At 39.7% G+C, this 72,089-nt stretch overlaps 2 long non-coding RNA genes across 3 annotated transcripts in view; both read right to left on the bottom strand.

Annotated features, from left to right (window-relative positions):
* Nucleotides 1-37,416: 37,416 nt before the first annotated feature.
* On the bottom strand, nt 37,417-63,780 carry LOC131403104 (uncharacterized). 2 transcript variants are annotated; one of them, XR_009219225.1, is made up of 3 exons: nt 61,378-61,504; nt 49,490-49,584; nt 37,417-37,843 (listed from the first exon to the last, which is right to left on the bottom strand). It is a non-coding gene; the product is annotated as an uncharacterized LOC131403104 (long non-coding RNA). The 2 variants fall into 2 exon arrangements; XR_009219224.1 differs by lacking the exon at nt 37,417-37,843 and adding an exon at nt 63,766-63,780 and having other exon boundaries at nt 49,262-49,584; nt 61,378-61,535.
* A 4,126-nt stretch (nt 63,781-67,906) lies between these two features.
* Nucleotides 67,907-72,089, bottom strand: part of LOC131403102 (uncharacterized) — a 19,860-nt gene continuing 15,677 nt past the window's right edge. Inside the window, exons 3-4 of the long non-coding RNA XR_009219223.1 lie at nt 69,307-69,402; nt 67,907-68,069 (exon numbers count right to left, since the gene is read on the bottom strand). This is a non-coding gene — a long non-coding RNA (uncharacterized LOC131403102). The remainder of the gene's footprint in view (nt 68,070-69,306; nt 69,403-72,089) is intronic.

Raw genomic sequence — 72,089 nt, 5'->3', positions numbered from 1 at the left:
GCTTCATGCCCATGGGCAGCACTCCTTGGCAAAGGTCAGCTAGTCCTTTGGACCCTAGAGGGCAGAAGGCACCTAAGGCTCCCAGTGGTCCACGGGAGGCCAGGACAGCCTGCTGACTGGCAGGCATCAGGCCTGCAGCACGAGAGGTTCAGGGTGAAACTGCTCCTGGGTAGCCTGGGCCAGCTGGTTGGACAGAAAAGATGGCCACCTGGTTTTTGTCACTCTAGTCTGTACGTGCTCATCTCCCCAGCTAGCCAGACCCTGGGGAGGGTGGCCCTGTGGCTAAACAGCACTAGGGACTGAGGAGAAGGTGCCCTTGGCAATATCGAGTCCCTCTTCTTCATGTGAAGCAGGGTTGAGCTGGCTCCATGCCTGACCTCACCCCCTTGGTGACGGCGGGCTTCCTCAGGTCAAAGTCATACTAGGCATCGGGTTCATGGCACTGAACACATTGGCATCCTCAGGGGTCTTCAGCATGGGGGGGAGGGGCCAAAGGAGGGTTGGCTGTGCTCAGCCCAGCCACACCAGGGCCAGGGAAATGCACAGAGACAGGAAGCAGATCAGTGCTTGTCAGGGGGTGGGGGAGTGGATATGGGGGCATGGCTGCTTCATGGGTACAGGGGTTCTGGTGGGGTGAAGCAATGATCTGGAACTAGATAACGGTGACGGTACACAGCATAGAGGATGTAGTTAATGGCCGGCCCTGAATTGTACAACTTTAAGTGATGAAAACATTAAACTTTATTGAATCTAAATTGGAACACATAAAACATAAGAAATCATAAAACATAGAAAAGGGAAAGACATCTCTGGGTGGGGGCTGGAGCCGGCCGGGCCTTAGTTGCTGGCGATGTGGGTGGTGCTGCAGCTGCCCTAGTGCCGGAGCCACTGCTGTGGCTGATGCTGGAGATCCCACCAGCTCTGGCTGTGCCACTGGCTCAGGAGCTGGACCTGAGCTGGGGCTAGAGCTGGGTCTGTCTCAGGCGGTGGTGCCTGACCTGCTTCTAGAATTGGCTCCGGTCCTGAGACTGACTCTAGCTCTGCCTTATTGACAGATGTGGTGCGGGAGCTAGTGATGGGAATGGCTGCGGCTCTGGAGCTGGTCGAGTGTGGGAGCTGGAGGAGCTCTAGTTCTGGAGCTGGCTGCAACTGAGCTCTGGAGCTGCTGCCAGAGCTCTCACTAGTCCACAGCTGGAGCAGGATCTGCTTCTATGTGGCTCTAACTTTGTAGGTTGAGGTAACTCTGGCTCTGCTGCTGGTGACCGAGCCTTCTCTAGCTCCACAGCTGGTAAACAACGTGTCCTGACCTTTAGATGGTGTCAGCAACATCACCAACCCATCACGAGCTGTCCATCAGATGGTGGGAGCACTCCAGCAAATAGCATCTATTACATTAGTGTTATTTCATCTCAGTTCCAGTTACATATTTATTTATTTATTTATTTTATTTATTTTTTTTTTTGTGAGGAGATCAGCCCTGTGCTAACATCTGCCAATCCTCCTCTTTTTTTTGCCGAGGAAGACGGCCCTGGGCTAACATCTGTGCCCATCCTCCTCCACTTTATATGGGACGCCGCCACAGCATGGCTTGCCAAAGCAGTGCGTCGGTGCACGCCCGGGATCCAAACCAGCGAACCCCGGACCGCCGCAGCGGAGCGCGCGCACCCAACCACTTGCGCCACCGGGCAGGCCCCCAGTTACATATTTATTTTAAATATACTTAGAAGGAGAATAGGATAACAGAAACCATTTACTCTTTGCTGAGATTTAACAGAGCACACCTTATTGATGTCGTTTTTTAAGAACTATTACACAGTGGAAGACACCATTCTCCTTCCTCTCTCTTTCCTCCCCAAAGGTAACTACTGTCTTGAAGTTAATATATGTATTCTATACACATTTTCTCTTGCAGAAAACAGTTGTCCCCAATTTGCTGAGATTTTTTTATGGGTCTATCAAAGATATGCTTCTGAGCAGATGCTGTTAAAAACTCTGTCCTTTCAAAGTAAAGATGACAAGTCAACCATTAGTTGAGAAACTACCTGCTTTTTAGACATCATTTTTAAAAGAGAGGTTTGAAAATATCTCCATCATGTTACCATTGATCCTCCCTATTTGGAAGAGTTACATTCTATTAATTTTTAGCAAACACTGCATGAGCCAGACTGAACCAGGGCTCCTAGGGGAAGGACAAGGTTAGGTTTCTGCAGTCTTTGGTCGTGACATGTTTGGGAACCTGTCAACGCATAGCCTTGTTTTATGTTTGTCTCTTTTGAAAAGACCTTATTTACTATAGACTGTAGACACACTATTTGAACTCCCAGCCAATATCACTATCCATAACCCATGCCTGGAGGAAGCTCATCTAACACAAGTGTTTGCTACATATGGCCCATCACAGGCTTCCTGTGCTTAGGAACACTACACAGCACTTCAGCTCTATGTTTGCGGATCATTACAAAGAGGAAAAACAGCAGCAAGAAGCAAAAAAGGTGAAAAACGTACCATTTAATAGACCAGGAAAAGGACACTTGTTGACCTGAGAGCTGAAACAAGAGTGTCACCTTGTTCTACCTCAGCTGGGAACGTGCGCCTCAGGCAACTCCCACTTTCTGCCACTCTGCACCTGTCCAGGAATTCCCAGGGAAAACACAGTGTGTGTTGGGTTTGGATTCACCTGTAAATGTTAGTGACTAGGTGAATTCACGAATATCAAATTACTGAATAAGGAGGATTGACTCTGTTCTGTTGCCAAAAACAATGAGTGTGTGAAACTCATACTTCAGAACTTCAACATGGAAGGCTTTCTCATCTGCTTTAAAATCTACATGAAGAGTGTCATGGTTTTGAGCCATTTGTTAAAAATGTCAAAAACATCTTCTGATTGGTTTAAAAGAACAACTGATTGACCTCAGGAATGGCTGTGTGTACTCACCATCTCTGATTTCTCTCATTCTCTCTTGAACCCATTCCAATGAACCCCCACCACCCCACTACAACTCTTTTTTCCACGGTCACAAGTGACCACCACATTGCTAAGTCCTACAGTCATTTGTCAGTCTGTGATTTACTTGATCTACCAGCACTTGTCATAACTATTCACTATGTATGTTCATAAAGTCTGGTAATAGCCAATACATTATTTTGGGACAATCAGATATTCATTTGACAAAATATTAATAAATATTCTATTTGGTCTCACACCACTCCTTAAAAATCAACTCCAAATCTGAATATAATAAACAATAAAAGTTGAATGAATATTAAAAGTATTAGATTGTTTTAAAAAGATTATAGAACATCTTTATAACTTGGATAATAGACAGTCTTACTAAACGAGACTCAGAAAGCAGAACTCTAGTCGACAAGATTCATAAAACTAACTACAGCAAAATACAACTTTGTAAGACCAAAGGCACCGTAAATTAAGTGAAAAAACAGAAGAAAACACTCCAACATGTTATCAAGGGTTTCTCTGCAGACTGTATGAAGAACTCCTGTAAACTAATGAGAGACAAACCATCCAGTGGAAGTGTGGCAAAGGACACGAACAGCCAAACAATTCTCAGTGGAGGAAATATGAAATGCCAGTAACCAAGAAGTGTTCAACCTTCCCAGAGATGACAGAAATACAAAATAAATCAACAAAGAGACATGCCTTAGATATCAGATTGACAAACATTTACAAAGTTTGTTTCAGGTGTTGGTTACATGGAAAAATGAATCCACTCATACAGTACTGAAGCACAACTTTTGGAGAACAAACTGAAAATACCTGTTGAATTTCTCAAATGAGCATTTTCTATGACTCAGCAGTTCTGTTTATTAGTATCTGCCCAGGAGAGACCTTCACACAGATGCAAAAAGAAACATGTATAAGAATATTCTTCATAATATTGTAATAGCAAAACATGGGGACAACCCAAACGTGCACCAAAAGAAGAATGGTTCAACAAGACGTAGTTTATTCATAGTAACATGTCAGAGTGACAAAGAATGGAGTAGATCCAAGCAAATTGTTACAGAAGTATCTCCCATACAGTTTTGGGTGAAAAGAGGAGGCTGCAGAATAAGGTGCATATTATACCATTTTCTTTAAACACACAAAACAAAAAGAAAAGAATATTTTTTCTACAGTGACAGATATATGTGGGGCTGTGGTTAAAGGAGCCTTTAGCTTGATCCATATATAACTTTTAATTAATTAATGTTTTACAAAGGTACTGCTTCATATATTATTTGTATAATGAAAAATTAAAATACATAAGACTAATTAAGTTCATTCTTTCCTACTAGAGAATTTCAGCTACCCCAAAGTAACTAAGAAATCAGAACGTCCACAGGAAAATGTCAGCATAGGTGGGGGACAATTGAGCTTGGCTAACATGAGCAGACATTTTTCATACATTAGGGGAGCTGATATTTTGCTGTAGGACCATCTTTGCCATGCAAACCTTGGGACAAAAGTGCAAGTATTTGCCAGGATACAGCCAAGATATAAAACCAACCAGGTCTTGAAAATAAAACGGAAAAGCCCAGTTGTCACTCTAAATCTACCTCTTCATTGGCCAAAACCAGCTTTGAAGCTGTTTTAGCCTGTTTCTCCACGAACAAGAGCCACAAAATTGACGGGCCAGCATCACCACCTCATGGCTCTGCTTCTCATTGCAGGGTCCATCACCATACCCTTTGGCCCCCAAATCTCAAACCAAGAGTTCTGTCTTTTGGATATCCCTTCAAAGTTAAATGTTTTAGAAATACAAGAGACCCAAGTAGGGTTATGGATTTTTTAATTTTGACAAGTCAAGATTTTTTAAGAGACTACTATCTATCATCATTGCCAGTTTGTAAAAGAACAGCTATTTAAAACCAAGAAATCAGAAAGGCCATAAACTCATATCAGAAGACAGTCCTGCTTATCAAAGAACAGTTGAAAGTGGTATACACATTTCATAAATATGTAAATATCCCATAACTATATTAATAATTGTGATCATTAGTTAGACTGTTAAATAGGTCAACTTGACCAGGTCATGAGGTGCCCAGATCGCTGGCTAAACGTTATTTCTGAGGGTGTCTGTAAAAGTGTTTCTGGAAGAGATTAGCAGTTGAACTAGTGGGCTGAGTAAAGCAGATTGCCCTCCCTGTTGTGTGTGGGCCTCATCCAACCCACTGAGGGCCTGAATAGAACAAAAATGCCGAGGAAAGTTGAATTCTCTGTCTCTCTCTCTCTCTCTCTCTGCCTGAAGGTTTGAGCTGGGACATCAGTCTTCTCCCGCCCTTGAACTGGAACTTATACCATTGTTGTTCCTGATTCTCAGGCCTGTGGACTCAGACTGGAACTACACCGCCAGCCTTCCTGAGTCTCCAGCTTGCAGACGGAAGATCATGGCACTCCTATGTCTCCTAGTGGTTCTATTTCTCTGGAGAACGCTGATTAACACAATCATATTTACATACTTCTCCTTTATCAATCTGTGTCTCAGCTTTATCAGTAAAGGCAGAGCTGGAGACAAGGTCTTGTACATAGATACTTAATTTGGGAGGTACCAGGAGTGAGAGAGCAGGGAGAGGTCATGAGTAATACTGTCCTTCTCATGGAGAGGCAGCCTTCCTTTGATCCTCGTTGATCAGACTGGCCAGATGGCTCTGTCAGGTTCCAGGCACCCCCAGGAAACCACTGCTTGTCTGTCCTCACTCCTCCTTGTGCATGGCCTGAAAATTGGCTCAGAGAACTTATGCAATTCACCAGAGATATACTCAAGTTGGCCTGGCAGAAGAGGCATTGAAAAACAGGCTGACACATGTTCTGGTTCCTTTCATATCAGATTTTATTCTTCCCTTTACTCACTTATTCTTTCAATAAAAAATGTATCAATATTTACCATGTCTTAAAAATGATAGCAACATTTACTGAGCGCTTACTATATGCCTGGTACTGTTACTGCTTTATAGGTATTATTTCATTTAATCCTCACAACAGTGTTATGAGGTAAGTGCTTTTAGTATCCCCCATTTTACAGATGAAGAACAAAACACAGAGAAGTTAAATAATGTGCTTGAGGCCACACAGTCAAGAAATGGTGGCGCTCAAATATGACTCGGGAGTTTGGGCTCCTTCCTAACTGCCAGATGTCAACTGTGTTTCAGCTGCTCTGCTTCCAGGTTTCAGGCTCGTGATGGGGCATAGAGAGAAAGAGAATGCACACCGGGAGACAGGTGGGTGCCATCCCAACCCAACACAGTAAGTCGGATGGAAGTGGGCACCCAGGTGCCATCGGAGCATGGAGGGGTACTCTCACCCCAGAAGTTGGGGCCACTGAGCTGACTCTTGAATGACAGAAAGTGGAGATGGGGCGATGTAAGTTGGGGAGGAGTCCAGGCAGCAGAAATAACAGAAGAATACCACTGGGAACACCACAGAAGTGTAATGGTTTCAAATTTCAGTGCACACGCTCAGGTGGCGAACCATGCCATTGCCTTTTTTCTTTGGGACCTTAAAGTCTATTAGGATCCCCCATTCTCTAGGTGTCAGAAATAATCTCCTTCAATGCAGAGGCTGAGTCCACCCTGGCCCTGGCACCGTGTCCTCAACTGGGGGCTTCTGTGGGGCCATGCATAGGGCTATACACGTGTTCAGGAGACACCTGGGACTTGAGGAAAGTCCCAAGTCCTCACCCCTGATTGGCTTCGAGGCTCTGTGCAAGCAGCAAGTGCAGACAGAGGCAGAGTTGTAAATCACCTGGCTGAGTGTCAAGGACACGCCCCAACATGCACACAGAGCTGCTGGGCAAATACCCATAGACTTAAGGGTTCTAGACATTTAAGCCAATTTCTGTCTAATCATTAGCTGATCGCTAAGCTAAATAAGTAGTGACTTCAGTGTCCACAAATGACAAAGATACAGACTTAAAGAATTATTTCAGAAAAGTCACTAAACAGACAATAAAAACTATAACAAGCAGCAAGAGCAAACCCTGGGTAGTGGAGACAATCTGATTTTCAGAGTTGTCAGACATATTATTTGAAATGTCTAGTTTTCAAGAAAAAAATATTATGAGACAATACAAAAGAAGACATGGTCCATACACAGGAATCCAATGGAAATTGTTCCTCAGGAAGCCTAGACATTGGACTTACTAGACTAAGACTTTAAGTCAGTTATTTTAAATAGCTTCAGCGGCCCGGGCTACGCAGGTTCGGATCCTGGGCGCACACTGATGCACCACTTGTCAAGCCATGCTGTGGCGGCATCCCATATAAAGTAGAGGAAGATGGGCACAGATGTTAGCCCAGGGCCAATCTTCCTCAGCAAAAAAGAGGAGGATTGGCAAAGCATGTTAGCTCAGGCTAATCTTCCTCACAAAAAAAAAAAAAAAGAACGATCTCAAATCAACAACCTAAATTTCCACCGTAAGAAACTAGAAGAAGGGGCCAGCCCCATGGCTTAGCAGTTAAGTGCGTGCACTGTGCTACCGGAGGCCGGGGTTTGGATCCCGGGCACACACCGATGCACCGCTTGTCCGGCCATGCTGAGGCAGCGTCCCAGCAACTAGAAGGATGTGCAACTATGACATACAACTATCTACTGGGGCTTTGGGGAGAAAAAGGGGGAGGAATAGGAGGAGGATTGGCAATAGATGTTAGGTCAGGGCCGGTCTTCCTCAGCAAAAAGAGGAGGATTAGCATGGATGTTAGCTCAGGGCTGATCTTCTTCACACAAAAATAAATAAATAAATAAGTAAAATAAGAAACTAGAAAAAAAAAGACCAAACTAAACCCAAAGCAAGCAGAAAGAAGGAAATAATAAAGTTTAGAGGGAAAATAAATGAAAGAATAGAAAAATAGAGAAAATCAATGAACTTCAAAAAACATCAACAAAATTGAAAACTTTTAGCTAGATTGACCAAGAAAAAGAGAAGACTCAAATTACTAAAATCAGGAATGAAAGAAAGGACATTACTACTGCCCATACAGAAACAAAAAAAATGACAAGGGAATACTATGAACAACTGTAAACCAACAAATTATATAATTTAGGTGAAGCAGACACATCTAGAAAGAGACAAACTACCAAAACTGACTCAAGATGAAATATAAAATCTGAATAGATGTACAATAAGTAAAGTGTTTGAGTTAGTAATCAAAACACTTCCCACAAAGAAAAGCCCAGAACCAGATGACTTCACTGGTGAATTCTACTAAACATTTAAAGGAGATTTAACACCAATCCTCCACAGTCTCTTTCAAAAAATAGAACAGAAAAAGAAGATTCATTAGTTTGATACCAATGCCAGACAAAGACACCACACACACACAAAAAAACTACATGAAAATCCTCAAACATTTGCAAAAATCCTCAACAAAGTACTAGCAAACAGAATCCAGCAGCATATAAAAAGGATTATACATCACATCCAAGATAACTTCATAACCAAGTAGAATTTATCCCAGGAATCCAAGGTGTCTCAACATCTGAAAATTAATCAATACAATACACCATATCAATAGAATAATTTTTTAAAAAATGATCATCTCACTAGATGCAGACAAACATTTGACAAAATTCAACACTTTTTCTTGATAAATTAGGAATAGAAAGGACCTCCCTCAACCTTAAGGGACATAAGGGACAAATGTCCCAACCCATAAGGGACATTTATGAAAAACACACAGCTAACATAATGTTCAATGGCGAAAGACTGAATGTTTTCCCAAAGATCAGGAACAAGACATGGATACCTGCTCTACCACTTATATTCAACATTGTGCCGGAGGTTCCAGCTACGGCAACTGGTCCAAAAAATAAAATAAAAGGCATCCAGATAGGAAAGGAAGAAGTAAAACTATTTCTATACACAGATGACATGACCTTATAGAAAATTCTAAACAATCCATGCACACTAAAAACTAGTAGGGCTAACAAATGAGTTTATTATGGTTGCAGAATATAAGATTAATGTGCAAAAACAGTGGTATTTCTATATACTTTCAATGAACAATTTGCAAATGAAATTAAGAAAACAATTATATTTACAATAACATAAAAGAGAATAAAATGCTTAGGAATAAATTAAATAAATGCAAGACTTGTACACAGAAAATTGTAAAATGTTGTTGAAAGAAATTAGCAGTAGTATTTATAATAGTCAAAAAAATAGAAACCACCCAAATGTTCATCAACTGATGAATGGATGAAGAAAATGTGAGATATCCATACAACGGAATGTTATTCAGGCATAACAATGAATGAAGTACTGACACATGCTACAACATGAGTGAATCTTGAAAATAATATGCTAAGTGAGAAAAGCCAGTCACAAAAAGCCACATATTATATGATTCCATCCGTATGAAATGTCCGGATTAGACAAATCTATAGAGACAGGAAGTAGACTAGCGGTTGCCTAGGGCTGAGGAGATGAGGACTCTGTGGGGTGATAAATAAAAGGAACTGGGTTTATTTTAAGGGTGATTTAAATGCTTTAAAATTCATTGTGGTGATGGTTTCACAACTCTGAGGATACACTAAAAAATATTGAATTGTACACTCCAAATGGGTGAATTGTGTGGGATGTGAATTATATCTCAGTAAAGCTTCTACCTCCCAAAATATAAACAACTGTCCAAGTCATCCAAAACAAGAAAAGTCTGAGAAACTGTCACATTTAAGAGGAGCCCGAGGACACAGTTGAATAAATATAATGTGGTATCCTAGATGGGATTCTGGAACAGAAAAAGGACATTAGGTTAAAAACTAAGAAAATATGAATAAATTATGTACAGTAGTCCCCCCTTATCCACAGGGGATACGTGCCTGAAACCACGGATAGTACCGAACCCTATATATACCATGTATTTTTTCTATACATAGGTAGCCACGATAAAGTTTAATTTATAAAGAGACTAACAACAATATTATTAACATTATAAACTACATTCTATTATAAATTATTATTATATTATATTGTAAATTAACAAAAACAGTGACATTAACAATAATTAATAATAAAATAGAACAATTATAACAATAAATTGTAATAAAAATTACTGTAGATCTCAGCAACCTCAGCATACAATTTTTTTTCTTTATTAAAAGTTGAGCACTTTCACATTTTCACTTAAAGGAAGCACTTGACAGCTTCTCTTTGGCACACCCGAATCGCCAGTGTCACTACCCTTGTGCTCTGGGGCCGTTTCTGAGTAAAATAAGAGTTAGTGGAAATACAAGCACTGCAGATACGACGACAGTTCCTCTGATAACCCAGACTACCGACTAACGGGTGGGTAGCGTTTACGGTGTGGATACTCTGGACAAAGGGAAGATTCACATCCCCAGCGAGATGCAGCGGGATGGCATGAGATTTCATCACACTACTCAGAACGGTGCGCATTTTAAAATTTATAAATTGTTTGTTTCTGGAATTTTTCATTTAATATTTTCAGACCACTGTTGACTGCAAGTAACTGAAACCCTGGAAAGCAAAACTGTGGATAAAGGGGAACTATTGTATTTGATTAATAATAATACGTCAATATTGGCGAATTAATTGTGACAAATGTACCATACTACTGTATGTTAATAATAGGAGAAACTGCATATGGGGTATATATAAACTCTCTGTACTGTCTTCACAATTTTTCTTTTATCTAAAACTATCCTAAAATTATAGCATATTTTAAAAACCATCTTCACAATTCTGAGAGAGTTGATTAAGGCGCCCACTTTAATAAAATTTTTATCAATTCTCCCTTACTTTATGTATTTAATCACTATTGCTTTTGGTGCACGCATATTTGATTTGTCATCACACAATTCCTTTTTATCTTGGTAGGCGCTTTTGCCCTTGAATCCCACTGTAATTTTAACAGGGCTATGTTCGCGGGCCCGTGGTGCACATGGTTTCCACATGACCAGGTCCGGTGGGGTCTGTGACAGACCTTCACTCACCACCTTCACTCCCTGTGCACAGTCTATTCCATGGTCAACACCACTCTGTGGCTTCCAGAACTAGTTTCACCTGCGTCTCGCCTCCCAGCTCGTAAATTTGCTGAGTATTTACTAGAATCCCCCTACCATACCCTCTCTGTTTGAAGAATTTTTGCCTTCGTTGTCTCATTTCACAATGTCAATCTATCCATTTCCATTTATAGATATTCTGTTGTTCACCTCGTTTTCCTGGTTTTCCCCAACTTCAGTTCTCTACTCTTTTTTTGTGGTCCGTTATTTCCTTAGTTTTTTCTTGAAATAAAGCATGTGAGTGATATACTCCAACTTGAATAAAAAGAAATATTTTTAGATCCATTTTTAAGGCGTTCACAACTTCAGAAGTCACAGGGATTCTGAGGTTCATCAACAATATAAGAATCATCAAGGAAGTGAGAATGATTCAAACTGTCTCTCTATCCTTGATTTCTTCAGAAGGATAGGAAGACCTATTTCCCGTCTGGGAGAGGTAGAGGTTTTCTCTTCCGTGAAAGACTCTTAGAAATCATCAGGGGTGAAGGCAGAAATAGGAGGTTGCTGGAATTTACCTGCCAAGCAGCTAGAAAGTGTTTGGTGCAAATGTGAGTGCAGTCAGCATGACTGAAAGGGCAGCCTGGCCTGTTGGAAAGGGAGTACTTAAGACAAGTCAAGCCGAGTCCCACACACTGGCTGAGGGAAGGAGCCAGCCGGCTGGCCCAGGTGCTCTCATTTCAGAGACCTCGCCAAGCAAGATTTGGTTTTTCAAATAGCCTCCCTCGTAGAAAGAAGTTATGCCTCAATAAAAATGAATTCTTCTTCCACTCGCACTCAGATTTATTTTAATGCGTTGTTCCAAGGGTCTGATTCCACAATAAAGGAAGGGGAAAGGAGAGGAGCGAAGAAAAGGAGCCAGGGAGAAGTTTCCGTGTCTGTCTCCGTGTGAATTCACTAGGCCTTGTAGGAACCACCTGACCTGAGGTTACGTGGGAGAATGCACCACTTGCAGTTTTCCAGAAAGAATGTCCAGAACCTACAGATTTAATAGAGCCAGAGAAAGACACACAGATAAACTTTAGGACCCCTGACAAGCTTAACTGAAGATTTTACCCCCGGACAAGGGGGTGAGTTACTTCAATATTTCCTTCCTACATACTGATGTGCATTGTCCCAGCCCTTTAATGCAACATTCGGGGACCACTGGACTGGGCCCCAAGGACTCACTGTAATTATTAGTACAATCACATTTTTTCCGATTTCAAGGAAGAGCCTAGGGTATATTTTTGATTATAAGGTAGACTCAGCATTTGGCCCTATGTATTATGAAACATCTCGGCCAAAGTCAAACAGGTGAGTCCCAGGACCAGGGGGCAGTATTCATATGTTCTTATAGTAAGCACTTCAGCTCCTCTTATCCTCAAATCTGCCCTCACTGCGTCCATTGAACGCACATCTGCGCCATTGTTCTCACTTGCACGCTCTGACGGGAAGCCGTGTGACTTGATCTCTCACACATTATAGGTGTCTCATTAGGATTATCATTTAAAATGTGGGGAAAAAGGCACACTCCAGGGTGCCACATATTAACATTTTATCTTTTCTCTTTAAAACAATCAGAGCTAAATGTTTTTACAGATAATCCCAGATCTCATTACAGAGGAGTAAATGCATACTCTAATGAACCACTTTCCAGATTCCTCAATAACCTGGCTTATTAACATTTTCCTCTTCTCTTTTCCCATTTTCACATTTCACCTAGCTACCTCACCTTTTGAAATGCAGCTGGAGCATCTCTGTCTTGTGTACCCTTGGCTGTGTTCCCCTGACTTTGCTTCCAGAGATGATTTCTCTGCTATTTACTTAATGCCACCCACACAGTCACACTCATAACACAGAGTTTGCCTGGGGTGGGCTGTCAGCAGTTAAGGTCTTTATAATTTTCATGCTTTGCACTGTGTTTTGGAGAGGGAAGAAATCAATGAAGCTAGTCACTGCTGCCCTTGCCTCTCCTTCAGGTATTATTATTATTATTATTGAGAAAGATTTGAGTCTGCAGTTGGACAGACTCTCCTGCTTTGGAGGGCAAAGATGCCGCATGAGTGAAGGAGTCCATAGATTTTCTTGTCCATCCCCCTGCCTCTGGGAGAGATGGGATTGGTTCTAGAGTTCCAGAGTGTTAGTTTTCCCTCCCTGCATGAGAGAGTTCAACTTTATGCTCAGCCTCATGCTTCAAGAGAAAGTTTTCTTAGTGTAGCAGAAACTCTTGGGTCCTCCGCCAGCTCCCAGGCTGAGCCAATCATCATCCTTCCTCAGGAATATGGATTGGGACTGCATAGCAAGATCCCCAGCATGTAAACCCAGTTATTGCTGGTGGCCGTGCCTTCTACCAGGTGAACTGGAGAACAGAGGAAGCAAGGACATGGAGTGAGGAAGACGTGCAGAGAGGAGTTGAAATGAAGGCAAAGAGGGGATACTCTTTGGTGACATCCACGTCTTTGGTTCCATTCTTTTCTGAAACCCAGCTGCATGACAAATCCATGAGCTACTCTTATCCTTATAATGAACCCTCCTCACTTATTTTTCCCTTAAACAGCTCTAGTAGGCTTCTGATGCAAACAATAGGGTCTTTATTAATAAACATATCTAAGTTTTAAAGGATTATTATTATTCTCCTCTCCTTTCGCCTTTTCCCACTTAATTGCTTGGCTTTTGCCTTCATGGTTTTTGCTGAGCATGCTCACGTGCACTTGTGTGCTGTATGTAGACAGGTTAGTCCATATGGGAAAAAGATCCATTTATCCTCTTCATAGACTAGTGCGGGGAATAGCACTTCAGAACCTCCCTTGGTGAGTCACCTGCACCCCCTTCTCAGGGCAGTCGCTCTTCAGCACTGGTCTATGTGGAAATGCAAGGCTGGTGTCGCAGGATGTTTCATTTTTTTCCAAAAGAAATCAGAAATCTGAATTTTTATGAGAAATCTCTTGATTTTGAAATATTGACTCAATTTGCATTTAAAAATGTAATAGACCAACCAAAAAAAAAGAAAAAAAAACCCACAAAACAGTCTGTGGGCTGCTGGAGATCTCTATGGTAGATCCTTGCTATTCATAGTATGGTCTGAAAACCAGAAGCGTTGGCATCACTCAGGAACTTACTAAAAGTGCCGAATCTCAGGCCCACCCCAGACCTGGTGTATCAGAATCTGCCTGTTAACAAGGTCTCCAGGCCGTTTGTCTGTACGTTAAAGACTGAGAAGTCCTGGCTTCATTCACTTATTCACAAACTGGGCAGCACAGTGAAATTACCTGAGCAGCTTAAAAAAGTACCGATGTCTGGGTCCCACTCCCAGAGATTCTGTGTTAATTAGTGAATGCAGCCTAAAGATCCGTAAGTGATTTTAACGTGCAGCAAATGTCAATATCCACCTTGGCCTGTGAGCTGGTGACCCCCCATCTGGAGTCTCAAGACCCTCACAGAAGTTGTAAATCAAAGGTCCACAGATATTTTCAGAAGATTTATTATTTTGGCGCAGAACAGTGTTTCAAAAAAATTTTTAATTTTATTGTCCTAAATTAGAAGATAGGACTTTCTTAAATGCTGCAAAGAAACATTAAGTATGAACATCTTAGAAAAATAAACTATTAGAGTCCCAAATACTCAATTACACAGTACAAAGACCCCAAACACACAGCACTAGCCAAAGCCTGCATCCTAAATGATCTCAGACATCTGAAAATTCCTGTCCTTTGAAAATGTAGCCAAAGGAGGAGAGAGGGCGACAATAGCAAAACCACCACAGTTGAACCCTGAGACAATGGACCCCCAAAGTCAGAGTACAGGAAACCATCTTCTTTTAAATGTCAACATCTAATCTTGCACTCTGATCATTATTCCTATATTCCAGCAGCTAAAACAATCTTTTCTGTTTGTGTCTGTGTGTATGTATAAAATTCTTCCAGTGTGACAAACTGCAAACAAAAAACAAACCCACAATTCTTTACCCTCCCCTTATCTGTGCTCTTTGCAATGTGACTTTGTGGCTCCTCCCCTCAAGAGGTAGAGTCTATTACCTTTGAATCTGGTCCAGCTGAGTGAGGTCCAGGGCAGTTCTAGAATGGGCAGAAGTGATGTGCCAGTTCTGAGCCTAAGCGTCAAGACACCTTGCTCACTGCTTCTCTCTCTTTGGGACCCCTGCTACTGCAATGTGAGCAAGCTGGATTAGCTGAACTTAGAGAAGACCCAAGGCCTTGCTAGACCAGCTGCCAGCCAGCTGACTCCCAACATTTGAGAAAACCCAGCCGGCATCAGTAGAGTCACCTACCTGGCCCACAGCTGACCAAAGATGCATGAGCAAGCCCAGTCAAGACCAAGGAATCACCCAACCAGCCCACAGAATCATGAGATACATAAACGCTTGATTTGTTTTGGAGTGATTTGTTACACAGCAATAACTAACTGACATACCCAGCCTAGAGAATTTCACCTTAGACATTGAAGTTCTAAAGAAATAGAGTCTAAAAAAAAATAACTAGAAAACAGTTAAGCTGAACTAGAAAAGACTAAGGAAAGAATGACAAGGCCCTCTTCTCCACTTTGCTCCTGCCATCGGGCCGTCTTGGGAATGCTGTGTTACTTTGCTAGGCCAAGGAACTGAGCAGAAATGAAGCCAGCGGGCTGGAGGTGGTGCATATTCAGAGGATGTCCCTAATGACCAGCATCTGACAGTGATTTCCCATCTACTTCCTAATTCTGCCACCACTATTGCTCCTTTTATATTTCCCTCTCAATATTATTGAGCATCCTAATCTGAAGACCAAATTTAAATGTGAACAATGGATCATGTTCTGAATAACACCAAGTATATGGATACAGACTTAGATAATTCTTATGACTTAGTAAGAATTACCATCTGAACCACACCTGCTGGTGGTATTGATCTACACACCATTGTTCTCAGGTATGTCCATCTTGTAAAGTTAGTATGATTTCCAAAAGATAGTAGCATTACATGTCCTAAAGTTTTCTGCAACCTTGCTAAGAAAACTGAACTGTTTCAGAAAAACTGCTTTCAATATTCTTGCTAGTTCTGAAAATCAGTTTAAAATTTAGCTCAAATGGCAAAAGAAAATAGAAAAAGAAAGTCAGCATTTAAAAATACCACATGTACCGCAAACTCGGTCCTCTCCCTCCTCTAACAAATCAGGAGTGGTGTTCAGTCACTTTAAAGTAGGTAGCTTTGTGAAAAAGAAAATTATTTGCGTAGCTCCCTGTCACAGAGATTTCGGCAAATTCCTCCCAGCCTTCGTAGCTGACTTGAGTTTGCCAAGAAGGGAACAATAGGCTATCCATGGCTTTTGAGGAAGGTTAGTGGCTGCATATGGTAAGCAGCGGCCCAAAGATTAACAAGATCCACGTTGAGAAGCCGGATCTATAGCAGTCTCACCTCCAGGTAAATAGAAGACTAAGGAAATTGCTTTTTACTCCTAATAGTGAGGCCAGCAAACTAAGTATGTGACATACATATGGATCTTTGTCGTAGACATTATGAAGGATAGAGAAACCATTTCCGACGTAGTCCTGCTGTCAAGGAGCTACCAGTCTGACTACGGAGACAAGATGGACATACCTGAGAACAATGGTGCGCCAATCGACGCTGCCAGGAGGTGTGGTTCAGATAGAGAATGGTGCCAGAGTCACCAGATTAGAAGCAAAAGGGTCACCATGAGCTGGCCAGTAGGGGAAGGCTGTGGGAGAAATCCAGCAGCCCTCTGGAGAGATCAAGGACTGTTTGTTTATTTTTGACAGCATTATTGAGACATAATCGACAAATAAAAATTGTATATATTTAAGATGTACAATTTGATGTTTTGATATACTGTGAACATTGTGAAATGATTGTCACACTCAATCTAACATATCCATCACCCTGCATAGTTACCATTTTTTTCCCTTTTTTTGTGCTGAGAACTCTTAAGATCTATCCTCTTAGCAACTTTAAAGTGTACAATACAGTATTGTTAACTATAGTCACCATGCTGTACATCAGATCCCCAGAAGTTATTCACCTTGCATAACTGAAACTCTGTACCCCTTGAACAATAGCTCCACCGTTTCCTCCTCCCCCAACCACCATTCTACTCTCAGTTTCTATGAGTTTGACTATTTTAGATTCCACATATAGGTGGAATCATGCAGATTGTGTCTTTTTGTGTCTGGTTTATTTCACTTAGCATAATGTCCTCCAGGTTCATCCATGTTGTCGAAGATGGCAGGATTTCCTTCTTTTTTAAAGCTGAATAATATTGCTGTGTGTGTGTAGGGGGGGTGTATACATATATATATCACATTTTCTTTATCCATTTATCTATTGACAGACATTTAGGTTGTTTCCATATCTTGGCTATTGTGAAGAATGCTGCAATGAACATGGGAGGGCAGATATCTCTTTGAGATACTGATTTCATTTCCTTTGCATATATACCCAGAAGTGAGATTGCTGGATCACATGTTTTAAGTCATTTGCAGAACCTCATACTGTTTTCCGTGATGGCTGTACCAATTTACATTCCCACCAATAATGTACAAGAGTTCCCTTTTCTCCACATCCTCACCAACACTTGTTATCTCTTGCCTTTTGGATAATAGGCTTCTTAACAGGTGTGAGGTGATAGCTCATTGTGGTTTTGATTTGCATTTCCCTGATGATTAGTAATGTTGAGCATCTTTTCATGTATCTGTTGGCCATTTGTGTGGAAGATCCTGTTTATTAAATACTCCTTTAGAAGTATGTCCTGGATATCTGTCTCTCTCTCTCTCTCTCTCTCTCTCTCTCTCTCACACACACACACACACACACACACACACACACGCTGTATTTGTCTCATCAAATTATCCCTGTCTCCTGAGAGTCTCAGGAGAGATAGGTGTGTAGTAGGTCACTGTTGTCGTATCTTCACATTATCTTGAGCTAGACACCACCCAGGACAGGTGAGCTCCCAAAGAAATGGTTGCCAGTGTTATCAATGAGACAAGAGCAGCCCAGACACATGAACCAGGAACACACACAAAAGCACCTTTTGATAAGTTCCTGTGAATAGCAATTCTTAGAAAGCTTCTATGGGATGCCATCTGGATGCCCAACTATCACCATGATAAAATCGCACTTGCTTCCACCCTAGCCATGCACATATCTTATAATTATCTATACTCCCAAGTTTTCTGAGCCTTTATTTTTAAAAATTAAGGGAAACTTCATCTTTGCACATTTGGTTTTCAATACAGTTGTAGCGCATTTTCCAAAATGCCAAGTAATCTAAAAGTAATTTACATCTGAGCTAGGAATACATTGGTTTTTTAGGATATTTTCCTTCTTACTTCCCAAATTGTGCTCTGACTAATCTAGCAGTAAAATTAGTTAAATATTCAACTAGGCACAAACTGCATGATTAGAGAGGATAGCTGTGAAGTCTGGAAGGAAACCAGACTGATTTAAAATTTATCAAGAGATCATTTAATTCCATGCAATGAGCATTTCCTGCACTACCAGGGAACCGATCATCATTCAGACACAACCCACGTGGAGCTAGATTAAGGGGTGATCATTCAGAGGCCTCACTAGTTTTTACATCCAAATCCAACCCCATAGTCGTAACAGCACAGACCAGCCTGCAGACAGCGATTTTACCTCTCAGGTTATTAACATGAGCCTCTCCTTCGAGCTTCATCCAGCAGACAACTGCCTAGCCTTATTACAATCAACCTGAAACGTGCTGCATGCTGCATCTCGCGGCCTTAATTAAAGTACACCCATCATCCAATTACACCGCATGATTTCTCAAACCTCTCTTGAAGCAAGCCCCTAGAAAACCAGGAGGAAAAATCAAATTGAAGGAAGCCCCAGGATCTCAACAGGATCTAACCACAAGGGCTTCAATTTGCTCCTGGGTGTATAAGGGGTAGAAAGGAAACAAGATTCTTTACCTCCTGCGTGGTCTTCATCAGGCAGGGGACTCGGCTCAGCCAAAGAAGGTTAGTGTGAAGCTGCTCACCCACGTCTCATTGTGCGGTCACACCTGGCCTCTCATTGTCTCTCTCCCTCTGGGCTGACCAAGCTGGGTGCCCTCACCCCGGCTACTGAAACACAAATCTTTGAGAGGAAACAGCTCACTTCGCTGACTACGTCATTCACTAGCTAGACCATCCTTTACATTTGATAAAGGGACCTGCAAAAGAGATCTTCTGCAGAAGATGTACGTCCAAATGTCTCTTTACCAATGAGAACCAGGTGTCCATGGCGAGACTCCTGGAGAAACGTAACTAGGGCTTTCTGAATCCCTGCGCCGTGGCTGACACAACACAAAGCACTCAGTGCACGTGACCACATCTCATCTTAACCGCTCTACGTGGGGACCTGGAAGTTCAGATTGGGTCAGTAATTTGCTTACAGACAGGCAGGAGGTAAGGTACAGAATCAGAAAATGCTGTTGGACAATTTGAGAAAACAGGTTCAGGTTCCAGTTCTTCCCAGAGGCCGATGAGACACGGTTGGGAGTAGCGCCTCGGAAGCAGACCAACGTGGGTTTGAATTCTGATTTTACCACTTTATAGCTCTATGACCTTGACAAAGCTATTGACCCCCCGAGCCTTGGTTTCTTCATCACTAAAATGGAGATACTCCCCTCTGCCTTATAAAGTTGCAATGAGGATTAGATGAAGTAATAATTCATGCAAAGTACTTAGCACATTATCTGGCACTCAAAGTATTCAGTCGGCGCTGGCTATTATTATTTATTACACTATTTTTCTTGGTTTAACCTTCTTTCAATCCTTACTGGGGTAGCTTGAGAGCTTTAGCTAAAGCAACTTCCAACAGATGGATGTAAGAAGCAACCGGAGATCATTTGCGACGATGGCGATACAGCAGTAGTTAAATCAGAATTACCACCCAAACTCAACCAGGCAGGAGGGATCGGGTAGGAAATCTGGTCTATTGTTTTCTCCTTATCAGAGGAAGAGCTGTGCTCCTGGTGATGCTGGAGCAGGAGGCAGAGGAATGTAGAGCTGAGAGGAAGGGGGGCCCTCCTCACCGTGGCTTTCACTTTGCTTAAGACTCGGTTCTTTGCACTGCACCCTCGAACAAGACGAACCTTGCACACAAGTGCATGCGGCAAGAGACCCCACTTTCATCGGCTGGCTCCCTGGGCCAGCCGTCTGCCACATCTGATTGGGGAGCAGAGTTGAAATTAAATAGCTGTGGCATCACTTCCCCACTGCCCAAGAAACCCAGTGAAGGGTGAGGCTGCTGGCTGTGGCCGTTTCCGGGCAGACCATTCTGCGCTAACGCAGCAGAAACAAGCGGGACGGCGAAACTGGGAGACGCATTTTCTGTTTCTTCGTGGAGGGACCTCAAGGAAAGACAACATCCCATAACAAAGGGAGTAAAAGAAATCAGAATCATGTTCATTTGATGACGTCTCTGTCAGCTCAAAGTTTCCCAGAGAGAGGAGCATGGAAAACTCTGAAAAGAGTTAGGAGAAGAGCAGCTGGAAATAAGGAAAAGGGCTTATGCGTGAGACCAACACCAAAATGCAACAGCAGCAGAATTCACCCACAGCGTCGAGATGCAATGGTCAGCTGGACCCAACAGCCTGCCTGGGACAGAAGGCATAGCTGGACCAGGAGCAAAGGAATCTTAGTTCTAGTCCTGCCCAGAACCAGAAGGGGGCAGGGGTAGAGATAGAGCATGCTCTACAAAGGTGGGGATTTTCAGCAGTTTCTTCCATATTCTGTGTTGATGTAGATGAAGAGACATGAGAGGGCGTCAGTGTGAAGGCAAGACCACAGGAGGCACAGAGAAAGCAGTCCAAAGGCGGCAAGGGCCCCCTCAGCTCTCCCCCACAGTGGGGCCTGTAAGGTAGCTGGGCAAGGTCTCAGAGAACACGAGCTGGGGTTCAAATTTCACCACCATTTGACCTCAAGCATAGAAATAAGAGTTTCCAATATGCAAGGTGCCCCTCTAGGTACTGCTAAGATGTCAGAAGGGGCAAGGAGGGGAATAATGCTGCTGTGTTGGGACCAGATCTGACAGAGTGTCACTTTCGTGTACATTACCTCACAGCAAGCCACTGAGCTCAGTACGGCTTTCCTTGTCTTACAGAGGAGCCTCAAACAGTGGCGGAGAAGGAGTTGGTGTAATGTGTTCCTCATTCTCTTCCTACACCTCTCCTGAATTTAGCTGGAAATGGGTCAATACGCAGAGAAACTCAGGCGTTTCTTGAAGCTGACGTTTCAACAAATCTAAAGACTGTAACATGGAAAAAGGAAATAAACATACTCTGGTGTCTGCACACATCGCCATAGCCCAGCGGTGGACGTTGTCTTGACAGCTCCTTTGCTCTGCTTCTGGACCAAAGGGGCTGCATGACTCTCCCACTAGCAGAGAGCTGGTCAGTTGCAGAGTACAGATTTGGGACTTTTCCCGAAACACAGTTTAAGAAGTCTGGACTCTATTCTGTAAGCAGTGGGGAGTCAAAAAAAAACCTTCTGAGCAGAAGAGGAACTGGATTGGATTCCCTGCGTGTAGGGGAGCTGGGCAGGAAGGACAAAACTCAGGTTTGAAAAGCTGGTGGGAAGAGGTACCTGGAGCAGTCAAGGCGAGAGGTGATGAACAGGTGATGAAAGCGGAAAGGGACAATGGATAGAAATTTCCTTACAGCCCAGCCTTCAGACAGCCCACGTGATTAACCCGTGTAGATGTGCTTGCATGATATGGTCCCGTTAGTCGGAGCATGCATTTAGCAGGATTCTCCTAGAGATAATGGCTTCCAGCCAAAGGGCTACTCGAGGTGGACTATGTCCCCCAGGGGCAGCTGGGTGAGGAAATCTCTCTGGGAAGGGAGGCGCTGGAGGCTCCCCAGCCCTGGTAAAGTGTCTCTGGCTTTCCTTAGCTGGGTGAGGCCCATCACCAGAGAGCACCTTTTCCACCCACGTCAACCAAAGTCTCCTGGGAAATGGAGAGAGGGACGTTCCTGCTGTTCCAGCGTCTGAGTCCTAGTCTTTCCCCTGGTGCCTGCCTTCCGATCCAGCGGCAGTGTTTAGCCAGCAAAGCCTTCCTTGCTGGGTCTCTGAAAAACAGGCAGAATCATGTCCTGCTTCTGAGGGACTATTATAAAAGCACTTTGATGATTAAGTTTTTTAATGTGCAGAATAGATTTTAAAATTGTCAGTCCTATCACCCAGCCCCATCCCTGGGCTTCACTCAGAGCTAACCCTGTGCCCTCCTTTCTCCATCTATCACAGACATAAAAGCTGGTCAAAGATCCACTCGCTCCTCCCGCCCCCATAATTATCGCCATAGTTCTAGCTGTCAAGAGATCTTGCTACAGAAAAAAAGGCTATAATTCAGTATTAGCTTACTGGAAAACACTAGTGGGAGTTGAAATCACAAGTAGGCAGAGAATAAAGTAGAACCAAAATTCATCATGAAGTCATTTTCGCCTCCCACATTCCACTATGATCCAGACAATAACCTCTATTTGTGAAGAACATAAAGATTTGCTCCTGCACATCATAGGAAAAACATTGTGATGGTTGGTTGCTGCTATTTTTTGTGTATGTGTGTGAGGAGGACTAGCCCTGAGCTAATATCCAATGCCAATCCTCCTCTTTTTGCTGAGGAAGACTGGCCCTGGGCTAACATCCATGCCCGTCTTCCTCCACTTTATATGGGACGCCGCCACAGTGTGGCTTAACAAGCGGTGCATCGGTGTGTGCCCGGGATCCGAACCGGCGAACCCCGGGCCACGGCAGCGGAGCGCGCACACTTAACCACTTGCGCCACCAGGCTGGCCCGCTGCTACTTTTTTGAGTGTCAAGATTGTCATTCCTCCCCTGAAAAAGAGCAGTATATTTTCGAAACGCTCTGATCTCTTATCAGAAATGCTCTGATCTCTTATAGCTCACTTTGAAGAAATGATGTTTGGACTGGATTCCAAAAGCAGGCGACATGGATAAGTGGCAATTCTCTGCCTCTAAGAACCGTGGCAAATGCTGCAGAAGAGCTTTGGCCGGGACTTCAACAAGAGGTTCCCCGGAAGCTGGTAGGTGCCTACCCGTCCCCTGACAGGGAGGCGTGGAGGGAAGCAGCTCCTGGAGGTGGCTGGCTGGCTTCGGGCACACAGAAATTCGGAGACAGCAGTTTTAAAAGTAGAAAGCTAAGTCTGCAAATGTGGCCAAGTCATCTTAATTAAGGCCTGAGCCTCTTCATTGAAAAGAAACAGCACCGGAGTTTGGAAATCCAATAGAAGTTGCCACAACAAGCTGGAAAGAACGGAGGGCACTGGCTGGATATGCCGCTAAAGGCACATGTGATTTTTGGTTGCCTTTTCCTAAAGGTAGTCTCAGACTCAGGCCAAGTGGCTGATGCCAAGGGAGGCAGTTTAGTGAGAGCCAGTGACTGGTGCACAAACCCCATTGGCCTTAGCCTTACCAGGGGCTGTCCCTCTTTGTTACCAACCCCGCAATGAGTCCCCCAAATTCTTCTTCCTCACTCCAAGCTTTCATATCACCCCTTGCTCAAAACCCTCCAATGGCTTCCTGCTGCACTTAGACCAGCAGCCAACCCACCCCCCTTGCCAAGGCCTGCAGAGTCCCCACCCTCCAAACTCGCACCTACCCATTCCCCTGTGTTCCTTCCATTCCAGCAACTCTGGACTTTCTGTTCTATGAACACAGCAAACTTGCTCCTGCCTCAGGGCCTTTGCACTTGCAGTTTCCTCCTCCTGGATTGCTCTTCTCTCAAATCTTCATATTGCTGGTTCCTTCCCACCATTCAGTTCAAACATTAGCTGCTCGTGGAAGCCTTTCTGACGTTCACTATATAAAATATCCCTTCCTCCCTCCATAACTCTCTAATCACTATCTTGTTTTTGTTTCTTTTTCTCATCAATATCTGACATTGCTATATTTCTTTACTTGTTTATTTTTCTGTCTCTCCACAGTAGAATATCAGCTCCTTGAGAACAGAGACCTCACCTCTCTGGTTTACCACTCAATCCCTATCCCCTACAACAGTGCTTAATCAATACTTTTGAATGAATGAATGAATTTGTTAGGAGACTCACAATTATTAAAAATCTAAAAATAAATCTTTAAAAACCTCAGCAGTCAGGCGAGTACATGTGTACATACGCCAACCTGGCAATGCTCTACAGAGAATTCTGCACACATCTCCATCAGAGCCGTCACTGCACCTCTAGCCCCGCTGTGCTCCCGGCTGGCACCGGACAGAAGACAGAGATAACTTGTAGGATGTTGCTTTACAGCAAAACCAGAGGTTCTAGTTTCCACTCCCCAGAGCCCCTGACATTCATTCACGGGCATTTTTACCCAGAGATGCATCCTGCAGTCAGCCCCATTAATATCCTACATAAACAAGCCACAAGGGGCATCCCTTGGAGAGTCTTTAAAAAAACATCTCAAGTAGTCTGTGCACAGCAGTAATCTCAAAGTCAGAGTGAGGCCACTGCTGGGGAGAGAGGAGTCCATGAGAAAAAGGAGAGGTTGGAACTGGGCTCTCATTCGGAAGTCCCCTTACCTCACTATCATTCTTACACATCCAATTAGACGTTGTCCTAGGCTGCCACACACCCCAGCAAACACAAATGAGGTGGGTTTTCTAGTTATGACGCAGATTGTGAGCACGCTCCCTGGAGCGTATGCTGCTCCATCCTGTGTCAGTGATCCAGAAAGAAAAGTGGGAAGAGATGGAACCAAATGGGGCCAAACTCATGGATTGGGTGTGGCTCCCTTTAGAGTAATTCTAAAACAAATAAAAGTGGATGCTTTGTAGAAAGAAGGGCATGTGGTCTGTCTGTTCCTGTGGCTCCCTCCAAGACTAACTGATTTCTGTTGGTGACAGAATTTCCTCAGTGGTGATACAGATGTATGTGGTACCTCTGTGGAGCCGTACCAAACAACAAAGAAACTATTCAGGAGATGTAAAATGATAATGATAATGACAGTAATAATAACTCAGCTGTTTTCCCTAGGAACTGTTGGTAAGAACTCCAGGAGACAGCTGTGCACAGACCTCACCATGAGCACCGAGACCCTTGACATCATTCGGCTATCTCTGTAGGCACAGAGCAGCCTGGTGCTGCAAGAGGCAGGCTTTCAGAGGGGAAACTAGAAAACTCCAGGGTCTGATGGTCGTGGAACCTCTAAATTCAGAGTCACTGCTTCCCCTCGCAGTGTGACAGAGGTCAAGGGGCATTTATATAGAAAGCATTAAAATTATCGGGGTGGAATGGATCCAAGTCAACATTTCTTCCCCAAATCTAAGAAAAAACAAAACATTTAGAAGGCCAGACCCACTCAGAAGGGCAGCCCTGCCCTTTACTTGCCCTCTTCACCACCAGTCAACCAGCGCTTAAGCACACGTCATGTGCAAGGCACCCTGTTGTGTGCTAGGTGCTCAATGATAGACACGACTGACAAGTTTCTGCCTCATCTACAGCTCTCATTCCAGTGTAAGCCTGTCGTTTTTTAAAGACAACTTTATTGAGATGTAATCCACATACCATACAATTCACCCATTTCGGGTGTACAATTCAATGGCTTTTCATATATTCATGGAATTGTTCAACCATCACCACAATCGATTTTAGAACATTTTCATTACCCTAACAAGTAGTGTAAAGCCTTAAGGAGCAAATCACTCAGTCGATTATTGAGTTACAATCGTGAGCATTGCTTCTACCTCTCTGAAAGAATGAAGCACATAACAAGAGGACCTCTCTGGTCTTGCGGCTCCAAGAAGGCTCCGTGCAAAGTGACATTTGAATTGTGAGCTGATGGATGAGGAGGAGAGAGTCAGGCAGAAGGAGTGGAGCGAGGAGGAGGCAGGCAAAGCGAGAGCAAAGGCTCTGTGGTGAATCTGAGGAACTGAAGGAAGAATTTTGAATTTTGTCTTAGAACAATTGGTTTTCTATTTTTCAAGACATTTAAGTCTCCCTGCTCTCTCTTCATCCACTCCTCACACTCACGCTCAGATTTTCATTTTGAAAGTGTATCTCCTGCTGATGGCTGGAGAATGGCTCGGAGGGAGGCAGGAGTGAAAGCAGGAAGACAGGAGCCCATCACAGGAGTCCAGCTAAGAGGTGACGGTGGCCTAAGTCGGGGAGTTGGCAGTAGAAGCGAGAGCAGAGAGTTGATTCCAGATTTGTTAGGACCTGAACTGAAAGACCTTCGTGATTGATTGACCGTGGGAGGGATAAATCCCAAATAGGATGCCTCTGCAGCTGGGTGTACGGGCTATGGAAGGAAAACTGGAAGAAAATTAGAGTGTTAGGAGTTGAGAGATCATTACAGATTCAACACTGGATAACGACAGTGAAGCGTCTACAGACTGGGCTGTAGGTGTGAGTAGGTGTGAGTCTGGCGTCAGAGGTGAGATCTGGGGTGGAGACACAAATGCTGGGGTCATTGTTGCACAGCAGGCTGTTGACCACTGGTGTCCCGCAAGCAGGTGACACCCAGGGAGAGACAACGAAGTACAGAGGGGGCCTCAGGCGAAGCCAAGGGGAGGTCCAACATTGTAACAGTGAGTAGAAGAGGAGGAGCTGGTGAAAGAGGCTGAGAAGAGCTGCCAGCGAGGAGGTAAACCAGCAGTGTGGTGACCTGGAAACCAAGGCAAGATGGCGCTTTAAGGTGGGAGAGGCTATTTGTTTAAACACTGCTGAGACACGAGGCCTAAAATAATGTCCTTTGGACTTGGTGACTTGAAAATTATTGGTGACCTTAGCAAGAGTCCTTTCAGTGACAGACAGGGAGGTCAAAAAATTGAACGTGTGTGAATCGTTTTGAGAAATTTGGCTGGGAATGGGAGGAGAAAGACAGTGTGATGAAGGGCCAGGGGGGTGAGGGAGGAAAGTCTGTTTTAACATGGGGGAGATGTAAGCAAATGTTAATGCTAACAGGAAGGGTTCAGTGAGGAGTAGAAAAGAGAGGAATGACTGATGGGTAAGGCACCTGAGAAGACGGGAGGGGGTGGGATCCCAGCCTAGCTGCAGAGTGGGCCTCAGCAGGAAGGGAAACCTGCTTCTGCCCTGAGGAGCCTGAAGCAAACCCTGGTCTCAGTTATAGCCAGGAATGAACCCGAGCCACACTGGGAGCCGGGGCGTGTTCTCCAAAAGCCTCACTGGGCGTCGTGTGCTCTTCACTGTGCACTGGGTGTGGGATGAGCGTTCTTGTTCTGGCCTGCTGCCCCCGCCAAACACAAACACATGCACACACACACATGCACACGCACTCATTAAACATGTTCTGGAAACAGGAGCCTCATAGAAGGAACCCTACCTCTCCTTCCTCTCTGAAGCCCTTCTCCTTGCACAGCTGAGACCTCTGTTTATACTTCACACATCAGAACACCCTTTCTCCATCCCTCCTGCTCTCAGCGTTCATCCTTCACCTCCTCAGGACGATAATAAATGGCCAAGTTAATTGAGACATAATTAACAGCAAAAGGGAGGTCAGAAGTAAAACATCACTCCAGGGATGGAGTCACCACGAGACATTCTTTTCCCAGAGGCAACAAGACAGGCACGAAGAGGAACAGTGGCGACAGAGCAGAGCAGCAGCTGCCTGACGCTCTGCCCCTTCTGACCTAGAGAATTCATGGAGCCTCAGGCCTGACCTGTGAGGGAGGTGGCTGTCCCCATCTCTCGTCACAGAGTTCAGATGGAGGGGCCTTGGACACAGCTCCAGAGTGGTCAGCAGGGGTAAGGACTGGGCCAGCATTGGGCCACCGCTCTAGGAGGAGGGGACTGCCCCAGAGCAGGGCCTCAAAGGTGGTCAGGATAAAACGGGATGATGCTGGGAAAGGTGCTTGAACAGGTGACTAATATCCTCATGAGTCACTAATGTTGGAGGATCTGGTAAAGATTCACGTAGACCTCTGGCCTGTAAGGGAGCTTTGGACCAAAGGCCCATGCAGTCACTGTTGTCACACCAGCATGGACATATTAAAGTCAGGCTCCCATATGTACAACGATACAAGGCCTGTATATAGTTAAAACTTCATTTTTATACATCACGTGATGGAATAACTACCACGCAGGCCTGTCATTTTACACCAGGCCACCCTCAATAATGATATACTATATAGTGAACTGTTACACTTTTCAGTGACCTTTCTCACTTATTGCCCCAGTTTTTCTCCACAATGACCCTCTGAGATGTGGTGGGTAACTATGGGTTCCCCTCATGCATCTGATGAGGAGAGGGGAGCCGGGAGACCTCTGGATGAGCACGTGTTTCCTCCAGTTACTAGTAACGCAGGGTGACTAAAGGCAACTGTTCGCTCCAGCCAACACTGCACACTGCTGCCTTGGGCCTCTCCTTAGTTAAAGGATCTAAGGAAAATTTCACTGGCATAATGTATTTTAACCAAACAGTTGCCAACTAAGCTCCTGTCAAGGATTTGGGGCACTGGGCCAAAAGTAGAAGGAACTGTGTTGGGCTCATCCTCCACCTCCACAACAGAGAAGATTCACGGCTCTGCCCTTGACACATTGCGAGAACCACTTAACTAACTGCTGACTCTGCTAGTTCTAGTTATTTACTTCCCTGTTCAATAGAAGTTGAAAAATCACTTGTGTTATTAATTTGCCTAAAACCTTCCAGCTTCAGAAAATGACTCAAAAGCCATTTTTACAAAGCAAAGCTGGAATTCTCAGGTTTTGCTTTCAAATGACCAGTCATTCCTCAGCGGTTCTCATAAACACTGAGCTTACAATCTTTTTACCTTTCATTTTCTAGATGAGATAAACACATACAGGTTTACTGAATTTCTCTCTCACTACAAAGTCATATATAAAACTACCAAAACAGCCCTTAGTTCCTTTCCTATTTTCAGACAACCAGACGATTACATTTCCCTTTGGGAAAATCCCCATTCATATCAAATGTTTGTTGTCCACTTCTCTTCTGCCAATCAACAATCATTTGTTCGGCTTCTGCTACATGCTCAGCCTGCGGTGGGTAGTAGGTGGAGACACCTGATTTATGTAGCCTTTCTTGAGTGCTGGGCCTCAGCAGGCTTATACTTCATCTAAAGAAAGCATTGGCCTCAAGAAATAATGAATATATCAGTGGATAGCCTATATTCTGTAACTGCATGGAATTATGTGGCGTCCGTGGGCATCCCGAGACAGAGACTAACAGGAGGAGGAGGGGACACGAGGATGGAAGTGCTGAATAAGAGAGAAGGATGGGACGTACACTTCAGGCAAGGGGGCCACATCTGTGGCTGTTTTGAAGACCATGAGTAGCCTGGACTGATTCAAAAAGGCAGATGATAGGGAGCCATTGAAGTTTCATCTGCAAGATGAACAAGGTGTTTACAGACATTGTTTTGCAAGGCTAGAAGGGAACAGAGAATTAGACTTGAGTCCTGAACTGGATGGGAGGAGGGTATAGTCAAAGTATTTGGCAGTGGGATAGATCTAGGGACAGAAAGTGACTCTCTCATCCCCTGCCAGTGGGGGAACTCAGGGAGAACAAGAGGACCCAAAAGGATGTCTGGAGTGTGAAAGGGAGGGGGAAGAAACATACTGATTCAGAGCAGTATCACTGTGGAAGCAGTCCCACAGTATGATTACGATGTCCTTCAAGGATTCTTGACTCCCCAGGATAGCATCGTTTCTCTCCTAAGGCGGCAAGAAATATCTTGATAACCCCATCGAGGTCATATTCTTTTTAATGGGGGCCCACGGCTGGTGGGAGGTGTACCATGGACTGTAATGTGAATGTAAAATGTGCCCTCCCTCACGGAAGAGGTGCACTTCCAGGTAGTCCTGAGCTGTTAGAACCATTCTGCATGAGTACAACCCACCCTGTTTCAAAAAACACCACTCCAGCCAGCTTCTCCTCTAATCTTGGGAGGTGGGCTAGAGACTTGGAGAGGTTCCCCCCGGGATCCTTCCAGGGCCTGGCTACAGTCTCTGCTTCCCCCCTCCACTGACCCCTCCACAGTGTCCATCAGGAGTTACAGCTCCACGTGGGGCCTCACCAGGACCAGGGCAGGGGCACAGGTAGGAAAGCTTCTGTCTCATCACTTCCTGCTCATGGCATACAAACACCATGGTTTAAACCAAATCGAGGGTTTTGTTTTGAAACCATGGATATTAAAATATGTTAAGTCTCAGATGGGAGAGATGTTTACAAGCCCTGCTGTTCCTGTCAATCAAATGAAAATGAAAACACAACATACGAAAATCTATGGGTTGCAGCAAAAGTGGTACTAAGAGGGAAGTATATAGCAATACAGGCCTACCTCAAGAAAGAAGAAAAATTTCAAAGTGACAAACTATTGCTAAACTAAAAAGAACAAGAAAAAGAACAAATGAAGCCCAAAGTCAGTAGAAGAAAGGAAGTAATAAAAATGAGAGCATAAATAAATAAAAATAGAAACTACAAAGGCAACAGAGAGGATTAGTGAAGCTAAGAGCTATCTCTTTGAGAGATAAACAAAATTGACAAATCCTTAGCCAGACTCACTAAGAAAAAAAGAAGGCTCAAATAAATAAAATCAGAAATGAAAGAGCAGAAATTACAACAGATACCTCAGAAATACAAAAGATTTTAAGAGAATACTGTGAAAAGCTATATGTCAACAAATTGGATAATTTTGAAGAAATGGATAAATTCTTAGAATCATACAACTTCCCAAAAATGAATCAAGAAGAAATAGAGAATCTGAACAGACAAATCACTAGTGAAGAGACTAAAACAGTAATCAAAAAACTCCCAAGAAACAAAAGTCCAGGACTAGATGGCTTCTCTGGTGAATTCTAGCAAACATTCAAAGAAGATTTAATACCTATACTTCTCAAACTCTTTCAAAAAATTGAAGAGGAAGCGATGTTTCCTAATTCATTTTACAAGGCCAACATTACCCTGATACCAAAACCAGACAAGGACAACCCCAAAAAGGAACATTACAGGCCAATATCATTGATGAACACAGATCCAAAACTCCTCAACAAAATATTAGGAAAACAAATACAACAATACATTAAAAGGATCATACACCATGATCAAGTGGGATTTATTCCAGGGAAGCAGGGATGGTTCAACATCTGCAAATCAATCAACATGATGTACCACATTAACAAATGAAGAATGAAAATCACATGATCATCTCAATAGATAAAAATAAAGCATCTGACAAGATGCACCATCCACTTATGATAAAAATTCTCAATAAAATGGGTATAGAAAGAAAGAACTTCAACATAATTAAGGCCATGTACAACAAACCCACAGCCAACACGATACTCAATGGTGAAAAACTGAAAGGTATCCCTCTAAGAGCAGGAACAAACAAAGATGTGCACTCTCACCACTCTTATTTAACATAGTATTACAAGTCCTAGCCAGAGAAATTAGGCAAGAAAAAGAAATAAAAAGGATCCAAATCGGAAAGGAAGAAGTAAAACTGTCACTATTTGTGGATGACATGATTTTATATATAGAAAACCCTAAAGAATCCACCAAAAAACTATTAGAAATAATTAACAAATACAGTAAAGTTGCAGGGTACAAAATCAACATACAAAAATCAGTTGTATTTCTATACACTAACAATGAACTAACAGAAACAGAAATCAAGAATACAATCCCATTTACAATCGCAACAAAAAGAATAAAATAGTAGGAATAAATTTAACCAAGGAGGTGAAAGACCTAAACACTAAAAACTATAAGACATTATTGGAAGAAATCAAAGACGACATAAAGAAATAGAAAGATATGCCATGTGCATGAATTGTAGGAATAAATGCAGTTAAAATGTCCATACTACCTAAAGCAATCTAGAGACTCAATGCAATCCCAATCAGAATCCCAATGACATTCTTCACAGAAATAGAACAAATAATCCTAAAATTTATACGGAACAAAAGACCCTGAATAGCCAAGCACTGAGAAAAAAGAACAAAGTTGGAGGTGTCACACTCCCTGACTTCAAAAGGTACTACAAAGCTATAGTAATCAAAACAGCATGGTACTGGCAGGAAAACAGACACACAGATCTATGAAACAGAACTGAGAGCCCAGAAATACCACACATCTATCGACAGCTAATCTTTGACAAAGGAGCCAAGAACACACAATGGAGAGAGGAAAGTCTGTTCAATAAATGGTGCTGGGAAAACTGGACAGCCACATGCAAAAGAATGAAAGTGGACCATTATATTACACCATATACAAAAATTAATTCAAAATGGACTAAATTTAAGACCTGAATGTAAGACCTCGAATCTAAGACATGAAACCATAAAACTCCTAGAAGAAAACACAGGCAGTGTGCCCTTTGACATGGGTCTTAGGAGTATCTTTTTGAATACCATGTCTCCTCAGGCAAAGGAAACAAAAGGAAAAATAAACAAATGGAAATACATGAAACTAAATAGCTTCTGCACGGCAAAGGAAACCATCAGCAAAATGAAAAGACAACCCACCAATTGGGAGAAGATATTTACAAATCATATATCCAATAAGGAGTTGATATCCAAAATATATAAAGAATTCATACAGCCCAACAACAGAAAAACAAACCACCTGGTCAAAAAATGGGCAGAGGATCCAAACATCCATGTTTCCAAAGAAGACATACAGATGGCCAGCAGGTACATGAAAAGATTTCAATATCAGTAATTACTAAGGAAATGCAAATCAAAACCACAATGAGACATCACTCCATGCCCATCAGAATGGCTATTGTTAAAAAGACAAGAGGGGCTGGCCCGGTGGTGCAGTGGTTAAGTGCGCGCGCTCTGCTGTGGCGGCCCGGGGTTCGCCGGTTCAGATCCCGGGCACACACCGACGCACAGCTTGCTAAGCCATGCTGTGGCGGCGTCCCATATAAAGCAGAGGAGGATGGGCATGGATGTTAGCCCAGGGCCAGTGTTCCTCAAGAAAAAAGGAGAGGATTGGCATTGGATGTTAGCTCAGGGCTAGTTCTCCTCACAAAAAAAAAAAAAAAAGACAAGAAACAACAAGTATTGGAGAGGATATGGAGAAAAGGGAACTCATACACTGCTGGTGGGAAAGTAAATTGGTGCAGCTACTGTGGAAAACAGTATGGAGATTCTTCAAAAAATTAAAAATAGAACTACCATATGATCCAGCTATTCCACTTCTGGGTATTCGTCCAAAGAATATGAAAACACTAATTCAAAAAGATATATGCACCCCTATGTTCATTGCAGCATTACTCACAATTGCCAAGACTTGGAAACAACATAAGGGCCCATGAACGAATGAATGGATAAAGTAGATGTGGTATATATACACGACAGAATACTACTCACTCATACAAATGATGAAATCTTGCCATTTGTGACAAAATGGTTGGACCTTGAGGATATTATGCTAAGTGAAATAAGTCATACAGAGAAAGCCAAGTACCTTACAATTTCACTCATATGTGGAAGATAAACACACAGATACAGAGAACAGATTGGTGGTTACCAGAGGGGAAAGGGGTGGGGGGAGGGTGAAAGGGGTAAAAGGGCACAATTGTATGGTGATGGATAGCATCTAGACTTTTGGTGGTGAACACAATGTAGTCTATACAGAAGTTGAAATATAAGGATGTACACCTGCAATTTATATGATGTTATAAACCAATATTACCTCAATAAAAAAAATTTTTTCTTAATCAAGTAATATATTCCCAAATCTTGGCTAAGGCCTGTAACAATGTGTTTAGATCGAGTATGTCTTAGGGAAGGACAGTTTTTAGAAAGTGATTATCGGGGCCGGCCCCATGGCTTAGCGATGAAGTGCGCGCGCTCCGCTGCTGGCGGCCCGGGTTTGGATCCCGGGCGCGCACCGACGCACCACTTCTCCAGCCATGCTGAGGCCGCGTCCCACGTACAGCAACTAGAAGGATGTGCAACTATGACATACAACTATCTACTGGGGCTTTGGGGGAAAAAATAAATAAAATTATAAAAAAAAAAAGAAAGTGATTATCATTTTTATGATTTTTATATAAGTGTAAACTTAAACTGTTTTATCTTATAATCCCTTGCCGCATTCTCATTAGCTAATGAACACTATAGAATATAAAATATTTCACTGAGAAACAGAAAAGCATTGTGTAAGTAGAGACTTTTTAATGAAAAGCAATTTAGTCACATCGACAGTCTTAAAATGCTACAATGCTGCAGTAAACATCAAATCTTAATCAGTTCTTGTTAGGATAAACTTCTAGAATAGAAATTATTACATTAAAGAGTGTATGGTAAAAGAAACCTTGATATAGCCTAATGAAGAAACATTATATAGACATTTAAAATAATATTTTATAGAAATAATATGAAGAATAACTATGATAGTATAAATAAATGTTAGTGAACGCAAAACTGAATATCCAATAATGGCTGTAACCACATAATAAGAAAGCCTATGCACAGTAATAGCCAAAATGTTGAAAACATAATGTTTTCCTCCAGACTTTTCAGGATTTTTCACATTCTCTTTGACGAGAAATTAATATTATTTATAAAATGAGTTATTTGGAATAAAATAAAAATAGCAATATTTATTTAGCTCTTATAATGAGTCAGACATTTTGTTAAGAGCTCTACACACATTATCATTTAATCATATATGACTACCATGAGTTAGGAATTATTATCCCTATATAATAGACGAAAAAAGTGAGGTGTAAAGAGATTAATTAAATTGTCCAAGGTCACACAGTTAAGAAATAGAAGAGATTGGTTTTATAGCTAGGCCTATATGATGGAAAGCTACTTTCGTGTATCACCTTCTTAAAAATAAAAATTTATTATATATATATGTGGTATTCTTTAATCTTCAGGAAAATAATTTGTGGAAAATTTCATGGACCTGTATTTTCACAAAACAAAGTACGAAATCTCCTTTTCTCCATTAATTTGAAAAATGAGAGACCAACAAGTATATATGTTTTTAGCCCAGATCTCTATAAATCTGTACATGATTTAGTAAATAAGTACTGACATTCATCCTAAATTTAGAACCTTTGCAGCTTGGAAAATAAGCTCTTATGATTAAAAAGAATTCCTTTCTTATTGGCCTTTTCTCCAAAGACTGTCAAAGTAGATCAATCCATTTTAATTGACATATGAAATGTGCTAGTCTACTTCTCAGATTTAAAGTTTGGGTTCACTGAAAACGACAAATGTGAAACAATTCTTTCAAGGATGCTTCAACACACATGATCTGATCTATCATGATAATTATGCCATAAATGTAAAATACTGCTTCAAGTAGCTGACCAAAATTACTCATATTGTGTTCACCAGTATGATGGCAAAAATACATGGAACTCTCTAAGAACCTTATGAGAGAACGTCACACCTCAGGGAAGAAGGGGCTCCCAAGGCCCAGTCCTCTGGTTTAGAAGAGGGCAGCTCTTTACAATATGGCTCATTAAATAAGAGGGGGTTAGAATAGGACTAAATAGGATAGGTTTTTCATCAAAGTTCAACAGACCTTTAAAAACTGTTAATAGATTCAAAATAAGAACAAAAAGGGGGAAGGAAATAGGGAAGTCCCAGGTAAGTTTCTAGATTTATTTATATTTATGAATAAATATGATTTTTTTTCTCAGAGTAAAATGCCAGGAATATAGGCAGGCTCAGTGGGTTGGACCAGAGCAGGGGCACAAATTGAGACCTGTAGTAGATTCGGTAAAACAATACTAGATCATAATATTCCTTGTACATCTTTATTCTGGACCATAAACCTTGCTTTCTTATTTGAATCTGTTGTTCCTCTTTTACATTTCAGCCATAACTATAAGAAGTCTTCATCTTGTACGTGAAATATTTCATTATATCTCATGCCTATTATTGGAACTTCTAATTTTAATAAGTTCAGTGGGTTAATTAGAAGGATGCTATTAAATGTCTTTAAGCTCATTTTTTTTTTACTTCCAATTTAACTTTTCTCAGTTCTGGATATTTCTGATCAAGGCATTTAATCTTCATTGGCTCTGGTATAAATACTAGTTGACAGGAGACTTTCATTTCCCTTAAAGACTGCAGACAGTATTACCTGAAAAGAACCTCTGTGTAGCTGTCGCATATGCAGCCTAGGCTTTCAGAAGCAGTTCTGATGCCTTAACTATTTTATTCTGTTTTATTATGATAATCATAAGAATGTCTGTTCAGTGCTCAAATTCACTCCCATGCCTATAGATAAATTTGGCTTTCTGGTTCCTCAAAAACACTTTCTTTCTTTGCCAAACTAATGAAGTAGATGTTTTCTTTTAACTCTTTAAGTAGAAATTATGTCTCAAATGGGTTAAACTATTTGAGAGCATTAGAACGAAGTGAACCAAATAAAACTGAGCCACGTGCAAAATTTACTTAAATGGTCAAAGATTAATAAACCTTTAAGAACTGTGAATAGATTTGAAACAAGAATAAAAGAGGGACATCGGTATAGGTTCATGTTGCAGGATTGCTATATAACAAATCTACTAAATTAGGAGAGGTTTATACCCTTTCTTGGATTGCAGCAAACTCACTTCCTGAGCAGATGGTCTTCCACCATTTAATCGCTCTTTAACTCCCTACAATCTGCCTTCTGGGCACACTATCCACTAAAATCACTCAAAGGTCACCAACAACCTGGATCATGGAAGCCAGCAACAGAAGTGCTAGAAAGAGATTTACGAATCAAACCCAGCCAAATAATTTTATGGATTAGAGAACTACACTCCAGATACATTAGGAGACCTTCCCCAGATTACACTGCGGGTGAATCGTGCGAGGTCTGAAGACCAGCACCTGAATTTCTGCCAGTGCTGTGCTGTTCCTCCCAGCCAACAAGGTAGTCAAAAGCCTTCTTGAATCACCGTCTCAAAGTCAAAATTCTCCACACTTTCACATCCACTGACACTGTTTTACCTTCTCACTAGACTCCTTTGTCCTGCCCTCCTTGAACATCCCTTTACTCCATCATCTGCATTACCCACACTCTGGCAAAGAACTAAGCCTCAACCCTGGCCTCCCAAGAACTTTCTGCTCATCGTTTCAAATTCTACCATAAGCCATGTTCAATAGCAACACAACCTTGTACCTTTTCTTTTCATTAACTACTGGGCACCTCGATTAACTACCACGTCTGCATTGGAACTATCAAAATGCAAATATTAATAATAGCTAACATTTGTTGAGTGCTTAACTACAAACTAGGAGCTGTTTTAAGCTCTTTACCTGTATTAATTCATTTAATCCTCACAACTCTTGAGTATTATTCTGATTTTACATGCGAGGAAACTAAGGCATAACAGAGGTTAACCAACTTGCCCAAACTTGGATTCAAACCCATATACTGTGCCTCCAGAGGCTGTGCTCTACACTGTTTTGCTAGGCAGAAGGTCTAGCAATATGGAATCTCTCCTATTTATATTCTTGAATATTAACACAGCATTTTCATATCATAGTGGTTTTTTTTCTGTGACTCGTCCTTTGATGTTAGAATGGCTTATTTATGTAAAAATTCTGTTGCATTCAACATCAATTTCAAGAAACAACATCAAATTTTCTCAAGTTGGTTTAAAAATGAAGAAAAGAAACCCAATTCCTGGCTGGTCTTATGCTACTGCCTGTTAAATATGTTAGTTTCAGACAGAATCCTGCAAACATTTAAAAAGGTATGAAGTGTGTTTTCCTATTTAACCACTAATCTTCTGTATTTTGATTAGTATAATACACATTTCAAAAGAAAGTCCATTTGCTCTACAACTCCAGAAACCTACCCCTGGTTGCTATAAATGGATGTCCTCTGTAGGGTCACCTTATCCCCAGTGGACAACTGCAATGTAGAATACAAAGAATCAGTGAAATGTACATGGTCTGCTGCTTACACTTTCTGCACCAGTCAAATCTCTTCCAGATATGAATGAGCAGCAAAAGCTGGAAACAAACACAGCCTTCAAGAAACCATTATCTGATGTTAACATGGCAGAGTCACTGCAGTGCGAACAACGAAAGTCTCATCGACAGATAATCAGTAGGTAGTCAGCACCAGAATTACTGAGGCAACAGAAAACGATGAACATCTACCGACAACAAGTTAGGGTGAAAGGAGAGGGAGAGTAAACACTCAAAGAAGCTTGCTAGCCTCCTGAAAGTGTTTTCCTTTGGACAAGGAAGAAGAAAATCCCTAATAAAATTACTAATTATTAGACTGTGGACTTGGTCTCATCCTAGTGCTAATAGGGAAGAAGAAAGAAGCTAACAGACCCTTTTAACATGATCAACCCCATGAGGTGACATCTCTGCATCTAATTCTTCAGATCATTTCCACAGCCCTCTCAGTGTGCTAAGGCACAGGTGCAACTATTTTTCTGTGGTGTAATATTGAGCCAGCCTGTTCAGTTAATAAGCTATTTCCTTTGTTAATTCCTCCACACCATTACAAAAATCATTGCTTCCAAATGCTTGACATCCCCTCCCCCTTTCCTTCTTCAGGTAACACCTTCATATTGGTTATGCCACTTGACAACTGTGTGACCTTGGAAAAATTACTTAACCCTTCTGAGACTCATGTTAGCTATTTGCAAAATGGGTATAATAATATATATTTCAGAAAAGTGTTAAAATCAGATATAATACATACAATACATATAAAATACCCATACCGTAGGAGCACAATCAATAGTGGCTATTCTTATTTCTCTCATTTCCTTTCTCTTGCCCTGACAAATACCAGACTAGGCTGATAGAACACAAAGAAGAATAAGACACATTCTCTACCGTGAGGAGCCTTGCCAGGCCACAACTACGACAGTGTGACAAGTGTTGTAACATGGAGTGCGTAAAGAGCTATAGGAAAGCAGGCTTAGTGGCACAGCTGCCAAACCCACATGACTTGTTTCCAGGGAGTTGTTTATAGGATGATTGGATAATATGGTCTTTTGTATAATTTATCTTCTCTAAATCAAATGTGACATAGGAAAGTGGGAGCAAGAAGAGCAGGCATTGTTACCCTATTTATAAGAATAAAGGACAGACTAATTAACAGGTTGGGGTTAATTATTTTCTTTCAAATATTTCTTTATCAGATAATATGAATAATTTTGGCATTTAATTTACTTGGTTTGCATCTACTTGGGGTCATCACAACTGTTTAATGAACATTTACTCTGCTTAAATCCCAGTGTTAGGTTTATCAGCCCAGATCTGTGGAGCATAGAGGGTAGCTGGAGAACAAAACACTCACAGAAACAATGAGATAAGACTCAAGCAAAGGAGGTAAGGCTTAGGTTTCTAGTTCCAGAGAGCAAAGTGAGCACATGCACTTAATTCTCATTCCTCCTCAGACCCCACAGAAATGACCATAAAGATGTTAATAATAAATAAAAAAAACTAAAGCCACAGCAATGAAGAGAAAACATCAAATAAGATATTTCAGCACATTTCTAGCATAAGAGACGGCAAATGGAAGTGCATTAATGCATAAAGCAGAGCAGAGGAAGCCCATATATCCCAAACTATACCACTTAGAGTATCACCAAAATGCTGCCACAGGTGTGGGAGTTGATCCACCAAATAGAGGGGCCCCAGAGGGGCACCTGGTTTGCATGCACAATGGAGGGCAGATGGGAGAAGTGGGGTGTGACACAGAACTGATGAAAGGCCACAGTGGCCAGCCTCATGCCCCACACAGAGAACCACAGTCAGCAATAAAACCAAGTTTTTCTCTTAATATACTGAACAAACTGACTGGCGCAAGTTAATGCTTCCAGTGTAGGCAAGAGCCTCCTCAAAGTTTCCCCTTCACATTCTGGCATTTGGCAAGAATGATGAGGGTCTGATCCCTGAGAGACAAAACTCCTAATCCCATCTCCCTCACCTCTTGTTGAGGTGGTGTGGGGGCAGACCACTTAAGACACTGAGACACTTAAGTGAGACCACGTAAGATACAATCAGATCATCCATCACATTAATATGACTGGATAAATGAAGATCATCAGGTAGGTGACAAAATAACCAGCAGGAAGAAAGAGAAACATCACATTAATGAAACACAAAAATTACCTTGGCTATTACATTTAGTGAAATAAGCTAGACACAGAAAGGTAAATATTGTATAATTTCACTTATATGAGGTACCTAAAATGGGCAAATTCAGAGAGACAGAAGACAGAATAGAAGTTATCAAGAGCTGGAGGGTGGGGAGAAGGGGGAGTCATTGTTTAAGGGGTAGAGAGTTTTTGTTGGGAATGACGAAAAGGTTTTGGGTATAGACAGTGGTGATGGTTACACAACATTGTAAATGCATTTAATGCCAACGAACTGTACACTTATGAATGGTTAAAATGGTAAATATTATGTTATGTATATTTTGCCACAATAAAAAAAAAGAAAAAAATTACTCTGGAGATTTAACAAATGGCACTTTGACAACTGGATATTCACATGCAAAGAACCAAGTTGGATCCCTACCTCACACTATATACATAAATTAACTCAAAATGGATCAGAGACCTAAACATAAGAGCTAACCCTATAAAATTCTTAGAAGAAAATATCAGCATAAATCTTCATCACCCTGGATTAGGCAATGGTTTCTTAGATATGACAGCAAAAACACAAGCAACCAAAGAAAAAATAGATAAATTAGACTTCATCAAAATGGAAAACTTCTGTGCTTCAAATGACACCATCAAGGAAGTGAAATGACAGTCTACCAAATGGCATAAAAAATTTGCAGATCATATAAGGAACTCATATTCAGAATACATAAAGAACTCTTACAATACAATAATAAAAAGACAGACAACCCAATTAAAAAATGACACTGTATCTTAACAGACATTTCTCCAAAGAATATAAATACAAATTGCCAATAAACACATGAAAAGATGCTCAACAACATTAGTAACCAGGGAAGGCAAAAAAAAAAACCCACAATGATATACCACTTCTCACCCATTAGAATGGCTATAATCAAAAAGACAGATAATCACAAGTATGGACAAGAATGTAGAGAAATTGGAACCCTCATAATTTGCTGGTAGAAATGCAAAATAATGCAGTCACTTTGGAAAACAGACTGGCAGTTCCTCAAAATGTTAAACATAGAGTTAGCATGTGACTCAGCAATTCCATAATGTCCAAGAAAAATGAAAACAGGTCACACAAAAACTTGTACACAAAATTTCATAGCAGCAATATTCATAATGGCCAAAAGTGGAAACCACCCAAATGTCCATCACCTGATGAATGGATAAATAAAATATGGTGTACACATACAATGGAATGTTACTTTGCCCTAAAAAGGAATGAAGTACTGATACATGCTACAACACTGATGAATTTTGAAAACATTATGGGATTAAAAAAAGCCAGTCACAAAATATCACATATATGAAACCATTTATATGCTATGTCCAGAATAAGAAAACTCATACAGACACAAAGTAGATTAGTAGTTGCCTAGGGCTAGGGTAGGGAGAGAGAGAAAGGTTGAGGAAAGTGGAGAGTGACTGTTAAAGGGTACAGGGTTTCTTTTGGGGGTGATGAAAATGTTCTAAAATTGATTGTGATGAATATACTAAAAATTATTGAATTGTACACCTTAAATTAGTGACTTGTATAGGATGTAAATTATATTTCAATAAAGCTTTTATTAAAAAAAGTTCAATAAATGATAGCTGTTATTGTTTCACACAATTACTCTGGAGAAAAAAGATGTTTCAAGAACAGAAGAAATCTTTTTTTTTTTTTTTTTGAACATGAGGAAATGCTTACTTTTTATTTTTTTTTCCCCCCATATATTTCTACTCTTTTTTTTTTTTTTATTGGTTTATAACATTGTAAAAATTTCAGGTGTACATCATTGTTCTTCTATTTCTGCATGGACTACATCATGTTCACCACCAAAATACTAATTACAACCCATCACCACACACATGTACCAAATTATCCCTTTCACCCTCCTCCCTCCCCTCTTCCCCTCTGGTAACCACCAATCCAATCTCGAACAGAAGAAATCTTAACTCCAAATTTTACTTACAGAAAGACTTACAGAGATAAAGTATCTATTGAAAAAAGGGAAACGGGAACAAGATGCGTAGACTCAGTTTTCCCTCCTGCTCTAATTACAATTTTTTACCCTGGAAATAATCAATGGATAACAATTAAAGGACTCTGAAAGCTGGAAAGAAGAAGGTAGACTGGACTGGCTAAGAACCTCAGGACTTGAAGAATGGCAATACAGTGCGATTCCTGAGATCCCACATATGCCGGGCTGAGCACCAGGGGAGCCTGCAGCCTGACACAACCAACAGGCATAGACAAAAAAATAAACAAACACAAAAACAATAAAAGTCTGTTCTCTCTCGTGAAAGGACTGGGAAAGAGGAAGCACAACAGAGACCAAGTGGGGACCCCAACCCTAGTTCCTCAACTGAGGTACTTGTTGGCCAATTTGCCTTTAGCAGCAACTGCAAAGCCCTAATGGGCCCACCCAACCTCTGCTTCACAACCAGGGCACTGGTGGGCCAATACAACTGTAGCATCAGCAAAGAAGCCCCAGTGAGCTGTCCAGATCCCTGTTTGGCAAACCAGGCTTCAGTAGGCAGTCCAATTCACCTGCAGGAGCAGCAGTAAAGTTCCAAGAGCCAGCTCAACCCCTACTTCAGAACCAGGGCACCAGCAGGCAGTCTGATCCGCCAGCAGCAGCAGCTCCACAGCAGTGACAAGCCTACCCAGCCCCAGTGCCACACCTGGGAACCAGTGAGTGGGCCGATCCACCCACACCAGCTCAGGCTGGTGTCAGGCCAGAGAGAAATGGCGTATTACCTATAGAAGAACACAAATTTGAATCAACAAGGGATTTTTCATCTGAAACTACAGAGGCCAGAGGAAGTGGTACAATAATTCTTAGTGCTGAAAGAAAACAACTGCCAATCAGGAGTCCTGTATATAACAAAAGTATCCTTCAGGAATGAAGGGGAAATAAAGACACTATCAGACAATGGAAAACTAATAAGTTCGTTAGCAGACCTACTTATAAATAATATCCAGAGAAAGCTATCTAAACAGAAAGAAAAGGATAAAATGTGGTATATACATACAATGGAATGTTATTTGGCTGTAAAAAGGAATGAAGTACTAATATATGCTACCAGATTGATGAATTTTGAAAACATTATGCAAGTGAAAAAAGCCAGTCACAAAATACCACATATTATATGAAACCATTTTTCCAGAAAGCTGAGACATTCAGAAAGGAAAGAATAATGGAATGGTAAAAGTTGAGATAAGCAGAACAGACTCTCCTTTACCTCATGAGTTTCTTTAATCAAATTTTATGGTTGAAGCAAAAATTTTCACACAAACTGATGTGCTGCTCAATTAATGCAGAGGAAATACTTAAGAAAATTATGCTTAAAATGTGAAAAAGGGAAAGAAAACTAAATGAAAGTAAAGTTTCTACACTTCACTTAAAGTGGTAAAATGTTGATACAGTAGAGTTTTGATAATCTAAGTATGTATATGGTAATTCCTAGAGCAACTACTAAGAAAATTTAAGAAAGCAATACACTAAAAAACATTATAAATAAATCATAATGGAATTCTAAGAAACATCAAATAAGCCACAAGATATCCTTCAGTGGGTGAACGGTGAAACGATGGTATAGTGATACCATGAAATACTACTAAGCAATAAAAAGGAACAAACTTCATAACACGCAACAATTTGTATCAGTCTCACGGGAATTATGCTGAGTGAAAAAAACCAATTCCAAAAGGTTATATATCATATAGTTCCATTTATATAACATTCCTGACATGACAAAATTATAAAATGGAGAATAGATTAGTGGTTGTCTGGGGTTAAAACTGGGGGTGAGGGAGTGGGTGTGGTTAAAAAGGGGTAACACAAGGAAGCCTTATTATGATATGGTGATGGTACAATTAAGTATCTTGACTATGATGGAGGTTACAGAAAGCTACACATGTGATTAAAATGGTCAGAGCTCTACACACACACACATACACACACACACACACACATGAGTGTATGTATAACTGGTTAAATCTGAATAAGCTTTATAGACTGTACCACTGTCAATTTTCTGGTTTTCTGTTGTACTATCTAATATAAGGCATTAATATTGTGGAGGCTGAGTGAAGGATTCACAGGCCCTCCCTGGACATTTCTTTGGAATTTCTTGTGGATCTGTATTTATTTCAAAATAAAAAGTTAAAAAAAGTTTTTATTCAATTGATACCTCAAAAATTTTTGACTCTCCAAATTTGTAGTAATTGTGACAATAATTTTAAATAAAAACTAGAAAGCTATGAAAATGAGAACAAGAATGAGCTATTAGATATTAAAATGTGACTTTGAAAAAAAATTCAACAGAAGAGCTGGAACAAAAAGTTAAGGAAGATTCCCTGAATGTAGAGCAAAAAAAACACAAAGAAATAGAAACCATATGAAAAAAAAGAAGAGATTCAGAGGATCACTCCTTTAGGTCTAAGATCTCACTAATAAGAGCACTAATAGAAAGAATAGAGAAAATAAAGAAAAGGAAATTATCAAAGATATAATTTAAGAAAATTTCCCACAACTGAAGAAAGTCACAAAATGAAAGGGGCAACCAAATGCCCAGCAAAATAAATGAAAATAAGATTCGTACAAAAACAGGTTCCCATGAAATTTTAGGACATCAAAAATAAGGACAAGTTCCCAAAAGGAGATGACCCAAAAAATGTAGTTTTATTACATCGTTTAAAGTTATAAAGGTGATAAATAAAAGAACTAAAAATAACTACTAAATATTGGGAGATTAAGATGGAAGGGAGGTTGGGGTATACAAGTGATCTTTCCAAAACAAAGAAACAACAGATACTGTGTAAAGGTAAAACATCAAGCACAGGAGTTACGTCTACGTTATTCAGAAATTTGGAGACAGAGGTGAAAACAGATATAGATTTAAAAAAGGCTTTTCTAGAGATGGAGAAATGGTGGAATGGTTAATACTCCCAATGGATTGTAATGCAATTGCACTGTAATCTCATCTGTATTATTTCACGTTTTACAATATGCAGTTATGTAACTTTTTTTTGGTGAGGAAGATTGGCCCTGAGCTAACACCTCTTGCCAATCTTCCTCTTATTGCTTGAGGAAGCATGGCCCTGAGCTAACATCTGTGCCCGTCTTCCTCTATTTTGTATGTGGGTCACTGCCACAGCATGGCTTGATGTGTGGTGTAGGTCTGTGCCCAGGAGCTGAACCTGTGAACCCAGGCCACCAAAGCGGAGCGTGCAAACTTAACTACTATGCCACCAGGCCGGCCCCTGCATTTATATAACTTTTATATGTAGTCAAAGAAAAAGGCACTGCATGGGGCTTGGATTTTAAGGATTCTGACTCAAAAAGAGGCCAGGGTTTCAGGATGAAGGTTGCACTAAGTGTGGAGGTCTGGGAGTGGTTGTGGGCAGGGTGTGATATTAGATCAACAATTCTGCTGAGACTCTAGCGAAGGAAGAGCAGGGAGAAATTTGGAGAAATTGCAGGATATAGGTGAAAAACAAGGAACTGAGGTGACCGTGTGGGGCCTCGAATGTCGGGATATGGAGTTTAGAATCTATCCTGTAGGTAGCAGAGAGTCAGGGAAGGTTTTAAGCAGAAAATAACACGAATGCACCCACGCTTTATAAGATCATGTGTTCTCAAGCACAGATGATAAACAGGAGGAGAGACTGGAGACAAAGAGATTATAGTAATCATCCCATTGAGTAGTAATAAAGTCTGAGTGGTACATGGCAGTGGGGATGAATATGAAGAGAGAAATGTGGATGTTACTGCGAAGGCAAAGCCAATATGACAATCAACTGGATACAGAAGCTACTGGTGTGAGAAGAGACTACTGAAGTCCTTTCTTATCCAAGATAGGGACTGTGGAAAGAGGGGCAGGTTTGAAAAGAGAAGACAACAAATTTGGCATTAGAAATGTTGGGTTTTACTTCTTTTTAAATTTTTTAAACCACTGTATTGAGAAATATGCACATACAAAAAGCTGTGCATATTTAATGTATACAACTTGATGAGTTAGAAATAAGTATACAACCAGAAACATCGGGTTTTAAATACTAGATCTGTGGAGAGATGATCACCAGGTAGTTGGAAATTCAAGTTTAAATATTAGGAAAGAATCACAATTAGAGAAACAGATTTAGAGATATTTGCATGAGAAGTCCACTATTTCCCATGGCAGACCTTCCCCCCACACATCCCTTCAAGCATCCCTTCAAGCATCCTCAAGCCTTCAAGTTAAACACTGAGTACCTCCTATATAACAGGTGTTGTGGTACTAGGACAGGTCCTGAAGCTACAAAAATGAATAAAACATAGTTTCTTATCTCTAGGAGTTTACATTCGAAGACCTCCAAAAAGTTTTTTTTTTTGGTCAGAATCTCATAATACGTTCAAGTATATCTGCTATTGCTTACAATGCTTTTCTTTCTACTTCTCTAAACTTTACTTACAAAATGGGATTTGTTTTGTTCTCTAACTAACATCAAGAGGAAACAGCAATTTCTGACTAAAGAGTGAGTAGTGAGAAGGGTTACCCTAGATGACACCACACTTCTCCAACCTCAGTCTTACCCCCAGGTACAAAAGTATTCCCTTTTCCTGAAATGAATTTGCTACGGGTATTGTTAAGAAAATCAACAGTTCTCAATTTAGTCCTCAACGTTTTGGGTTCGCAATGTGCCAACAGCCCTATGCAAACTTGAAGGAATGGACCTTTCTACAGTTCTAGCACACTCCTTGCTTTCTGGATTCTGGAAACTTCCTTCTGCCATAACCCTTCTGTGAAGGAATGAGTTGATTCGGCAGGTCTGGGTTGTTCAAACCCTGAACATTCCCAAGAAAGGCACGTTTTCAGGATGGGCCCTTGGCCGGCTTCTTGGAATGTTCTGTCAGATAAGAGTGTTTTGCATGCCTGAGGCCTTGGGCCACAGCGTACTAGTTTGTCCAGAGGGTTTCCCCTAACATTGTGGTTTATGGGGAACATCTGCTTTTTCTCTAAGGGGCTAGAGCTTGAATGACCGAGGTCAGTCATGCGGGTGCTGTACACCCACAGGACTGACCCCCAGTGAAAAGCCTGGACACTCCAGCTTGAGAAAGCTTCCCTGCTTGGAAACACTCTGCACGCTGTCACGCGTGGCTGCTGCGTAACTGCGTCTCGCGTGGCTCCACTGGGAGAGCACACTGGGCGGCTTGTGCCTGGTGTCCCCAGACCTGCCCCACGTGCCTCTGCTGATTTTACCCTGTACCCTTTCACTGTAATACACCCCAAGTGTAAGTACAGCAGCTTCCCAGTCCCGTGAGTCCTTCTAGTGAATCTCCGAGGCTAAGGGTGGTCATGGGGACCCCGATACATCTTCCTTCCAAGTCTGGGATTTCTCTCGTTTTCAGGAATTGTCTGAAATTTACTCCTCTCTATTTACTTTTTCCAACACTTGGCAGACTTTAAAGCACCTGGTCAACCCCCACACATCAGCTAATTGCAAAGTCTGACCTGGTCAATCATGACCAAGAGGCCACTGACACCATTTCAAGCAGAGGACTACATCTGACCTCTATATTTCGCCAGTCCATGTCACCCAAGCCAGCAATGGACATGGGCACGCCAGTCTTGGCTACCGCTTAAATGGCTGAGAAAGTGACAAGGGCACCTCACCATTTTATATCCGACCACAACTAAGCTGCCAGTAGGGTGGGGCATGACAGCTCCCAGCAATTTTCTGCTGCCAATCCTCCCCATCATCTCCCTCTCAGAAACCATACACAACTCTGCACAGACGTAATCTACCACATGGCTGCAGGAGACGAGCCTTTGTCCTTACCCTAGAGCAAGTCTCTTAGCTGCGATGTGGCTCCACCAGGGAGGCATGCCACAGACAATTTAATAGCAACATCAGAAAATAATTTCAACGTTAAAAAATACACGTAAAGCAAATTCTCTATAAAAGTCACTCTCACTCACTCTGATGTGCTTTCTTGAGTGAGAAAGAGCTGCAAGCATATTGGATGTCAAAAAATAAAAATAACCCACAGCCTTCCTTATAAGTATCAAGCATAAAATTTGTTTATATTGTTGATTTTGCTAGCCATGTGCTTTGATGTTCTCTGGCTCCTGCCCCCACACCTCAAATCTGTGACCTATTACTTTATTTTCTAAGAAAAGGATTTGAGATTTCATTGCCCTAGAGAAGTGGGTCACACATGTGAAATGCTATGTAAATGATAAACACTAGTCTTAAAATGGCTCCAAGTCACAGCGCTGGGTAATATGAAGTTAAATGTATTCCCTATGTTATCATTTCTTCAACGATAAACTGCATGTCTCAAATCTGTAGAGAATGTACACTTGTACTGCACTGACCCCAGTGGTAACTAAGATAAAGGCTAAATCCCCACCTTGTGTAGGAGCTAACAGGCCAGTGAAAAATTTCTATCACATATTAACATAGGGATTTTATGTTCTTGAGAAAATCTTAACATTTATTTACAAGTCTCCCTAATAGCTTCCCATCTATAAACCACAAGGAGTACTTAACATGTTTTGTTGAAGACCAGCAAAAGACTCAGAAATAGCGTGATAGAATGTAATGGAGCTGGTTGGCTCTCCTTTCTCTCATTAAAACAAACATTTATTTCTGTGTGTGTGTGTGTTTGTATATGTATGTTTTTTAAAATAAAAGGAGCATTTCAATTTTGTAGACATGTCTTCTATAAGTGCTGATGCTGTTCTTATTCAATAAATGTTAACTGCTTGGAATCCCAGGCACACACTCAAGTTCATTCCCTTTCTCCTCAGGCAGTTTCCATAATCCAAAGCATTTTCATTTTAACAGTCCTCATTACTGGTATCATTTAATACTTGAGAGTTTGCTCAAGTCTACATCAATCTTGCTGATCCTGCAAACACTTACGTTGTTGACACAACACAATCTGAATCCATAGCTACTAAATGTAAAAAACTGAGAACTATTCCTTCACCCGACACATCACCAAGTACTAAGAACAACTCTGTCAGTCACTTGTCCCGTCACGGAGACACAGCGCTGGAGAGACGTCAAGCACAGGGCCTTTCACCAGACCCCGCTCCCTTCAATATGGTGCCATCTCATCTATCTCCCTGCCTCCCATAGGTACTGCATCTTCTCAAAGACATTTGACAGCTTAAGCTTACCCACTTTGAAGAGGAAAATGTTTACCTGGAAAACATCTTGTTAGACATATCTGGCTCATACTCCCTCACTAAAAAAGAGCCCTTTACCACAAGTAAATCTTAACTAACCAGAGACGGAGAATCTTCGCCCTCGGAAAAAGCAATAAAAAGCCCTTCAGAATAAAATTTCTTCTTCAATTAAGCTTTAAATGTCTTTGAATGAGTCTAAATCAAGAAATAAAATCTCTCTTTACCTGATTGGAAAACCTCACGCTCACGTTACGTTGATTCTGTAGTGGGATATAGCGCTGAACAGGATCAATGTCTTTAGGACTGATTAATTCATCAGCTGAAAAAAAAAGAAGGGAAATGTCATTATCAAAAACGCATCTGTACAACACCATAAACCAACCAGACCTAATATATATCTATAGAACATTCCATTCAATAAGAGCAGAGTATATATCCTTCTCAATGCAAATGGAATGTCTTCCATATGCTAGGCCATAGAACAAGTTTCAATAAATTTAAAAGGACTAAAATCATACAAAGTATGTTCTCTGACCACAATAGAATGAAATTAGAAATCAATAACAGGAAGAAGTTTTAGAAATTCACAAATACGTAGAAATTAAACAACGTAATCGTAAATAACCAATGGGTCAAAGAAGAACCAAAAGGGAAATTAGAAAATACTTTCTAATGTACTTTCTGATGAGATGATTAAAATAATGAAGACATAACATAACTTATGGGATATAGGTAAAGCAATGCTCAGAGGGAAATTTGTATCTGTAAATGCTTATATTAAAACAGAAGAAAAACCTCAAACCAATAACCTATTCTTCCACGTTAAGACAGCAGATGAAAAAGAGCAAACTAAGTCAAAATCAAGCAGAAGCAAGGAAATAATAAAGATTAGAGTGGAAATTAATGAAATAGAGTATAGAAAAACAATAAAGAATATAAATTAAACCAAAAGAAGATTCTTGAAAAGCTCAAAAGTTGACAAACCTTTAGCTAGACTGACCAAGAATAAAAGAAAGACAACAAATTACTAAATCAGGAATGAAAGAAGGAACATTACTACCAACCTTAAGGATTATAAGAGAATACTATGAACAGATGTACACCCAGAATTTAGATAACCCAGATGATATAGACAAATTCCTAGAAATACACATATTACCAAAACTGACTCAAGAAAAAACAGAAAATCTGAACAGATTTGTAACAAGTGACTGAAACTTCCCACCAAAAAAAAGCTCAGAACATATGGCTTCACTGCTGAAGTCTACCAAACAGTTAAAGAAGAACTAAAACCAACCTTTCACCAACTTTTCCAAAAAATAGTAGGGAGAACATTTTCCAACTCATTCTAAGAGGCTGGTATTACCCAAATACCAAAACCAAAGACACCACAAGAAAAGAAAATTACAAACCCAAATCTCTTCTGAATATAGACACAAAAATCCTCAATGAAAATACTAGCAAACCAAAGCCAGTAACATTTTAGGATTACACACCATGACCAAGTGAGATTTATCCCACAAATGCAAGGATAGCTTAACATCCCAAATCAATACTTGCAATACACCATTTCAATAGAATAAAGGACAAAAAACTACATGATCATCTCAGTAGACACAGAAAACACATTTGACAAAATTCAACATCCTTTCTTAATAAAAAGCATTCAACAAACTAGGGATAGAAGGGAACTTCCTCAACCTGATAAAGGGCATCTATGAAAAACTGATGGCTAATACCATACTTATGATCAAAGAGTGAATGTCCCAAAGATTAGGAACAAGACAATGATGTCCACTCTTGTCACTTCTATTCAACATTGTAATGGAGGTTCTAGCCAGAGAAACTAGGCAAGAAAAAGTAATAAAAGGCATCCAGATTGAAAAGAAGAAGTTACAGAAAGTAAGACAATGTGGTATTGGCATGAAGATAAGACACACAGATCAACAGAATAGAATCGAGAGTCTAGAAATAAACCCTTACATTTACAGTCAATTGATTTTTAACAAGGGTGCCAAAACAATTCAAGAGGGAAAAGAATAAGGTTTTTTTCCCCACAAATTGTGCTGGGACAACTGGACATCCAAATGCAAAAGAATGAAGTTGGACCTTCATTCCTCACACCATCTACAAAAATAAATGGAAAATAGATCAAAAAGTTAAACGTAAGAGCTAAAATTATAAAACTGTTAGAAGAAAATATGCGTAAATCTTTGTGACTTTGAATTAGACAAAACTACGACATAAAACCATAAATGACAGAAAAAATGAGATAAATTGGATTTTGTCCAAATTATAACCTTTTGTGCCTCAAAGGACACCATCAAGAAAGCAGAATGTTAGCCCACAGAATGGAAGAGAGTATTTGCTAATCATATATCTTGTAAGGAACTTGTACCTTGAATATGTAAAGAACTCTTAAAACTCAATAATAAAAAGACAACCTAATTTAAAAATGGCCACAGTACCTGAATAGACATATCTGAATAGACATTTCTCCAAAGATTTACAAATTACCAATAAGCACATGAAAAGATGCTCAACATTAGTCATTTGCGAAATGCTTATCAAAACCACAATGAGATACCACTTCACATCCATTAGGATGGCTATAATCAAAACAGACAAGAAGAAGGATTGGAGAGAATGTAGAGAAATTGGAACCCTTATACATTGCTGGTTGGAATGCAAAATCGTTTAACCACTTTGGAAAACAGTCTGGAATTGCTCAAAATGTTAAACACAGAGTTACAATATGACTCACCCCTAGGTATAGACCATACATTTCACCTATTTAAAGTTTACAATTCAGTGGTTTTCCACCCCTAGGTATATCCAAGAAAGCTAAAAACATGTCATTTTATGAATGAAACAATGTCAAACATTAATTTGTACATGAAAGTTCATAGCAGTATTACTCATAACAGCAAAAACGTGGAAACAACCCAAATGTCTATCTCCTGAGGAATGGATAAATAAATCAGATGTGGTATATACATACAATGGAATGTTATTCCACCACAAAAAGGAATGAGGTGTTGATTGATACATGGATGAACCTTGCAAACAGTGAAAAAAGTGAAAATAGCCAGTCACAAAAGGCCCCACATTATGAGTCAAGGTACATGAAATGTCCAGAACAGGAAAATCTAGAGAAAATAGAAAGTAGATTAATGACTGTCTAGTGCTGGGGTGGGGAGTCAGCCTTGGTGGTCTAGTGGTTAAGATCAGGCGCTCTTCCACTGTCGCCCAGGTTCGTTTCCTGATCAGGAACCACACGACCCATCTGTTGGTTGTGACACTGTGGCGACTGGGTGTTGCTGTGATGCTGAAAGCTATGCCATTGGTATTTCAAATATCAGCAGGGTCGCCCATGGTGAAGAGGTTTCAGCAGAGATTCCAGGCTAAGACAGACTAGGAAGGAGAACCTGGCCACCCACTTCCAAAAAATCTGGCCACGAAAACACCATGAATAGCAGCAGAACATTGTCTGATATAGCCAGGATGCTGGGGGGAACGGGGGAAGGGTGAAGTGATTGGGGGGAAGTGGGGAGTGACTGCTAAAGGGTATGAGGTTTTTTGGGGGATGATGAAAATTAAATTAATTAACTGTTTGTAGTGACAGTTGCACAATTCTCTGTGAATATACTAAAAACCACCGAATTGTAAACTTTAAATAAGTGAAATGTATGGTGTGTAAATTATACCTCAATAAAGCTGTTCTAAAAATAATGCATTTGCATTCTCAAGGAAGGAAATCATTTCATTAAGGGGAGTCAAAGTGTCTGCTGATGCTAAATTCTACAATAGTCTTCTGAGATGCGGCGTTTTTTCTGGGGCACTGACCAGCATGACGGTAATGTCTCCAACCGCTGCTATACTGTAAACACGGAAGCTCTTTTCATGTGGTAGTCCCTTGTGGCAACTTTTGATAAAATCCAAGGATACAACAAGGAACGCCACTTAGATTTTTGGGAGGGGAGGTTGAGAAGAAGGTACTAAGTCAGTGGTTCTTTGCTATCTTCTGCTCTAACACACCTGAGAGGCCCATCAGCACCTGAGACTCACTGAGGCAGGGATTCTCCCTGGGCCTGGAAGAAACTAAGCTGGGGAGGAGAGAGTCGGTGGTGGGAAACCACAACTCAAATGTAATTCTGCATAATCTCGTCAGAGGACAAGTTGGCAATATTACCCAAATTTACAGCAAGCATACTCTGACTCAGCATTTGCACATCTATCAAGTTATCTTATTATGCTCAGACATGTGAAACATAATTAAATAATACCATCGAAAAAGGAATCCAACTATTCTAAAGTGAGTCAGCACACTTCTTTATTTTTACCGCACTTAAGTTATGAAAATGTGCTCATTTCACTCTTGATCTTCAATTCTATATTGATCACATAAAAACGACACCATGCTGAGTTTTGTATAAATTCACCCACGTATAATATTTACTAAAAAAAAGAAAAAATTACACCTCATTTTCCATAGCTCTTTAGGTACTGCTTTTAGACAGTGACTAATTCTGAAAAACAGAACAGGGAGTTGACCACAAAAATGCTTATAAATTTCTTTGCAGTTTTGGGAATGTTTCTCATTATATTTCCATTTGAGGGTAACTTCAGGGCACATGTGCAATGTTATCCAACAGGCAAAATCGCCAAAGGTGTTTATAGTAACACTTGGAAGATGTTTTTAATAATAATAAAAGTGATATTAAAAATAGAATAACAAAAAAAGGAGGAGCAGCCCCAGAAGCCACTGCTGCCTCTGCAACAGCAGCCCTAGCAACACTCACACAGAACTGACTACATCCCTGGCAGTATGTCACATGTATTAATTCATTAATCGTCACAACAACTTTATCATTTTACAGATGATGAAATGGAGGCACTGAGTGGTTAAGCAACTTGCACATGGCTGGTAAATGACAGAGCTTAGATTCCAACACAGGCAGTCTCTCTCTGGAGTCGGGGTTCTAAACCACATACAACTCTGTCCTTTGAGAACACTGACATTCTATACAATACAGATGGAAGAGACACCAGGAGGAAGAAACAATAAACAAACAATTTAGACCTTGATATGTTATACTTTCCTACCCAAATCAGGGAGCATATTACAGAACATTCTCTCTCTGGAAAAAAATATACTTTTGCAAAATTTAAAACAAACCAATACAGGCTTAATTATGGCAAATATCAACATATAATTCCAATTTATTACTATCATTTTAGCTCATGATGCAAGGTTGACCATGATAGTCTAAATAGCAGCAAATTGTTTCCCTATTTCATTTGTCTGATCATTGAGATGTGGAAAAATTTCCACTACCAACAAGCATTTTACATAATTGATGTTTCACTGTCATTCTATAGAAATGAAATTCTATCTTTATTATTTTGTTATTTATAAATGATGACAGATAAATTAAGAAATCTTTATATCCTTGGAAAGCATAAATGCTAACGTATCAAAATTGATATGAATCAAATAGTTAACCAAGTCTTTTGAAAGTTTATTTCTTTGTACTTCCTTCTTATTTCTCTCTTTGTACTGCACCTGCGTATCTAGCTTGATGTTCCCCCACTTATACCATGTGCTTGTCTATGTCTCCACGGGCTGTATGCTTCTCACTCATAGCTGTACCCCACTACCTAGCACAGCATCTGGCATACAGCAGGTGCTCAAGAGACTTATTAACCAAAATAATAAATTGGTGAGTTAACAAATTTGGAAACATTAATTGCCATAATCATTACTTTAATTTCCATAGAGGTAAAAGCGACAGGTATTTTAAAAGGTCAAGTTAACAGACATACATTTTTTCACTGCACTGATTTTTATCACTCAGGAGGCAAAAACGGAGCTCCTCATTGCGCTAATTCCGTGACAGCAGCTTTCTGGCGAAGTGTGAGAAGCCTGAAAGAACTTACACCCAACCAACTACAGAATTGCTAAAGGGAAAATGAGACAACAGGAGAAAAGAGCAATTGGCTTCCTACATTTCACAATACAGTACCAAAGCTCACAGAAAATCAAGCATTTCTATAAATAGGAGTAGCTGTCTTTAAATCCTTAGAAGACAGATTAGGTTCATTAATATTTGCACTTTTTTATGCATAGAAAGGCTTATAAAACATACCCTGGGTTCACCTCTAACAATAATTATTGAGGGTAAAAAGAAAATATTAAGGAGAATTTTTGTTTCTTTAATGAAATGACAATTTAAAGGAAATTTAACAGAGTAATTTTTTATCATGACACCAAAATCACATAGGACACACTAAAACAGGCTCAGCAGCTAATTCATGGAGTAAAATTCTGTGCTGCAAAGCCTGGTTGATTCTCAGGGGCAGGGACACATGTTAGCAACACATGTATTAAGAAATGAGCTATGAAGAAAAAGAAAATGTAGATCTTCAACCGAATACATTGTACCAAAAAATTTCAAATGTATAATATATGTTTTTAACTCAATTGATTAACAGTGATGAACTTTCAAAGATTAAATGTTAAATTCTATGGCAAAAAGTTAAATAGAAAAACAATGAAACACCTGAATATATAAAGACTTTAAATTTCATTCATCGAAAAACAGAACAAGCAAAGTTTAGAGGCAAACAAACTAGGAAAACGTCAGAGAGATTTAGTATACCTAACATATGAAACATTTATGTAGACTGATAAGAAAAATCGTAAAACCAAGGTTAAATGCGCAAAGCAGATATCCAGACAATTCACAGAGGATACAGAAATGACTAAGAAATATGTTTTTAACAATCAGCATGTAAATGAAAACAGGATACAAATTAATTCTTATTAGGTTACCAAAGTTTTTATTTTTAATAAGCATATTTACTGCCACAAAGGTTACAGGTGACGCAAGCACCTCGAAGACTCCTGAATAAATCAATCAAGTCTCTGTCAGTCCCGGGCTGGGTGACCTCGGGTGAGGTGCTGAGCTCTTCGGAGTTTCAGTTATGACACAGAGTACCCATCTCATAGAGGAGTTAGGAGGATTACTTAGGACATTATTTGTAAAGGGTAGAGCACAGAATCTGACACATTTTAAGGCAGGTATTATTATTAGCATTTCTGGGAAATAGTTTGACAATATGTATGCAGTCTTCTCGAACTCTAGGCATCACTGCTTTCATATTCAATGTCACTAAGATATTTGAGGGTGGAATCATAAATTTTTTATACAAGTTTTCTAGACCTAGTAGCAATTCAACTAAAAATTTCAGTTTCAAGAAAGCTAGTCATTTATACAATAAGCTAAAAGAAGAAAATCTTCCTACGTGAAGCTTTTCAAGTAATACTGTATTACATGTGCTCTCAAGATGTTTATAATGCCCACTGCACAGAAATCCCATTATAGGTCACTATCAATCACAAGGATACCATGAAAAGGATAACAAAAGTGCTCAGAAATTGATGTCTTTCTGCTTGAAGTTTCCTGAAGTGTAACAGATGGGAAATCTTTCAGCAACCACAATTTATAACTATATCTGTACTCTTATCTATTCATTTTACCTTTACTGATCAGTAACAAAACACGTGCTATACTGAGCAATAAAATTAAGTCAACTGCATTTGAAGTCAACGGACCAACGAAAATCAAGACCTCAGTTTCGTATGACCTCATGCACACTAGGGGTGTGATCACTGATTTACTTTAACTTTTAAAAGCATTAAATTTCCAGGCTTAATAAGTGGCTTTTATATTTGAGGTCAATTGGGCAAGAAATATCATGAATGAAATCAAATGCAAATGGACTTATCTTAGTTACAAACACTGGAATTAGGAAGCAGTATGTCAGAATAAGTAGGCTGCCCTCAGAGGACAGAAATATTTCCTAGATTGTCACATTCCTTTCTTGCTGTAGAGCTACTGGATATCACAGTGACTAGCACAGAGCAGGCCTCTACAAATAGTAGCTGAATCATCAAGCAGATGAATGGTTATGGAGCAACTAGGCAAGCATTCTCTTCCTGTGATGTTTTGTGGCAATGAGAGTACTAGCAAGGAGGGCCCAGGAGCATCCTGAGTTGCCTGGTTAACAAGAACTATGCAACATATTTTCACAAAACCATATCCTAAACGGTGGCTGAGAGAGGGAGGGAGGGTAGAAGGGCAGGAAGTAGAAGAACCATTGAAGTATGTAGTTGTCCCACAGTCAATGCTTTATGTATATTTCCTCATCAGTTAATCTTTCTGACATAAAAATAAAGAAACTGATGATCACAGAAGGTAAGAAAATTCTTCAAGTCATATAAATAGTAAGTAGTAGAACTTATATTCAAACGATGAACTGCCTAGTTCCTAAGTTTAGGACCCCAAAACTCTTGATCTTTCCACTACAGTCAAAGAAAAACATGAAGAAAAGGAAAAAAGGAAGAGAAACTAGGGGAGAAGGAAGTGGAGGAAAAAGACGATAATGTCAGAGAAATAATCTATATCACATGGCTACAAGTTTGCTAGGTATTAATACTCATTTAAAATATAGTCTAGTGGAAAATAAATTGAGTTTGAAACAATGACTTACCAAAGAACTTTAGGTACCCAAGAAATTAAGTTGGGAACTTTATATGTACATAACACTTTGGATATTTTAAAGTACTTTTATATCCATTTTATCACTTTAAAAGTCTCTGAATAAAACTCCCAGGAAATTAAATAACATTCATGCCAAAAAGACAAAAAGTCTTCACAAAACTCAAGAAAAATTTCATTCACCTGAATATTTTGGGAGTTTGTGTATATTGGAGAGAAAGGTGTACTTATTAAAATTACTCAATAATTCAAGCTTAATCAAAGAACATGACTGACTTTAACTCCTGATGTTTACTAATAATGTTTTCAAAGTATCCATTCTAAAAAAATCCTTCTATTCACCTGTCTTAAGTTATACAGTATATAAAGCTCTAATCTTTAACGATTTGGGATCTTACAGTAGGACCTACATGAAGGTCATCACTGTCAATGTCCTACGTACAGAGAAAGGAAAGTCAGTTGCATGTATATTGAAAAGACAAGATAAAATCTAGAAGTCAGATATTTTTTAAAGCTAAACAACTGATATGTTAGTTTCTCTTTTTAGAAAATACTAAGAAAACATATTAAAGTTAAGTAATGGCTTTGGGAAAGTTTTAGAGTAAAGTTGTCATTAACCTTATGTTATCTTACATTTCCCTACTTTTCTTAACCTCAGAAAAGAAATGCAATCCAAAGAACTTTTATGTGATAAATACTTTTACAGTTATTTTTGCAAAGAACTCAAAAAGTACACTGCTTTCTACAGACTGATCATCTCTTACATGGATAGTTTCTAAACTTCCAAATTTAAATAACAATTGTAGGTATAACAAATGATCACTTTATTCTAAGACAAGACAAATGTATCTTAAAATATGTCTCTGGTTTAAAATAAACATGTTTACAATTTATTCACCCATTTTATAGCAAACACTGATATTCTAAAAGTCTAAATTTTCTAAAGAAAATAAAAGAAATACTGTAATAATTAACTATTTTCTAAGAACACAGTGGGTAGGTCAAGCCTTCGGCCAGGAAACACCATATTGAGTCTTTTTGCTCTAACAGTGGAATACAAGTCACATAGTTTTGTTGTATAATTATTCACTAAGGCACACACAGAACAAAATATTCTTAGTGGATTTCACTGGATACAAACTGGCCTGAATTAGTAAAAGTCATATATTCCAGAATATTTTTAAAGATTTACTGTTCTATTATTTTCACATAACTCCAATCAATTAACTGTCCATAAAATGTTGCCAAGCAGATATCCAACTGAGGCTTCTTTAATGAATAAATAAGCCTTTGTTGGTAAATGTGGCGTCTAGAATGCTGATTAACGTCCACAGAAGTGTGTTGGTTCTTGGAGCAAGTATACAATAGCTAAGAGTGAGTTGTCAACCAGAAGACACACAGCTAGGTAAGAGTGCTAAAGAATATGCAGCATCTCTTTCTCAGGGAAGACAAGCATGTTGTTTCTTAGTTTGCAACACACCCTCTGCATGTTCTCTACTGCCTTTGTAGAAGCTCAGCAGGGAAGAAAAGAAACTGACTCTTTCTTTGAAGGCTCTTTCTTCTTTTTGATCGTGAAACAGATCAAGGCATGACCTACACTATTTCTGTTCACTCTGGTCTTAAGATAAGAAAATGGTATCTAAACTCAAAATCTGTCTACACTGAATACATTAATTTTGGAGTAAAGAAGGTCCAATGCTTTTTTACTGATTGATATTGTTTTCAATTTTTTTCTTTTTTTTTAAAGCTCAATTTGCTTATGTAGAGTATAGTCAATTCTGCATTCCCAATTCACTAGGCTTCTCAATTTTATCCACAGGCTTTGCTCAAATAGCACTTTTTCTCACTGTATCAAGCTCAGGCTGAATATACAGCAAGAAGCAGAATGAAGAAGGTTTAGATCTCAAATCCCATATCCCAGGCACCAGTTTTCAGCCTCTGAATCACAGAAAAACTTCGTTATGCTCGTTTGTAATTTCCAAGTATAGTACTTAGGATTCTGATGTTAAAATTCTTGTCCTTAGGTAGGTTAGCTACTCCTCTACTATAATATGTTTTATTTAGCTGTGAGTATCAACAAGGCTTCTTCATATTCATGTTAGTGAGAAGGAAATAACATTCTACCCAGAGATAACCTTACCAACTAGGCTTGATTCTAAGAACACTACTTCATCTATATATATTTGTCTGTTGGAAAATCTAAATGCAAAACCTGTATAAATAATATCAACTCCTTATTAAAAAGCTGCCCTTTTAAAGGAAGAAAATTTTTCTACAGGTTTTAAAATTAGCATTAAGTTTATATGGAGACCCAGAAAATACAGTTAGGAAAAGAACAAACTGGAAACAGCATTAAGTTAATTTTCTCTTCTTTGGTTAGCTTCTATTTGCCCTTATATATCATCTGTGTAAAGCTTGAATTGGAAATCTGGACTTTGAAACATTCTTCCCTAATGGAATGGAAAAAAAAGAAACCAAAGACAATAACTCCTACAGCACAAATTTAGCATTTATGCAGTAGTACTGGGGACAACAAAGACAACAACAGTATTTCACATAGCAAGCAGTTCTTTTAGTACAGGTACAGTATTCACGATCAGCCTGTTTCATAATCTTTTTGTCATAAAGGAATTCTGCCTCTAATAAGATAGCCTTTTTGATGGAAATGCTAATAATATTTTAAATTTTAGCAAGGAATCGCACAGGAAGAGGCATAATAGTTCTTTGTGTTCGTTAAATTAGCCTTCATTTCAATGTGTCCAAAGAGTACTTTTATTCAGCTGAAGTTTTAGGAAAAGCTAAAGAATAATTCTTCAAAGAATTATGAATAATGCTCCCGTTAAGCCTCTAGCAAACTGAGTAAATTGCCAATGTGTATTTACCGGAAAGAAGAAAACTCTGGGATAACCAATTCCTTTTGGCAAGTGGTTTACTAAAGCTATGACCAAACATGATTGCTATATTAAATCAGAATTTTATTACATTATATAAAAGTAACTCAAAGTTCCCATAGGCTTCTGTTAGAAACCTATCCACTAAGCTGAATGCAGCCCTCTAAATGATAATGGTACCCACACTATCTGACTTTCTTCCCAGAAACCGTCCATCATCATTCAGTGAAACAGACATATTAATATACCTTTACATACTAAGAAACTCCCCCAAGACCTCTTAGCAGCATGAAACGCCAGGCAAACACAAGAAAAATGTCTGCAAAGACCTACTTCTTCTTCTTTTTTTTTTTTTTGGTGAGGAAGATTAGCCCTGAGCTAACATCTGTTGCCAATCCTCCTCATTTTGCTGAGGAAGATTGGCCCTGGGCTAACATCCATGCCCATCTTCCTCTACTTTATATGTGGGATGCCTGTCACAGCATGGCTTGATGAGCAGTGAGTAGGTCCACACCTGGGATCCAAACCTGCAAACCCCAGGCCACCGAAGAGGAGTGTGTGAACTTAACCACTAATACACTGGGCCAGCCCCTGACATACTTATTTCTAACGACTTGATAACAAGAGATAACATTGTTCCCAACCTTCTCCACTTACCCAGGAGTTTTGCGATGATATAAAGGGCTTGTCCCCAAAGAAACAGTTTTCCATCACGGCCACAGTTGCTAGGAAATCGCTTCTGACTACCAGGGTTTCTTTTTCAGATTCTACAAAATCAGCTGGCACATAGTAGTGCTTTGGTACAACAGGATAACCTATGGAGTTTAAAAATAAATATTTAAAATATAACGAATCAGTGTCCTTCCCAAATTTTCTCTTCAAGAAATTGCAATAACTAGAAGGGAGAGAGAAAGGTTGTAGAGGAGGTAACAGATTTGATAGACTACAGAAAATTGGATATTTTGGCTCCTTTCAGAAATTGCAAGTGCAAAATGCGGAAAAAGCTTCTTGACTTTAAAACACTAATTTGACAGCATATGTTACGCTTTAGCCAACAATGTTAACATATCTCCTTTAACAACATTTAATTTTAACACCTTTAAATGAACCAACAAATATACAGTACGCAAATATTTAGAGCCATTGAAGAAGCTATTTTTAATAGGATTAGTCTATGGAAGTTTTACAAATGAGATACTGTATAATCTTAAATGAAGAATTATAACCCTGAGCCATTGCTTAGAGGGAAGAAATCCTCATTTTAATCATTAAACCCATTATCTACCATTCAATATCACTGAAGAGAAAAAATCCATCATACCCTGTGAGCAAACTGTTTAAAAATATTCCTTGGTGAAACTAAAAATTATTATTTAAAGACTAGAATCTCTGTGGATGATGTAAAGGGGGAAAAAAACCCAATTCCAGTAGAGTGCTACAGAAGACTTTTTGCAATATCAGCCCATAGTAAACTTAATTTCCCTCATTTCCCTAAAATTTGCTTCCTTCTTCATGCATCAATCAATCACGATGTTTGTGTCTAAAACTAGTAAAAAGGTCTATGATTCACAGGGAATAGTTTGAACACCACTCTCTGAATGTGATGAAGCCTAAAGTGTGGTACACTAAACCACCACCTCAAGGCATCAATGATTTACCACTGAGTACTAAAAGATCTCATTCGAGGGATTTTAAATATCATATGCATTACCACACGCATTACATTATTTCTCACATTGCACAAGTAATTATTTGGAGCATAAAGACATAAATAAATTAATTAATTTTTATTTCAAATTCAATGTTTATCCATAAACATTTCACTACTTTAACATTACAAGTATTTTAAAGGGTGAGTACATACTGTGAAGTATTTAGGGTACTTGTGGAAAACCCTAAAGAATATCACAAACTTCATGTGAGATAGGAACAGGGCTCAGTGCTGTAACCGCCAGTTCATGCATTGTGCCCATAAGCCATCCATTTTCACCAACAAATCGTATATACATATTTGTTTTTGTGAGGAAGATCGGCCCTGAGCTAACATCTGCCAATCCTCCTCTTTTTCTTGCTGAGGAAGACTGGCCCTGGGCTACCATCCGTGCCCATCTTCCTCCACTTTATATGGGACACTGCCACAGCATGGCTTGACAAGCAGTGTGTCGGTGCACGCCTGGGATCCGAACCGGTGAGCCTCCGGCCGCTGCAGTGGAGCGCGCACACTTAACCGCTTGCGCCGCTGGGCCAGCCCCAACAAATCATAATTTTTAACTTCCAGATAAATATGTTTTCAAAGATGTTCACTTATGAGAACATATTCTCATTTTATTAATACTTCCAAACCCCAAAGATATTTGGAACTTCTCCTTTGGAATTCCTTTGATAACTAGTTTTCTAGTCATACAGAAAAATCAGTTATGTTCTTTTATGGGCCCTGACAGTGTTTAACTGCAACCAACATACTACTCATAAGATGGGGCCTTTTGACCATTTCTAAAATATTAAACCCATCCTCAAAGGATGACATTTTAGCATCACAGCAGACATTCAAAATAACATGCTAAAAGCCCTAGAAGCAACTCCAAAGAGGAGGCCAGAATGTTCTTGACAATGGTAGTACCTTTAGGCTAGGACAGAGCCTTTAGCTGGCCCTCTGGAGGGGGCAGCAGTCACCTGAACATACCATTTCTGGTGACCTGAATACAAATCAGTCATTTTATATTATTGCCACACTACACAGAGTGGAGTTACACAGTAGATAACAGATGAAGAACCCGGGCCTATCCAGTGAACTATTTTCCAATTACTACAGCCATGACGACCTAAATTCGTCTCCATCCTTGTATTGCCTAATGAACTCCTTTTATAAAAACAAATTTATTATAGCAAATTAATAAATTATTCTTTCTAATTCATTCAAGATCTCATTCATTTTTTTCAATTTAAATAAACTGTTCTGTTTAAAAAGCAATCATTTACGCTTTTCAAAGGAATGTGAAGGAAATATCAGGAGGAAGAATTTCTTGAAAAACAAGCCAACTATACCGTCTGTGGTCTGATGAAGCACTGGAGTCAGAAGGTCCTGATATTCCTTTACTTGGTTGGGATTTTGCCTCTAAAAACTCCTAAAACGTAAAATATAAAATCCAACAGCATCTGAGCTCAATAAGCACCACAGAAATTTTACCTTAGGAAAATCTATTAGCCCAGTTATAATTATTTTGGTAATTTCTACATAAATGATAAAAATAAAATTGAAAAAGGTAATGCAAACGTGCGTGATATTTTTTCAGGAAATTGATTTTAGAAGGTCATGTTAGCATTTAGAATCGAAAACAGAATTTTAATTGAAATATCTCTATTTATATGTGTAAATATTATAGATATTCACAATGTTACGAATTATGGTATTCGTGATTTCTATTCATAAAAAAACTTCTTTGCAAATATGAAAATATGTTTGCATCATTTTTTAAATAAAGTATTTCTTTAATTCTTTAAATTCTTTTACAGAAAATGATTTAATATTCACTCAGAAAGCAGAAGAGTAGCGTACAAAAATGCAGAGCAGTTAACATCACTGTGTGCAGTCTATTTTGCTAGCTGAAAGGAGTCATATTTCATTTTTCTCTTCTTTAAACCACTTATATCCTATAGCTTAAATTTCAGGAGGAAAGCTCACTTACCATCAATCATCATGTAAAGGAAAAATATGGGAAATTCACACTCAATGCCATCAAATAGCTAAAACAAAAATAAAATATTAAAAATTTCACTAAATTAATTAGAAAATTATATTAATTAGAATAATTATAGTTAGGATGTACATAAAAGATTCATTTATAGTAATAACAAAATTGGACTGATTTATAAGTAGTTTCATTGTTCTTTTTTAAAAATTTTTCTCAGAACTCTTATTATTCAAACGCTCATTCATTTAATCCATCACACACAGTAGTCATTCATTCAATAAGCATTTGCTAAGTACTCAGCAATGCCTGGCACCAACTAGACAGAGGGCTGTGAAGACAAAAAGACAGAGAAGCTGCCCTCAAGAGCTCACAGCCTAGGGGAGAGGCAGGCACGTAAACGAACAACTGTAGCACCCGATGAAATCTACATACGTGATATACCAGAAACACAGGGAATGAAAGACCCAAGTCTGCCTAGGGGGTCAGGGAAGGGTGTATAGGAAAAGAGATGCTTCAGCTAATGCTTGATGGATTTCTCCAGGGAGATGAGCTAAGGGAACTCCACACAGAGAAACAAAAGTATAAACTACAGATGCATGGAAGCACAAAGTTTCTTAAAGAAACTACCACCAATTCAGTATTTCTGGAACAAGCAAGGAAGAAATAGTGAAAGCTGAAGCCCAACAGGTGGGCCAGGCCAGCCAGATCAAGAAGAGCCTGGCAGGTCATGCTAAGAGACTAAGACTTTGATCTGGAGGCGACACAGAACCACTGTTGAATACTGAGCAGGATCAGATTTATTCATTAGATTTACTTGCTAGATGGACAGCAGGCAGTGTTGAAGAGAGTTTTAGGGCAAGAAATGAGACCAATTGGAAGGCTGCTGGGAATAATCCAAAGAGAAAAGACGATAGCCTAAACCAAGGTTTTTCCACTTCAGCATTTATTGACATTTTGGGCAAAATAATTCTTGGTTGTAGGGGCTATCCTGTGCATTGCAGGATGTTGGTAGAATCCCTGGCCTCTACCTCCAGATGCCAGTAGCACCCACCAAGTGGTGACAATGAAAAAATGTCTGCAGATATTGTCAAAGGCCCCCGGGAGAGCAAAACTGTTCTTTGTTATGAACCACTAGCCTAAACCAAGGAGTTAATAGAGAGGAAGGTTAAATCTGTCAGCCTTGGTGAGTGACAACGAGGGGTGAGTGAGAATGAAGTGCCTAGGATGACTCTCAGGTTTGCGACCTGGGCAGAAGAGCGGGAGACGCACATAAGCAGACTGCAGGGCATCCAAGGGAGGACGTCCAGAAGGCAGGTGGATACATGGTAGGGCACTCCTGGGGAGAAGTATGAGTTAGGGACAGAGACACTAAAGTTAACAGTGATAGCTATGATTGCATGAATAGCAGAAGAGTAAGGATGGAACCCAGGAGAAGAGTAATATTTAAGAGGTGGAAGAAGAGGAACCTGCAGAGGAGACTAACAAAGACAGTGAGAGAAGTAAGCAGAGTCAGGAAGAGAATGGGGTCACAGAAAACGTTCCAAGTAAGAGAACTCAGTTAAGACACCCAAATGCCAAGGAAATAAGTGAAATAAGGCCAGAAAAGCATCCACTATGACCCAGTGACCTAAACTGACTGAAGCCAGCACAGCTACCGGAAGTACTGGGAAGAGGAGCAGGGTTATAAGGTGAAGGAGTGAGTAGAGGCAAACGAGGTACTACACCTAGAATGGACCATGCTTTTCAGAAGTGTAGCCACAAAGAGAGAGGCGATGGGAGGCAGACAGGGGTGAGTGGTGAGGGAGAGTTTTTGCTTGTTTTTTTAATGATGAACTTCATTGTGTTTATGTGAAGAAAAAGAAGCTGATTTGAGTTGGGGAAGCAAAACAGCGGGAAGGAAGAAGTAGGGAAGATGAGGAGACAAAAAGAAAGAGATAAAAACAGACACCTATCTATCAGGGAAGAAGACAAATGATACACCAAGAATCCTAGGAACTAAAAGAGAACAGGATGAGGTGTACATATGGAGGGTTAGCCTTAGAATGAAGAACAGACAGCAACTTCTGGGAGACAAGAGAGATGGAGGTAAGTATGGATGAAGGATAGATGCAGTGGAGGAGGCCAAACAGAAATGTAAGGCTAACAAGTAGAAAGTGAGAAGTCAAGTCTGGGAACTTGAGTACAAATGGAAAAAATTTTGAGAAGCTTATAAGAGGAGTCCCTGGCAGGGTCACATAGCAGAACTAACAAGCAGTGAAAGCAATGATGAGAACTGAACCAAGATGGATGTCCTAAATCCGGGGTGGCATCTATCCACACTGCTGTGGCCTTTCTCAGTGGTGCTCAGCAATAGGTGGGAAATAGAGAGAGCCTGCTGGACTGATCCAAACTTGAAAGTATGCAGGGTGGTAGTTACAGGGGGTCCAGTTCAAATGTAAGTGCTGTAAATCAGCACAGGAAAGGTATTAAATAGAAAAGAAACATCTCAAGGTGTTTAAGAGATAAACGGATCTTTTGGCTTAATCTAACAGACTGCTGTAAGGTTTCAAAGATGTACACAATACAATGGCTCCTAATGCTCCCAAATGATAGTCAGTTGTGAAATTAAATAAAATGATAAATAGTGTGTCTCGCTGTTCTGCAAAACTAAATGTATACTAAATTTTAAAAGAGTATTTAATTGTCAAACAAATTACAAGGTACCATGCTGCCTGGACATTTTTTATATACAGATTCATGGGATTTTCCCTATCTTCAGTGAATGAGTCAAAATTATGACAATGCTTACAAAAGTAATTTTCAATCTACCCCACTAATTGTATTCAGCAATGTGGAGGCACGCTTACCTTTTTGGGGGGTGTTATAGTTTTCTGGACAGCTTAAAAACACCTAGTATAAATCTAGATATAGTGGTACATATGTATATTTGAAATAGAAAATATTTTAAAACTAATTATTTAGAGGACTATATTTCAAAGGGAAGTGTCTAAGTGAAACAAAAAAAAAAGAGCATTTGCTTAACAGATTGAAAATTGGATCACAAATAGATATTTTCTATTACATGAGACAAATGGTATGAAACAGGCAGGCAGAGTTCTGAAAGTGTGAAAGAAGAATTATTCACCCGATGAATCAATATGGCTCCATATGAGCAAATGGGCTTCACTGGTGGTAAGAGCTAACACTTATCAAGTGCTTACGATGTGCGAAGCACCGATCTAAGCATTTTTATATATACTAACTCATTTAATCCTCACAAGAACCTCAATAATAGGACCAATAATAGTAGGTACTATTATATTACCAATGAAGAATATTAACACAGAGAGGTTAATTAACATGCCCAAGGCCAGACAGCTAGTAAGTAGCAGAGCCAGAAGTCAAACCCAAGAAGTCTGACTCCTCAATCGGTGCTTTTGACCACTCTGTTATGCCCTGATATGGAATAGTTTTTGATACCTTCATTTCAGCTGGTTTGTAGCAGCGTATGTTGGGATCTTCCAGTGATGTTCTATATCCATCTCTCAAGAAACGTTTAAATCCATATTTTCCTTTTAATTTTCTAACCACTTTATCAAGTGTCTGGCTAAACAGAACTTCATCATCCAGGGCAAATGCAGGATAAGTGATGCAGGGGAGCAGGGCAGCATCTGTGTTCTGGCAGCAATAAAAAAAAAGAAGGGACTGTAAGTGCCTGCAGTGATATGATCAACACAGCCCAAGGAGAATCATGGAGATGAAAAGCCGATAAAAATAAGTCAATAAATAAGGAATAGATAATAAAAGGTAAGTAAATAAGAAATAAGTCAATAAATAAGTCAATAAAAGTCTTTAACTGACAGTGAGATTGCTGTGCTACAAGGGACACACAGACGCTTATATGGTATGGTTTAGTGAAGCTTACAGAGGAGATAAAACTTTATTCACCAATAAGGAGTATTTTCAAGGTTCAACACTGGACTCAAACTTTAAGATATTAATTAAGGCAGTGTGTAAAAATTTAACACCAATAACTAATCATTAAAACTTAGTTTCTCATAACAATTTTTTGGTATCAGTGAAAAACACAAAACAATCTAAATGTCCAACAATTAGATAAGTAAATTAGCAGCCATTAAAGTTTATATTGTAGAAACATTTATTGATCTGGAAACATGTCCATTCATAGAACCAGATTATCAAATATTATGAACAATATTCTCCCAGTATTATAAAATGAAAAGTATATATGTATATAAAAATATATAAAAACATATAAACACAAATGTTGTCACCCTAAGATTATAACTGAGTGGTGGAATAACGAGTGGATATTATATTATTATTACTTGCTTATTTGTGGGTTTTGTTTTTCTTTGATCATAATCCTGCATTACTTCTATAAAACAGTTATTTTTAAATAATTAAATTATTCCATTTTGAGTGTTTTCTAAGAATAGAGCCATAAATAACCCCTATAAAAATCCGCAATTGCGTACTATAGGCATATAAAAGTTTATCAGCCAAAAAAAATTGTGACTCGAATGAGAGAAAAGAAGCATGAAAAATAATTTTATTCAAAAGGAATATAAATTATGAAAAATATTTTTCTAATATTCTGTGACAAAAAAATTCATTTTGGTATAATGTTGCTACTCCCTCCTGAAAAAATAAAAGGTCTACTTTTCTCCTGTTCTACAAAAGACTCGAAAGACAAAGCAGCTGTGTCCACAGCTCTGCTCACTTCCTGAACAAGACCTCCACAGACCAGGCAAGTGAGAGGCAACGTCTATTCTCTCTTCTCTTCTCTGCTGGCAACCTCTAACATTCTGGAACACATTCTTAGAAAAGTAAACAAAATTACATAACAATCATAAACGATAGCTCTTATTAATTTATTATAAAAATATCTCACATGAGATCTTGATTCTCTGGGTAAGAGTGAGCACAAAGTTTGCCTATTGCGATTGTGAGCATCGAGATCCACAAATATAACCGACCAAGAACAGCCCTGGAACAAGAAAGAGAAAAACATTTCCTAAATTAAGAAAAAACGACTTGTAGAACATTGGGCATTTTGACTGTAAGAAATTTCACAAAAACACTAACACTGGTTGCATTGAGAGTGGCATTACAGAAGATTTTAATTTTCTTTTTTTATACTTTCAGCACTTCCCAAATTTCTTGCAATAAACATTCATTTTATAATCATAAAAAATGTTATTTTTACATTTCCCTATTTCTCCTCAGTCTTCTTATAAATCAAAATGTATTGATTGTAAGATACCTAATCAATTAAGGATATTCATGTTAATAAAAATACAAATAGTTTACTCACATTTTTGACAAGGAATAAAACAAGAACCAATTTGAGTTCACAAAATCTGAATTGTACAGTCCTAATAAAGAATGTTGATTATATGATCAAACTAAGCAAATTTAGATACAATCTAGAATTATAGATATAAAAACTACTTGATTAAAATATAGAGACAGGAGAATCTCAAATAATAAAAATGCAAATAAAAGCTAATATTCACTGTGTGTCAGGCACTGTGCTTTATGCTTCACATGGATTATCTCATTTAATCCCCATATATAGAGGATTATTATCCCCATTTTACTGAAAAAGATGCTAAATCTTAGTTTAATAGAGCACGGGTTCAAAATCAAGTCTCTAACACAGAAGCCCACACCTTAACCACTAAGTTATACAATTTCCCACAATAAAAAATATCTTTCAAGTAAGAGCCAAAAAACTTGAACAAAAAGACAGGTGTAACAAAAAATGTCAATTGGTCTGCTAACCAAGTTAAAAAAAATTTAATATTTAGCCATTAGTGCTTTCCGTATTTATGAGCATAGCCATAAGTAAACATAGCTTTGTTCTTTTACTGGGGAGCTAAACATTTTGAAAACACAGAGAATGAAACTGGAATACAAATACAGCTTCCATTATAAGAGAATACTCAGAAAAACACATGGGGAAGGGAAGAAGAGAACTATCATTCTAATTCTCACCAACTTCAAAGACGCATTCACTCTGAAACTAAAATACCTCAAATCAATCACCTAGACTGAAACTCAATGTCTAGTGGTACTAGGCCCTACCTCCAAATATCAGACTCACTATATGTACATTTTTCCTGTTAACCCACGTACATACATGAGTATTAGCTCATAAAATAGAATGATTTCTCAGGCCGGCCCGGTGGTGGAAGTGGTTAAGCGCGCACGCTCCGCTGCGGCAGCATGGGGTTCGTCGGTTCGGATCCTGGGCGCGCACCAACACACCGCTTGGCAAGCCATGTTGTGGCGGCGTCCCATATAAAGTGGAGGAAGACGGGCACAGATGTTAACCCAGGGCCAGTCTTCCTCAGCAAAAAAAGAGGAGGATTGGCAGATGTTAGCACAGGGCTGATCTTCCTCACCAAAAAAAAAAAAATAGAATGATTTCTCATTCATAATATCATTTCTTAAATCTGTTTTAACTCTGACGAGTAAATTAATAAATGAAGAAGAAATGAGTGAGGCTGTCATTCTACAACCAGATTAACACTAAACTGTCCTTTCTATTATTTGAAATTCCCTAGTTTTCATATCCACTGACAAAATTGAATTCAACAAAGCTTCATGCGGTATCTGCCACTGTCAGAGTGATGTGTTCTCTGCTTTGAGGAAAACAAGATAGAACTTGACCTCTGCTCTCAAGGAGCTGACCCAGGTGATATTCAGTCCTAACCAGATGAATATTAAACAAAACAAAAAGACTGCACATGGCAGGCAATACATGACGATGTACCAAGATATGGGCCTATGTACCAAGTGAGTGGCTTAGATGAGAGAATAATAATGATAATAAATCTCTAAAGGTAACATAAAAAAAACAAAATAGGGAACCTGGGATACTTCATGGAAAAGGCAAGGACCAAAGCTAGGATCTGAATTTTTGTGGGAAGGGGAGCAGGCAGGGTAGTTAGAACAAACAGCAGAGAAATGAATAGGTATGAGATGTTGGGAGCCTGTGAATACACAAAATAACAGGACTTATAATTTATCTTTAGGCTCATAATTAATAAAGTTAATTGCATGCCAAATCAGTCTGCCTTGAACTGAATTTTTAAAAGATAAAATCTAACTAGTGTAATTTATAAATAATGAAGTGAAATAGCAAATTTGGCAATTCTTGCCATTATCTGATTAATATAAACAAGCCAATTTCTATTTTCTGGCCACGAATAAATGGTTTATTTATCTAAATTCATCAAAGTATTTGTTCAGGTTTCTTCCTCTGCCAGCCTCTAAGAAATATGCACAAAGGGAAAAATAATTTCATAATATTACTGGATTTTAACAGTGAGAGCAAATGCTAGTTAACTATATTGTGTGGCTGTCCTCTTAAAAAATATACCATGCTTAGGCATAGGGCCAAGATTCACAGGAAGATAAAATTCACCATAAAATTCACCTAAGACCATGGGCACCTATTCCTCTTCAGAAGCAAATTTTTAAGAAAGTCATCAAGGAGACCCTACTTATGGAATTAATTATCACCAACTTTAAATCATCAGACACATTAATTTTATGCCTGCAAATTTCAAAGGAAGTTTGATATGTCTGCATTGCTTTGAATGCTCTGCATAACATGAGCAATTTCTCTAGTCATTACCTTTTAGATTCTGGCCTCAGCTCATTTGT

The sequence above is a fragment of the Diceros bicornis genome, unplaced genomic scaffold, assembly GCF_020826845.1.
Source record: "Diceros bicornis minor isolate mBicDic1 unplaced genomic scaffold, mDicBic1.mat.cur scaffold_55_ctg1, whole genome shotgun sequence".
Classification (NCBI taxonomy): Eukaryota; Metazoa; Chordata; class Mammalia; order Perissodactyla; family Rhinocerotidae; genus Diceros; species Diceros bicornis.
This window is presented reverse-complemented; position numbering and strand designations above follow the sequence as displayed.